Below are 72,089 nucleotides of genomic sequence, written 5' to 3'. Positions count from 1 at the left end.
GTACTGAGATACCTGCCTTTATCTTGTGCAGAAAGGTTTCACATCTGAGTGACAAGAACACTGCTCATCAGAACAAGGAGCCACAGGCAGGGAGACATTCTTCAGAGTTTATTGACAGTAGTAAACAATATGTACAAGTGATTAACACCCATGCCCATGCTGTGCAATTAACTTTTCTGAACTGTCCTAACCCTGCAGCTACATCTTGGTGCTTCCCAGACATCCACAGTGGGGGTGCAAGCAGCCTGCTAATTGCTACGTTCTATCTGTGTTGATCTTGGTGGGCATCCTCTGGAGGGTTGAGACTTGGAGGGTCCTGGCCTGCTTTGTGGTAGTGGCACCCTCCTCGGCCTATGGAGTTGGAGCTGCTGAGGTCACAGGGAGAAGGGATTCGGATGGGCCAGACACACTTGGAGTCATCTGGATGGATGGCCCCAGACTGTGCACCTTCTGATCCTTCTCCCTATGGGTGCCCAAGGGCTCCAGGCCGACTCCTTGAGGAGAAGGGGTATCTGCAGTGAGATCAGGCTCCCCCACACCCTCCTCGCTTACGCACTGTTAGAGGCCAACTATGGCGTCCGTGATAGAGTTGAGCCCACGCAGCAGTGCAGGAGTGATGTCCTGGACCAAAGTGTCCATGACGTCTGCAATCCTACCAGTGTTGACCTCAGTGTATTGGCATGCCGGCGCTTTCACCTTAGCCTGAAGACGGACGGACTCCTCCATCGTGCCTTACAATCTGAGGAGAGCAGCAGCCATCCCTTCCTTTTGTTCCTGAGTTTGCCTGTGCAGCTCCGGCAACTGTAACATGACGAAGTCCAGAGGCTCGTCATCTGACTCAGACTCAGCAAATTTCTGACTTCCAGCAGAAGTTCGAGTGCCGGACACTAGGGAGGTCTCTGCCGCTGCCTGCTGTGGATCAGACAGTGTTATGTGCTCACCAGATTGTGATCCCGAGACTACTCTAAAGCTAGGTCCCACCAAGGTGTGTCTCTCTGCTGGTGGAGGGTGTGGGGTGAGCGCTGTGACAGGACTGTAAGGAGGGTGCCTCCAGATTCCTCTTCAGAGGTTTCTTCAGGGCTGATTGGAGACCCTGGTTCATGGCCTCCATTGGCTGTTCCCTAGATGTGCCTGAGGAAGAAAGGGGAGATAATTAGTGTACGGCAGTGGCCTGTGAAATAGGACACATCACTCACAGCATGGTTGTCTGATGGATGTTGCACTGCTGGACCCTCACTTGGTAGAGCCCGTCCGACATCACCATCAGCACAGCCAGCTTGATGGCTGTTTTCGAAGTCCGTGAGAACCTTAATTTTGGGCATTCCTCCACCCATCTGCGACCTCTCCCTGTTGTTGTGTGCCAGCTTGCCCTGCATGAATAGAGATGGAGAAAGTGTGAGCAGGCCAGATGATAAGTATGCCTGGCCTGTGTGGCTGGTGGGTGGTTCCATTGATAGGATGAGGACAATGACAGTGTATGTGAGAGAGTGAATGGTGATGACCCATGAGCTTGCAGTGAATGAGATCCCTGTGGATGTGTGATGGGTTGAAGAGCGTATGAGTTGAGAGTGATGAGCAGAGTGACCTACCATGGAGGAGATCATTCATCCTCTTGTGGCTCTGGGTGGCTGTCCTCCTTTGAAGGGTGTTGGCACTGACCACCGCTGCTAACGCCTCCCAAGCCAGATTAGTGAGGTTGCTGCCCATCCTGAAGTCAGAGTGGAGGCAGAGGACATCCATGGTGGGACTCCATGGCACCCAGAAGGCCACCCAGTGACAGTTCGCCGGGAGGTTTTTTGCCTTTCGGGGCCCTGGCTTCTCTGCAGCAGTCATGGACCGGAAGGATTGAGATGTGCGCATGCGGCTGGACTTTAAACGTGGCGCCCAGCGTGATGAGGCGGCAAGGGGCTGGCAGACGGGCAAATGGGAGCCCGCTCGCCATGGCAGTGCATAAATAATGTGGCGGGTTTGGGAAGTGAAGGCCCACCACTGCGGCTGGCGGGTAAAACGTCGCTTTAATGAAATTTTAATGAAATTTAATGACTGCCAATGAAATTCTTCGAAGTGTCGTCACTGTTTTAAATGAACGTGGAACATGGCACAGCAAGCTCCCACAAAGGGCAATGTGATAATGACTAAATCGTTTGCTGCTTTTTTAGTGATTTTTGTTGGGAGATAAATAAATAACACCCCTACTCTTCTTCAAAATAGAGCAGTTGGACCTTTCACATCCACCTTAGAGGATTTCTCATCCAAAGATGGCACCTATGACAGTGCAGCTCTCCCTCACACAAACAGATGAACCTACGAATTAGGATCAGGAGTAGGCCATTTGGCTCCTCGAGCCTGCTCTGCCATTCAATAAGATCTTGGCTGATCTAATTGTGGACTCAATTCCACATTTTCACATACCCTCGATAACCTTTGACTCCCTTGTTAGTCAAGAATCTACCTACCTCTACCTTAAAAGTATCCAATGACCCTGCCTCCACCACTCTATAGGGAAGATTAACGACGCTTTTGAAGGGAAAAAAAATTCTTCCCATCTCCATCTTAAGTGGGAGACCCCTTATTTTTAAACTGTGCCCCCTTGTTCTAGCCTCTCCCACAAGGGGGAATATCCTTTCAGTATCCACCCTGTCAAGTCCCCTCAGGATCTTATATGTTTCAATAAGATCACCTCAATCTTCTAAACTCCAATGAATACAGGCCCAGCCTGTCCAAGCTTTTCTTGTAAGATAAACCACCACCCCCCCTTCCAGGTATCAGTCATGTCACCCTTCTCTGAACTGCTTCTAATGCATTTATATCCTTTCTTAAATAAGGAGACCAAAACTGTACACTGTACCTCAGATGTGGCCTCACCAACGCCCTGTAAAACTGTAACAAAACATCCCTTCCTTTATATTCCATTCTCCTTGCTATAAACAACAATGTTCCATTGGCCTTCCTAATCACTTGCTGCACCTGCATACCAACTTTTCCTGATTATTGTACCAGGACACCCAGATCTCTCTGCACCGCAGGGTTCTGCAATCTCCCTCTATTTAAATAATATGCTGCTTTTCTATCCTTCCTGCAGAAATGGACAAGTTCATGTTTTCCCACATTATACTCCATCTGTCATTTTTTTGCCCACTCACTTTACGTACCTATGTCCCTTTGCAGATTCCTTATGCCCTCTTCACAACGTACTTTCCTACCTATCTTTGTGCCGTCAGTAAATTTAGCAAACCATATGTTCGGACCCTTCATCCAAGTCATTAATATAAATTGTAAGCAGTTGAGGCCCCAACACCGATCCCTGTGGTACTCCACGTGTCACATCCTGTCAACCTGAAAATTACCCATTTATTAACTGCCCGCTCTCTATATCCTGTTAGCTAACCAATCCTCTATCCAGGCTCCTATGTTACCCCTTACATCATGAGCTCTTATTTTGTGTAGTAACCTTTAATGTGACACCTTGTCAAATGATTTCTGGAAATCTAAGCACAGCACATCCACAGGTCCCCCTTTATCCATGTTGCTTGTTACTTCCTCAAAGAAGTCCAATAAATTAGTCATACATGACTTGCTTTGACAAAACCACGTTGACTCTGCCTGATTGCACTGAGATTTTCTAAGTGCCCCTTAGTCCTGTATGGAATATCAACGCAGAGTTTTCTGGGGTAGAACTCGAGCTTCTAACTTTCAGACAAGAGTATTACCAGCTGAACCACAGCTGACACTGCCAGAAGGTAAAGAGTTCAATCCCTACTCCAGACAAGCTCGGTGAGCAGAGACTATAATCTCTAAATGCTGAGTTAACATTCAGAGCAGGACTCGAGTCTGGACAGAACGTCCACTGGCTGTGTGGTTGTATGTCCACTTCTGAGTTAGGAAGGTTATGTCTGGTCCCCATTCCTGACAGCACAAGGCAGTGTAGATCTGACAGTTGTTTCTGAATACTAGGTTGGCACCCAGCAGGGGCATTTGTGCCAAGTGGGGTGCACGTGGGTCATTTGGACACCCTTTTCAAATTTAGCTTTAATAACTATATATGCCAGAAATTACATGGCGTTTAACTTAGATGGAACAACGAGAGCCAACCAATACTTTGCTACTTTGCCAGATTTTCCCTCCTTTAAATGAAACATTAAATTGCCTACTCAAGTGGATGGCAAGTATCCCATGAAGGAGGAGTGCCCATGAACTATCCAGGCTAACATTCCTCCTTCAGCCCAACACCACCAAAACAAAGTAGGTTTATCGCTTTGTGGAATCTTTCTATGCACAAGATGGCAGTCGCTTTGGCCAAGATATAACAAAAGTGTTTGGGCTTTTCTTAGTAAATATGCGTAAATGCGAGGTTTCTATGGGTTAATACCCTAAAGCGAGATGTGATTCAGCGCATTTCCTGGATCACATTGAAGAGATTTAATGTACTTTGGCAGGCAGCTACATGAAGAACAAGCTCCCTTTTAGATGATCTGGGGTGTGTCACTGTGGTAACATCTGTGGACTGCTTTACATTGTTCCCACATCGATGTTTTCAGGGCACATAGAATCCCAGAATGGTTACAGCACAGAAGGAGGCCATTCTGTCCATCACCTCTGCTGGTCTTCTGCAAAAGCAGCTCATCTTGCCCCACTCTCCTGCCTTTTCCTATAACCTGCTCATTTTTTTTTATCTTCATATGCCCGAAGATCAACGGGCGCAACGGGCAAGGCGGGTAGGACACATTTGAATAAACCTCATCCACGGGTGGGAAAAGAGGGCCCAGTGGGGTCACGAGTCTGCTCTCTCAAGGATTGATTTTTCAAAGTTACTAATATTTGCCTGTGTGATCTGCAATACTTCAAAACACAGACCACCTGCTTGGTCTGGACTCACAACCTTCAGGTCAGCACTCTGCAGTGAGGAATCTTTTTTGGGCCTGCAGGTTTCAGGAAGCCTTCCCTTAGCCTGGGAATGGGAGCTGAACTCTCCACTGCAGGCTCCTCCCCTGAGGAGGAATGGAGGGCTAGAAGGGGGAGGAGGACAGGAGTCCACATTCTGCCTCCAGGGGAGCCACCTTTGGGAGGACAGGCCTAGGCACAAGGGGTGCAGGGTCAAGAGGTAGTCCAAGGCAGAAGGGGCCGCAGAAGACACCACTATCCTGCTGCCAGGGTATACAAGCGGTGAAGCAGCTACCTCAATGTGTCTGAGGTGCAGTGCCGAAGGAGACTCTGGCTCTCAAGAGAGACAGTCAACTATGTCTGTCAGCTGATAGGGCCTGAGATCTCCCCTAACTGTGTGGGTGGACACCCCATGCCAGTGGCTCTAAAGGTCACAGCTGCCCTCACTTTCTATGCCTCTGGCTCCTTCTAGGGGTCAGTGGGTGTTCTTTGGGGTGTCTCCCAATCAGCTGTCCACACTTGTGTCAAGCAGGTTACAAGTGCTCTGTTTAGGCGTGGATTGAACTTCATCCACTACCGTTGGTACCAGGCCAGCCAGACAGAGCGAGCCAGAGGCTTCGCAGCGATTGCTGGCTTCCCCTGTGTCCAGGGCGCTATAGACCGTACACATCAAGGCGCCAGCAGGTGAGCCCGGTGCCTTTGTCAACAGGAAGGGCTTCCACTCCATGAACGTGCAGATAGTGTGTGATCACAGGATGCTGATTCTACAAGTCTGTGCAAGGTACCCAGGCAGCTCCCACGACGCCTACATCCTCAGACATTCCCAGGTGCCGAGGCTCTTCAGTGCTCCAGCCCGGCTGGATGGTTGGATGCTGGGTGACAAGGGCTATCCCCTCAGACACCCCTCTGCCATCCAAGAACAGAAGCTGAGCAGTGGTATAATAGGAGCCGCACCTCCACAAGGGCTGTGCTGGAGAGATCCATCGGTCTTCTCAAAGTGTGCTTCTGATACCGGGACTGCTCAGTACCCCTCAACATTGTGTGTCACTGATAGTGATTGCATGCTGTGCTCTCCACAATCTTGTGCTGGAAATGGGAGACAAAGATGTAGATGCAGTGTCTGCAGCTGCACACAATGAGTCCAGCAGTGAGTCCGAGGATGAGCACGCACAGGGAAATGCTGAGGAGGTAGACACTGACCCGGGCATACTCCAGGGAGGCAGGGACACCCCAGAGGCTTTAATCCATTGAACCTTTCAGCTAGCACATCACAGATGGATCACCAGGACAAGCCTGTGCTGCAGGCTCCATACTCGATACCTAAGTGCAAAATCTGCCTGGATAGGAATATTAACTAAGGGCCTTGTTAATAAAGCTGAATGTCCCACAAATCACTCATTACATTACTGGTAACCATCCACCTGCAGAAGAAAAGAGACACCCTCAGCCATGGTCACATGTCTGAATTTAACATCATAACTTAAGAAAACGAAATGATAAAGCTGTTAAACATCACACCAACTCATAAGGACATCATTGTGGGCCAACACAAAAGCACCAGTGATAAACCTGTGGTGTACCTAAGGTGCCTTATGTTTACATTTCCGGGTGCTACGTCTTGGTGCTGGCCCCTCGCTGGGAGTGGTATCTGAGCCAGCCTGCTCACTCTGCTGTCCTGGTGGCCTTGATGACCTTGGCTGTCGTCCTCTAGCCTGTGGAGCCTGTGCTGGCCCTGCCTGGGAGGGAGTGCCAGTTCCACAGCTGGCATCTCCCCAGTCATCACAGCCTCATCGGATGCAACAGTCACTGGCAGAGGGGTGTAGGAGCTGCTGCCCTCATCCAGAGCGCCCCCAGAGGAGCCCGCAGAGATGACAGGCAGCTGCTGTACCTTTGTGAGGTCGATTCGGACCTCCCTGCTCACTGTGGATGGATGGGCACTGAGCTGGGAAACTTGGTGCCCGGACTACCTCCCACACTGGCACTGACCAGCTGAATTCAATGCCGATGTGAGGGCTTGCTGTTCCGAGCACATCCCCAGGAAGCCCTGATTGGTCTCCTGGAGGAGCATCTCCACTCTCTCCATAGAGGACGCATGGTGCTTGGCCATGAGGCTCATTGCTTCGACGATCATCCATGTAGACTCCTCCACCTCAGAGACCAAGCCAAGCATAGCCTCATGTATCTCGCCCAGATGCTCCTGCGCACCCGAATACATTTCCTGTGTTTGCTATGCTGCAGACAACACCAGGGGCACATCATCAGCCACCGACTGAGCATATGCCTGATCCCCTGCAGTCCTCCAACTCCTGGCACCATGGGCACTCTCTGTGTCTGCCAGCTCCTCCAGTGACTGTGAAGTGCCCTCACCGCTATGCCCCGAGACATTAGCCGATGTTCTAGTTCCTACCGAGATGCTTGTATCTGCGTTGGTGCCTGCCTGGCAGAGATGGTGTTACGCTGGTGAGACGTCAGGGCCTTCAGGTGTGAGAGGGGGCCTCTGCTGCTCCTCCTCCCGGCCCTGCTCCACTGATGCTGAAAGGAAGAACAAGGACATTGGATCAGTTAACGTGGAGACAATGTCAATGTGCATCCCTGTCCCCCGGATCATTATGCGCTTGCCCTTCCATTAGCAATGGTCAAGCCATGTTGCAAACTTCAATCACTGAACATTCAGCACTGCCATGGCTGTTGGGAGAACAATGCTGACCTCACTGCTGGGCATAAATACCTGCCCGTGGCACACCAGCTTCACTGACACCGGTAGACCTGGGCACATCACACCTCTCCAGATCTAGGGCCTCCTGCTTGAAACAGCTGAGAATCGCCAACTGTGCTGGCCCTCCACCAGTCCTCACCTGCTCGGCTGCTTTACGTACATTCTTCTCCTGAAAAGGAGAGAAGAGCATTGATTAGTGCAACTTGTACCTGGATTCTCTTCGTGGACGGCCCACCCCAACCAGAGTGGGACATTGCAGGGCTCCTGTGCCTCCTCATCCCGCTGCTGCCGATCACTCACACAAAGATACCAGGCCTGTCCCCACACCCCAACCACCGCTCCCTTGGCCAAATGTTACTTACATCACATTCGGCACCACACGGTCTAACCTTCCATAGCCAAGGAGGCACAATCATGTGGAGCGCAGAGGGCAGCAGATCGATCGGTGCCACGCCACCTTGAAGCTCCCCTCCCAGCATCTCATCACCCTGACTTTGACATGTCCTGGAGTTCCAGCACTGCGCCCAGGTGCAGCTCCTCCAGGTTGTCCCCAAAACAGTCATGTGGGCCTCAGTGTACCACATGCTGCGGGGGCAGAACCCATCTCTTCACCACCCTCTCAGGGTGACCTCGGGCATGGGCAATATCTGCTGGCCCACCCAGCGAAGGACACATGCCGACAATGATTCAATGCAGTCACTACACTCAGACTTGGGGCGTGGGAGGGGGGCACCAGAAGGGAAAGCCTACCTGCTGGGTTAAGTGACCAATGCCAACATGGTGCTCACCCTTCCCGAGCACAACAGGTTGTTAAAGCGCTTGTGACACTGGATCCAGGTGTGTTGTACCACATCGCAGGAGCTCACCACCTCTGCCACCTCCTCCCAGGCACGTTTGGTCATGTGAGGGGAGGGGCCTCCTCCTCCTGTCCTGGGGTACGAGGACCTCCTGCCGTACTCCATCTCCTCGAGGAGGGCAGCAAGGCAATCATTGGAAAAACGAAGGGCACAGTGCCCCCCTGCCCTCCCCTCCTGCCTGGCCTGCTCACCAGCAGCAGCTCTGGGAAGCCCTCCCACTGGCCGTGATTCACAGCCTTTGAAAGGCTGCAGCAGCTTTTTAAAACAGGCCGCCCGGGGTCACCGTTGGACCCGACAGTCACCGCAGTCCCACCGCCATCGCCCGCCCACTCCCACTGTCCTCGGGAGCCGCGATTCACACTGGGCGGGTCATAATTGGCCCGCCTGCGTAAAATGGCGGAGTGGACCTGATCATGGGCAGCGATCGAGTCCACACCCACCTGCGCCTGTTCCCACTCCGGCCGCCCAACAGGCAGAAAATTCTGCCTAATGTAACACCCCCGTCAATACCCGGAAGAAAAATATAGTTCGGACCCCAGCACACTTCATTCCCAGATTTTACTGGTGTCCCATTTTAAGGTATACAAAACCAGTTTGGACCTGTATTCTTATTTCCCACTCTTTACTGATTTTTTTTTTTCTCCTGGGGTATCCCAGCTGATCCACGCACCATTTGAATTGATGCGGCTGCTCAAATTTAGAGAAACGTTGCGAAGGGCGATACGGAGGCATAATATATCTCAAAAAGAATTGATCTTAAGTCACAGGAGGAGACATCAGAAAGGCTAACCTAAAGCTTTGGTCAAATAGATGGGCTTGAAGGAGTGTTTTAAGGAGGATCGGAACGTGGGGAGGCAATGGGTCAAGGGAGACAATTCAAGTGCTTGGCATCTAGACAATTAAAAGTGGAGCGGCCAATGGTGAGTTTTTGATGCACGTATGTTTCTGAAGGGTTTATTGGGAAGCAGATGAACATAGTGGCAAGGGTCAGAGATGATGACTTCAATCTTCCCAATATTGAGCTGGATGCCTGACAACCACTCACAGTGCCAGAAAGCTTTGAACCTGTGATTTGGATTGCTCAGAGTGGTGACATTACCACTAGGACACTGGGCAAGTTCAGGTTGTTGAATTTGAATCTGGGTACGCTGGAACCGTTCCAGTCCAGAATGCTTGGGACCAAGTCATTTCTGAATTTCAGAATCTTATAACGTGAGAGTGCCTAGCCATAACAGTATGAACCGCGAAACACCATAGATACAAATATTTACCTGAAACGACACACTGGTAAATATTATAAAGCTGTAATCATTTTTTTTAACTTATCCAAATACCGTATCTTCCATGTTTTCATGCTGCTTCTTCATGTTGTAAACTGTTCAGACACCCACAGCACACGCCTCACGCAAGGCTTTCACTGAAGCATCTTATCTAAGTTCTTTATGATTGCTATCTTTTCCGATATCGGAAGTATGACATGCTTACAATTTGCTGCACTTTTCTTAATGCCATGGTGAGGGTTTAAAAAAAACTACAAACTAAACCCTGGGAACGATTTGGTCTGCTCAAAAGCATTGGTGCAAAAGGAGAGGAGAGATGGAAAGAGACGATTAAGATAGTGAGAGAGAGAGAGCCAGAGAGCGAGACAGATGGAGAAATAGACTGAGAGACCAACAAACAAAGATATAGAGAAATAGAACGACAGAGAGAGAGAGAGAGAGAGAGAGACCAACAGAGAGATAGAGACCGTGTAGAGAGGGAAATCGAGTGGCTTTCTAACTTTTTGTTATGTTATCCAATGCTATATATTCACCACGTTAGGTGAGCCAATGCTTTCCTAGTTTGTACAGCACCCAAACAGTTGGTGGCTCTGTTCAAAAAAATTCTGGACAACTGGACTTTGGGTTTCCAGACAGGAGAAGCTATAGTGTATTCCATAGAGACCTGAAATTGTCGATGTAATCAGTAAACTATCTATCCATATAAAGTGTTACATGCTTTCTCTTTCTTTGTTCTGCCATAGAATCAGAGCTTTAATGAGGCTCGAGACCCCATTACAGTCTTTGTCCAAACTCAGACAAAGATGCTGAATAACAGAGGTGAGGTGAGAGTGACTGTCCTTGAAAAGGCAGCATTTGGCCAATAGTGGCACCAAGAAGCCCAGGTAAAATTGGAATCAATGGGAGCAGGGGGAAACCTCTCCACTAGTTGGCATCATACCTAGCACAAAAGGTGGTGTAGTTATTGGAGGTCAGTCATCTCAGTCCCAGAGCATCACTGCAGGAGTTCCTCAGGGTTGGCCCAACCATCTTCAGCTGCTTCATCAATGACCTTCCTTCTATCATAAGGTCAGAAGTAGGGATGTTCGCTGATGAGTACACAATGTTCAGCACCATTCGTGACTCCTCAGATACTAAAGCAGTCCGGGTACATATGCAACAAGAATTGGACAACATTCAGGCTTGGTCTGTTACACGGCAAATAACATTCACGCCACACATATGCCAGGCATTGACCATCTCCAACAAAAGAGAGCCTAGCCATCTGGCCTTGACGTTCATCGACATTGCCATCACTGAATCCCCCAAAATCAACATCCCGGTATTCACCATTTACCAGAAATTTAACTTGACTAGTCATATAAATACTTGGGCTTCATGATCAGTTCAGAGGCTGGGAATTCCGTCATGAGTAATCTGATTCCCCAAACTGCCTCCACTAACTACAAGGCACACACTCCACTTGCCTCAATAAATGCTGCTCTTACAATGCTCAAGAAGCTCAATTTCATCCGGGACAGCTCAGTCCGCTTGATTGGCACCCATCCACCACCTGAAACATTTATACAGTCCACCGTTGGCATACCTTGGCTGCAATGGATACCATCTACAAGATGCACTGAAACAACTTGTCATGGTTCCTTCAACAGCACTTCCTAAATCCCTGAGGAACAAAAGCAGCAGAAGCATGGGAACGCTACCACCTTCAAGCTCCGTTATAAGTCACACAAAACCATTCTAATTTGAACATATGTCACTGTTCCTTCACTGAGGCTGGGTCAAAATCTTTTAACTCCCCTAACAGCACTGTGGGAGCACCTACAGCACACAGAATGCAATAGTTTAAGAAGGTGACTCACCAACTCGTTCTCTCATGCTGTGTTGGAATCAAATTACCATATTTCTTCCCAAGGTACAGAGAGTTGCCTGGCATGAAGGCAGTTTGGAGAATTTGACTGTGGCGCTTCTGGTTTCCTATGCAGTAAACTAACGGCCTGAAAAACAAGGACCTCACAAACTGGGTGCATTAGCCTTTGCTTGATTCTTTGACTTGTGCTCCTACGGAAGGACACTGTGTTTCTGAAATTTCAGAACGTTGCTTCCAATATGCCCATGTTTTGGAATTGCACAAGGTTTTCCCAAGCTACCTTTTATGCCGTTGCACAGAATTCCTGTCAGCTTAGCTTGTGTTTGAGGAACTGCACATGACCATATAGAACAAAGGGCTATTGCAGGACAACAGATTCCTCAAAAAAAGGAAGCTATGGATTGCACATAAAGCCTATCTACAAGCAATCTTCTTCCTCCTTTCTTTTTTCAGCTCCTCCCATTTTACTTGGGGTCACCACAATGCTGGTTAACACCCTTCTCCATCTCTCACTTTCAGTCACCCATTCTTCTTCCAACCTCTTAATTGGGCCCATGGAGTAGCTCAATTTACTCTGCAAGCATCACTGACTATGGCACTCCCTGTCTCACTTGCTCAGTTACAACATTCATGACAATCAAAAGGGGCTCAATGCTGATTCCTGCTCTCGCCTGGCCCTTGTTGTACAAGTCCTGTAATAATCCTGTGCACTTCTCAGGGAATCCACAAATTCTAGCACACCACATTTTACAAAGAAAGCTAATTTACTTAAATGTGAAGCAAACTCAAGACATTCAGTGGAAATGCACTTTCCGTGACAGTGTGCCAGCCACGGCTCAGCTGGTAGAGCTCTTGTCTCTGAATTAGATGCTTGTGTGTTTGAATCCCACTCCTGAGATGTGAGCAGAAAAATCTAGCCTGACGTTCCAGTGCAGTACTGAAGGAGTGCTGCATTGTTAAAGATGCTGGTTTTCAGATGCGATGTTATGCCAATGTCCTCTCAGGTGAATGTTGAAGACCCATCAGCACTATTTCAAAGAAAAATACAGGGTGGTCTCTCCGGTATCCTGATCATTATTTATTTCTCAACCAATATTAAAAACAGATTATCTAATTTATCACATTGATGCTTGTGGGAGCTTGCTGTGCACAAATTGGGCGTCACATTGGAACAGTGAATGTAAAATATTTATTTGGCTGGAAGGCACTTTAGGACGCCCTGAGGCCATGAAAGGTGCTATATTTCTTTCTTTCTAACTTTTTATAAAGCAGGATTGAGTGTGCTGAAACAGGAACTAGGAAGGTATGCTGCTTGTTCAGCCTGGTTCCACTCCCTAAGTCCCTGGCACAGTACCTGTGAGATAAGAAACAGAAAATGCAGATACAAGGTCAACCTGTGACCCTTCACCTCACAGCAAATATATTAGCTTCTCCTGAGTCTTCATTTATCCTTGTCTCCTTACATTTCCTTTTCCTTGTCTTTCTAGCTTAGGGTTTCCAACCTTGATTGGACATATTCCTGAAGGTGGTATTACATGAACTCTAACCTCCAGCGATACTGCCCTCACAGTCTCACCATGAGTTGGCCATCATGACCACCTTTATGGTCCCCATTTTCCAGGACCAATTGGAAAGAGAATAGTCTCTTCATTACAATAGCTGCAACAACAACATGCATTCATATAGCCTCTTTCACATAGTAAAACATTCCAAGGCACTTCCCAAGTGTATTTTCAAAAAAAGATTCATACAAAGCCACATAAAGGGATCATAGGCTTGAAGGGCCATATGGCCTCATCCTGTGCCAACTTCTGCTGTTTTTACGTTCTTATTTCCTTTTGACCAAAAGCTTGGTCAACGAGGTTGTTTTTAAGGAATATCTTAAGGAAGAAAGAGGTAGAGAGATGGAGAGTTTTAGGGAAAGAATTGGAGGGATTACCACTCAGCATCTGAAAGCCTGACCACCAAAAGTAGAGTAATTCAAATTCGGGATTATTGACCGTCTGTCAAACAGCCTTCTCTCTCCTCCCATGACTAATTATTGCAATAAGAATTATAAATATAGGCAATTGTAATATTTATGAAATATTACAAACAAGCAACGAAACTGCTCAAAGATATATTTTTTTGTTAAATCCCCTTATGACTTTCCTCCTTGGTTTTGCTTCCAGCAGAGCCCTGGTCAATCCAGGAGAAGCCAGGTCAATCCAGGAGGGTTGGCCATCCTGTTTTGACTACTATCCACATGCCTATGCACGACAATGTTTTTTTTTCAAATTTCAAGGAACGATGGATTTTCCGAGATGAAGCTCCCATGTGGAGCCTCACTCACTGGGAGACCAGATTGGAGAATGGTCCTCAGATTTCCAACCTTTCTGATTTCCCATGTCACCACTTTTTGATCAGTGGGAAAACTAGAAATGGAAGCTTGCAGTTCCATGCGCACATTGGCTGCCATATTTCCTACATTACAAACGGCTACACTTCAAAAATGTATTTATTCCTTTGGCTGTAAAGTACTTTGAAACATCCAGTGGTCATGCAAACCACTGTATAAACACAAGCCATTCTTTTATGGGGAAAGTATGAGGGAGTGGGACTAATTGCATAGCTCAGGCACAATGGGCTGAATGGCCTCACTCTGCGCTTTAAGGTTCTCTAACACTATGACAATGCTACCAGCGGAACTCACTGCCCAATACACCGAGCTCTCTGATCCACCTACTTTCATTTGCAAAATTTACCTTCACCTACTCTGTTTGATCACCTGGTGGGTTTGCTTGGATAACTAATATCAGTGTAATTGTCAGCAAGGGTGTAAAGAAGTAAAACACAGCTCAGATTCACAGAGGTAATTTTTATGCCTAATTTATGAATAATTAAGGAAAATGTACACCTCAGCCTGCCCTTTATTTTCCTCATTTTTGAAAATCAGCAATGGATAGTCCAGAGGCTCAAAATTGAAAGCACAAAACTCTATTGTTGTTGACATATTGGAAAAAATGACTGCTTGACATGCAGCAATATGGCTGAACATCTTGTAAACATTTCCTTCAGGTCATCAATAACCTTTGGGCTTTTGGTCACCTTTGAACCAGGATCCTTTAAACAACCAGAGAAGTGTTCCAACAGTCAGACCAAGCTCGTTGTCATCTATTACGATGGAGCACCAGCTGATTTACGTAAAAGGCTTCTTATTTACCCACTTGCGCTTGAGGGCAAAAATCAGAAAGGAGGAGATTGTGCGCGTTCTGGATCATGCCTGTCTTAAGAAACGTCACCTTGAAAGGGCCAGGAGTCTGTGATCAGGGAAGGCAGTCAGTCAGCCAACTCGTGGCAGCAAGCCCCTTATATGAAGAACGAGGAGGGCACAAAGATGTAATTTATAACTTGACAGCATCAGCTTAGAGCTCTACACTCGGTTACAACAGGTGTTTAAGTTAGGATCAGGACAGGGCCTGTTACTTCAGGAGACCTGTCATAATCGTTTTTCATTGCCTTGAGGTTTTCAATCATGCAGGCAAAAAGTGCTTGATCTCAGCTGAGCAGAGTGAATACACTAACTGAATCAAAACCCCAGAAATGTATTGACATAACTGTAGCTCAGTTTGGACAGAAGTGTATAAAAGATCGTGCAAAGACTGTGAACTCCAGCCCAATATGCTGGACGGATGCCTATGGGATCATACCAAAGTTTGGGATGGAGTTACTGTTGCCCGGCAACGGTGAAGTCTCCTGGAATTTGTACCAAGTGTTGTGTCAGGACACTGTTTACATAGCCCTTAGTCTGATTCCAAGTTGGCACTGATCGCATGGTAGGAGCGTGTGAGGCTGGTTATCTGGTAAGTATAACTTTTAACCAGTTTTTTGCCAGAAGCACCTTTCTGGAAAAAAAGTTACTCTGAATCTATAGAATTGGCATTAGGTTTGCCAGATAATATTGGTGATGCAGACTGAGATAATCAATTATATTGCCGAATGGGGAATAAACCAGCGTTTTGCTATGGTTTGCTATGCAGCTTGATCCTGAAGGTGTTGCATCTGGAGCATTCATTGATGTGGTATCAAGACATTTACATTGATATGTTTTGTTAAGCTTTTGACAGAAGCAATAATATTTCATGAGAGCCACAGAATCGCAGAATTTTTACAGTGCAGGAAGTCATTTGGCCCATTGTGTCTACACCGGCTCTCAAAATGAGCAATTTATTTAGAGCTATTCTCCAGCCTTCTCCCCATAACTCTGCTCATTCTTCCTTTTCAAATAACAGTCTAATTCTCTTTTGAATGCCTTGAATGAACCTGTTTCCACCACACTCTCAGGCAGTGAATTCCAGACCTTAACCACTCGCTGCGTGAGTAAGCTTTTTTTTCTCATATTGCTTTTGATTCTTTTGCCAATTACTTTAGATCTGTGCCCTCTCATTCTGGGTCCTTTCATGATTGGGAACAGTTCCTCCCTATCTACTCTGTTCAGACCCATCATGACCTCGAATACCTCTGTCAAATCTCCTCTCAGCCTTCTTTTCTCCAAGGGAAACAGCCCTGACTTCTCTAATCTATCTTCATAACCAAACTTCCTCATCCTTGGAAATATTCTTGTGAATCTTTCCCGCATACTCGCCAATGCCTTTATATCTTAAAGTGTAATGCCCAGAACTGGGTGCAATACTCCAACTGAGGCTGAACTAGTGTCTTTTACAAATTCAACATAACCTTTTTGCTCTTCTACTCTATTCCTCTATTAGTAAAGCCTAGGATATGGTATGCGTTTTTAACCACTCCCTCAATGTGTCTTGCCAACTTCAATGAATTATGCACATATACACTCAGGTCCTTCTACTCCTGCACCCCCTTTAGAGTTGTGCCCTTTATCTTACGTTATCTTTCACTGTTCTTCCTATCAAAATGAACCACTTCATATTCCTCTGCACTGAACTTCAGCTGCCCCCTGTCTGCCCATTCCACCAACTTGTCTATGTCCTTTTGAAGTTCTATACTATCCTCCTCACAGCTTCCAAGTTTTGAATCATCCAGAAGTTTTGAAATTGTGCTCCGTATACCAAAGTCGAGATCATTAATATATATATAAGGAAAAGTAAGGGTTCCAACACTGAGCCCTGGGGAAATCCAACTACAAATGTTCCTCCAGCCCGCAAAACACCCATTAACCACTACTTTCTGTTTCCTGTCACACAGCCAATTTCATATCCATGTTGCTACTTTACCTTTTATTCCATGAGCTATAATTTTGCTCACAAGTTTGTTTTGTGACACTGTATCAAATACCTTTTGAAGGTCCATATGTATCACAACAACATTGTTGCCCTCATCAAACCTCGCTGTCACCTTTTCAATAAACTCCAGCAACTTAGTTAAACATGAAATCCATATTGGGACAGAATTGCTAAACCCTGTTGAGACAGAACTTCTCATTGGAGGCCCCAGAACTTCCCCTGGAGCCTCTGTCTCACAACTGGAGGCATCTCTTGGGAATTCCCCTTTCATTTCACTATGTGTAGAATGTTCCCTCCACAGGCTGCTCCAACACACATTATATCACCTCTCCTGCGCCTGCTATCTAGACACGCCTTGGTGGGCAATCTTGCGTTTTGCAGAGGCAGGCGTTCCCACCCACCACCCCCACCCCCCCCGCCCCCCTACTCATGTTAGGAGTTACCTGAGGGGCTATCCCTATGCACCATTGAGGAATCTAGGGCTGAGATTGTTGCACACAGCAGCTACATATGAACTAGGAGCATAAGTAGGCCATTCAGCCCCTTGAGCCTGCTCCGCCGTTCAATAAGATCATGGCTGATCTATTTCTGTTTCAAATTCCACATTCCCATCTACCCCCAATAACCTTTTGATTCCTTTGACTAACAAAAATCTATCTACCTCTGCTTTAAAAATATTCAGTGGCCCAGCCTCCACTGCCATCTGAGAAAGAGAGTTCCAAAGTCGCACAACCCTCTGAGAGAAAAAAATTCTCCTCATCTCTGTCCTAAAAGAGCAACCTCTAATTTTAAAACAGTGCCCCCCCTAGTTCTGGACTTACCCACAAGAGGAAACATCCTTTCCATGTCCACCTTGTCAAGACCATTCAGGATCTTATGCACTTCAATCAAGTCACCCCTCACTCTTCTAAGCTCCAGTGGAAACAAGCCCAGCCTCTGTCCAACCTTTTCTCGTAAGACAAACCACTCATCCCAGGTATCATCTGGTAAACCTCCTCTGAACCGCCTCCAACGCATTTACACCCTTCCTTGAGTAAGGAGACCAAAACCGCACACAGTATTCGAGATTGGTCTTACCAATGCCCTGTGTAACTGAAGAATAGCATCCTTACTTTTATGTTCAATTCCTCTCATAATAAAGGCTAACATTCCATTAGCCTTCTTAATTACTTGCTGTGCCTACATACTAACTTTTGGTGATTCATGCACTAGAACACCTAGATCCCTCTGTACCTCGGAAGTCATTCCCCGTTTAAGTAATACTCTGCTTTTTTAAGCTTCACAGATTCCTAGGTCAACTGTATCTTTTTCGGTCTGGATGCAATTCATATCCAGACAGAGTGTGGGAGATTGCAACCCCCCTGCTGTACTATTTAAAGAGGCTTCTCCTCAACTTCTGGCTCCACCACAGTCCCACGCTTGTGACCATTGGCCATATGGTGTTGGAAAAGGGTGGTGATTGACAGGCAAGTTGGAAGACCTCATCCTGAGACTTGTCCTGGGGACACTGCAATTAGTTTTTACTTTGTTTGATGGCACCAGGGGACACAGTGTCTCATGATAGTTAATTGACTTAAAAAGTAGCTGAAAAGAGATGATGGGGGCAATTTCAATGGGATGAAAATTGGATAATTTTGACAATGGGCTGATGGTCCAATTACAGACCCACCATCCTTTACATGAAGAAGTGTTTCCTAGCTTCTCTCCGGAATAGTCTGGTTCTGATTTTATGGTTATGTTCCCTCATCCCAGATTATCAACATCATTATCATCCTCCACCCTCTTCTTTTTCTTCTCTTCCTTTTCATTCTCCTTCTGTTTCTTCTTCTCTTTTCTTCCTTGTCCCATTTTACTTGGGGCTACAATGTTCATTCTGGACTCTGCCAAAAGTAGAAAAAGTTTCTCCCTATCTAACCTACCAGTTATTTTAAAATCTTAAAAGCCTCAATCAAATTAACCTCTAACCCTTTATGTCCCTTCCAACGCAATACTAATTTATGCAATCTCTCAAAATCTAACCCTTGGTGCTGTGGAAAGATTCTGGTCAATCTGCACTGCTCTCATTCCAAGACTAATATACCCTTCCTAAGGTGCAATTCACAGAACTGTATGCCTTGCTCTAGGTGCTTTCTTACCCAGGCTTTATACAGTTGTATTGATCAGCCATGATATGACAGAATGGTGCAGGCTTGAGGAGCTTTACGACTTACTACTGTTCCTACGCTCCAATCAGAGTCCAATTCCGGATGCGATGCATCCAAACTTCAGAATGAGGCAAAACTTTCGAACATTGTGGAGAGGGGGATGGAAATGAAGCCAAATGGGAATAAATTGGGATTTTCTTTAGCACAGCAGTGAGGGAAAGTTGTTGCATGATCGATGTCCTTTGACTTTGAGCTTGACATCTAAATCTGAACGAATTATATTGTATGTCAGTTCTTAGGCAGGTTAACAGATGGAGTGTTTCCTGGAAGCTTTCAAAATGGGGAGGAATGTAATCTAAAAGACCACGCTTGCTGTCAACCACTTGACACTGTTAGCAATTACGGAGAAGACTTTGTCCTCAAGTCTCACTTCAAACCCAGTGTCCGATCTGCAGGAGACTACATCGTGGCAGCACAGCATGAGCAGAGAAAAAAATAGGCAGTGATTTTCTTTTGAACTGAAATGGAAACCAAACAATTTATCTTTCATGTGTGTTTGCATCTGAAACAGTTTATTCAAGTTATTTTAAAAATGTGTTTCAAATGTTGCGAACTAATTACTTCCATACCCTAACAATCTCAAGAAGGGAGGTGCACTGTGCATTATTTTTCACCTAGCAATAAAAAATAACACTGCTTAATTAAAATAAGCTTCTGAAGTTTACAAATTTTGTACGTTTTCACACTTGGGATTTGGGTTGCAATTTACTCCAGATAGATTGACTGAAAGCACAAACAGCAGCAACAACTTGCATTTATATAGTGCCTTTACAATAGTAATATATCCCAAGGTACTTCACAGGAGTCTTATCAAACAAAATTTGATACTGAGCTACATGGGGAGGGATTAAGACTTATGACCAAAAGCTTGAGCTGCTTTTCAATGAGTGTCTTGAAGGAAAGGGATAGAGAAATGGAGAGATTTAGAGAGAAAATTCCAGAGCTTGGGAACTTGGCAGCTGAAATCTAGCCAAAGATGGGGTAGCAAAAATTAGGACATGCAGGAGAGTAAAATTAGAGCAGTGTTGTCCTCCAGGAATTTGATGCTTGCTAAGCTTGTGGTGATCAGGTCACTATCTTTGCCACATGATACAAAATATATTCAATATTGATAAACCAATTGTGCAATCTCTTGGAAATAGATTTGTGGTTTTAAAACATCAGCAGTCAAGACCAATACACTCACTGCCAAAGCCAAGAGAACAGCTTGAAAATGGGTTTGTAATCCACTGCTGCAAAGCAAGCCTGCTGTATGCACTTTCCAAGGGTGGTGACAATCTGTTAATTAAGGTATTCTGTTTCTGACCATGTGTTCCAATTTATTTAAGAAAACAAATTTCTTCATGACTAAACTGTGTCTATTTTATCAGAATTTATATACTAGGAGTCTTGGGGAGGGAAAAGAGTCAATAAATCAATTTGTATTGGCTTCTGCACTCTGACTCTTATCATACGTAAGCTCTGTCACCTTTCATTTCTGAGCACAGTGTTCATTTTGGAAGGACAAACCAAGGTAGGACATACACAGTAAATGGTAGGGCACTGAGGAGTGCGGAGGAACAAAGGAATCTGGGAATTCAGACACATAATTCCCTGAAAGTAGCGTCACAGGTAGACAAGGTTATAAAGAAAGCTTTTGGCATACTGGCCTTCATAAATCAAAGTATTGAGTATAGGAGTTGGGATGTTATGGTGAGGTTGTATAAGACATTGGTGAGGCCAACTTTGGAGTATTGTGTGCAGTTCTAGTCGCCTAACTACAGGAAGGATATCAGTAAGATTGAGAGAGTGTAGAGAAGATTTACTAGGATGTTGCCGGGTCTTCAGGAGTTGAGTTACAGGGAAAGGTTAAACAGGTTAGGACTTTATTCCTTGGAACGTAGAAGAATGAGGGGAGATTTTATAGAAGTTTATAAAATTATGAGGGGTATAGACAGAGTAAATGCGAGTAGGCTCTTTCCACTTAGATTAGGAGAGATAAACACGAGAGGACATGGCTTTAGGGTGAAAGGGGAAAGGTTTAAGGGGAACATTAGGGGGAACTTCTTCACTCAGAGAGTGGTGAGAGTGTAGAACGAGCTGCCATCTGACGTGGTAAATGCGGGCTCACTTAAGTTTTAAGAATAAATTGGATAGATACATGGATGGGAGAGGTCTGGAGGGTTATGGACTAGGTGCAGGTCAATGGGACTAGCGGAATAATATTTCGGCACAGACTAGAAGGGCTGAATGGCCTGTTTCCTGTGCTGTAGTGTTCTATGGTTCTATGGTTCTAATAGGCCATTGACTGGTCGGCGGGCTCGCATCCAAGTTTGATACCCGCCCGTCAAACTAGCAATCTAAATGACGTGGGGTGATGTTGGGACGCATGCCCAACGTCACCCCGCATCATTTTACATGTCGGCGAGTGGGCCTCACCACCGCTCACCGAGTGGAAGATGCTGGCCCGTAAATCCGACTGTTTTTGTTTCAGATTTCCAGTATTTTGCTTTTATCAAAGTTCCACTGGCACTGGGCAACCTTCAGTCTCTCACTCAACTAGAGCATCCTTTATTCATCAGTCCAGACTGAGTGTTGGCACCATAGTGAATCTCAACCATAAAGATACAACAGCTGAGCCAGACCAAATGATTTATCCTGCCATTTCTCAATCTCATGTCATGAATATCTAGTTCATGGTTCATCTTAATATTTTAGAGCAAATGTTTCGTCTGAGAAGATTGTTGCTGTGAAGGTAAGGTAACTAGAATGCTGGCCTTCAGAGATTGCCAGAACACCTAAAAGAAAATGACAGTTCACAAGGTTTGTTTAAGAGAATCAGAGTAGAAATGATAGAGCCATAAAATGGCAGGACATGATGTCTACATTGGTTGCAAAGAAGTGCAGTCCAGAGAGATGTTTGGTTTTCGGATTAGAGCTAAATTAGTTTAAAGCTTTCAGTGAATCCTGAAAGACTACATTGTCATGGAGATGAGTGGAGCTTAAGAAGGTTCTCTGGTTTCAATTTTTCAGTGTATTTGCTGGGAGAGGGGTTGGTTGCCGTTTGGGCCTCGTGTGGTTTGCAGCTCACAGAGAAGCCCTGGGAGCTTTAAGCAGGCTCTAGGTAGTAAGGGCTTTAGGTAGTAAGGGCTCAGAGAAGTCCTGGGAGCCATTTATAGTTCAGTGCAGCCAGGGGATTGGATTTCAGAGAAGCCCGGGGGCAATGCCAGATTAGTGAAGCTTGTGGTCTGCGAGAGAGTTGAAAGTGTGCCAGTAATTAAAGGTGGGAGTACAGCTTTGTGAGTCCCTTGAAATGCAGTCTCAGGAGAAGAGATTGAGTATTGGGAGGTGAGCAGTTGTTGAGGCAGTCTGATCCAGAAGGGATTCAGAGGCTAGATCTTTGTAAGTCAATACCTGAAATCCCCTGTGGGAGAGATAGAGTTTTAACAAGATTGCCACTGGCATCTGGGTGGGTTGCTGAGAAATCCTTGTGATCTGTCTTGGTCGCATCTGCCATTTAATGTGCAGTATGGTGTGTTCAACCATAATTTACCTGTTAATTCACATTTATCTCATGTTAATTCCGAATGTTAGCATATAAGATTGATTGTGTGGATTGTTTTACTTTTCCGATTTTGTAAAGTTTATTTTGTCCATTTCGAAGCCATGGAATCTTGTGGTTTTATTCTCCTAGTGGGCAACTGGGATTTCAAACTTTGTCTGCTTTAAACAAAAGGTTACTGGTCCCTGTCCAGATTGTAACAGTCAATACACACAGGCAATTTGCAACAGGAACAACTACAGGGACACAATCAGGAGTGAGAACATGATTTTATTGTCTTCTTTCCCTAGCACCAGGGGCATAAAGCATGAGTCCAGCATCCTTACCAGTGTCCTAGCTGCCTCAACACAGACCAGTGAACAGTCCTGTCTATGTCCCATGTCTCAGTTCCGCAGTGGGCAATGCACCAACTGAAATGAGCCAAATTATTTTTCTAACCGATGAAGCTGCGCGTTAGGGTCCGACAGTCAAACAACTTTTATTTTCGAGAATTCTTTTATACCAATAAATATATTTTAAAAAACTTATTCCCAAGACATATTACTCAGAAGAAAGGAATGGAGGGGGAGCAATTGGTCTTGGACGGGAGTACAAAACGGCAAACAGCGAATCAGCTGCCCAATTTACAGCATGCCCAAAATAGAGAGGAAAAATAATCAGCCGGGATGTGAAACAGACCGCCCATTCGCTAGTGCCGGGTGCCAATACTCCTCAACCAATTCCACACCCACAATCTTGAAAAACATTTTTTTTAAAAGAACAACAGGGAGGTAGAATATCAATAGATTCACAACTTGACCCAGAAGGTGGAGAATTTCCATCGGTGGAGATTTCCACAGCCTTGCGACAGAAATATTAGTGCTGTCCTTGAAAGGCCAAAGGTCACAAGGGGAAGTTAACTTGAACAGGTTTTGAAATTAACCTCCAGTGGCTGACTGTCCAAGAAGAAAAGAAGACACAGGGAGCTGGAACTCAAATTAAAAGTAAAAACCAAATGGAGCTCCTCCCTGGATTGATAAAGTGCCCACAAGTTGGGGCATTCCCTTGTCCCTGTTGGCATGTCCCAGTGAGGCCATAATATTAAACAACCTTTCTGTCAGGCATCTGGTCAAGCAAGTTGGCAACTCATTTCCCACTAACAGACCTGTTAGATCATGCAGTTTGCTTGAACATAAATGGTTCTGGCTTTATCAAAAACAGAAAATGCTGGAAAAAAAAACTCAGCAGGTCCAACAGTGTCTGTGGAGAGAATGACAGAGTTAACATTTCGAGTCCATATGACTCTTCTTCAGAGCAGCAAATTACTGTGGATGCTGGAAATCTTTCAGATTTCTAGCATCCACAGTATTTTGCTTTTCTCTATGGTTTTGGCTTTAGCTTGATGTAAATTGTGCAGTGCAATTCCATCGAATGATATATTAAACAAAATGATACATTAGTCTCGGGTGAATGTAAAAGATTATATCGAAGAGGGAAACAGGAAGTGCTCCCCAGTGTCCTGGCCAATATTTATCCACAGTCAACATCACTGAAACAGAATATCTGGTTAGTGTCTCAACAGAGGCTACACTGCAAATGAACTTCATTGACTAAAGCATTTTGCGGATAATCTGAGATTGTGAAAGGTACTATATATACATAAGTCTTTTTCATTCTTTAAATTGGGTGCAAAGACACATTTTCTGCTTGTGACTTCCTCATTGTGCACAATTTTCAACCTTATTTTTTGCTCCAGTATGTACGAGCTTGATTGATATCAACATTAAAATCCATTTGCTTGTCCTTGACCATCTGCTTGGTTGGTCCAGATCTTTTGAATATTACTCATCCCTCTTTGTAATTTGGCCACAAAACTTGATGCCATCTGCAAATGTCATATTATGGGCTTATTACGAGGAGAGTCAAGGCCTAGAGTAGTTTCCAGCTGAAGCAGGGTTACGGTGAGATGCAGACGTGTGTGATCCTATTCCTGCCTGTTTACTTCAAGGGCCTGTAGCCTGGTGCAAGCTGAAACCCAAAACAAGTTTTAATTCAAATTGCTTGTGTTGATTGCAGCCTGGCCAACACGCAACTCCTGTGGTTCACTGCAAGTTTCTTTAATGCCTGGGACTCACATGGGAACGCTGTTATTGGACGCCATGCAATAACTGTAGCACTGCTTGTTTTGGCTCTGCTACTATTGTGGGTGCTTGATTTCAGTTACCATTAGCCTTGTCACCCACCATTGAAAGAAGCCATGTCAGGAAATAAATATACTCGATCAACATGATGTCCAATTGTATTTATTACAAATTAAGTAAGTTGGAGCCTGTCTTCATGACAGATCACAGCTCTAGGTTCATATGTGACCTTTGCTCATGCTGAATATGTTATTTGAACATAGCAGTATGCAACTTGGCAGTGTAGTGGTTATACAATTGGCCTATTACCCTAAAGATGAATAATCCATTAGAAAATGAGCTCAAATCCCACCATAGCAGTTTAAAAATTCAATTTAAAAAATATGATCTTCTCAGCTTCTGATGTAAGACCATTGACCTGAAACATTAACTCTGTTTCTCCCTCCACAGATTCTGTTCTGACCTGTGGAGTATTTCCAGCGTTTTTGTTTTGATTTCAGGTTTCCAGTATTTGTACAGTGTTTTGCTTTTACGATTGTGAAGCTGTTAGACCGTCATTAAAACCCAAATGCCACTCTTACCTGGCCTGGCTTACATGTGACTCTGTTCTCACGCCAACATGATTGGCGCTTAATTTAATTACATCAAACAGACAGGTCACCTTACCTTCTTGGGACAACCTTGCCCCTCACATCCCAAGAATGGTTAAGGATAGAACTCCGCACTAGGTGTTATTTTACAGGGTTAATTTTATGTTACATAATATTATCAAACTAATCTGTTCACTCTTTCATGCAACATGCACATCACAGGCAAAGCCAACAGTTGTTGCTTATCTCCCTTGATCTTAACATTTCAGAGGCCAGTTAAGAATCAACCACATTGCTGTGGGCCTGAAGTCACATGTAGGCCAGATCAGGTAAGGATGGCAGATTTCCTTCCTTTAAGGGCATTAGTGGATCAGATGGGTTTTTACAACATCAGTGATAGTTACCATGGAGACTAGGTTTATATTCCTGTTATAAACTGAATTTAAATTCCACAATCTGTGATGGTGGGATTTGAACCCTTGCCCTGAGAGTATTAAACCTGGGCCTCACTCCAGATTACTAGTCCACTGACATTACCAATATACCACCATCTCCCTCCAGGGGAATCCTCAATCCACAGTGTCAAAGGAGGTCCATGGGTTAATGTCTTTATTAAAATAGGAATTCCTAACAAATAGCTTAGGCCTATTTCCAGTAACACACTAAATGTGATGCAGATTGGGATAATAATCTGAAGAAACAATTAAATTGCATGGTAACAAAGTGTTTTTATTTCTGGACCCTGTGGAATTGATTAAGGAATCACAAAATCAACGCAATGGAGATTTTGTAGTGTAATTGCTCCAATGCTCTTTTTCCCATCAGGGGGCTATCTAGTGTATAACAATATACAAGTGCCATACAGATCTTCGAGGACATGATAAGGCACTATTCCTGTCATCCCGCGTCTGGACAACACTTGCTGAACAATCCTGAGTGCGCTAATAGCTACACTAACAACCAACTTAAGATAATCAGTAAAGCCCATTGCGTGTCTCATTTACGCTTGCCAGAAACAACATACATTCATGGGCAGGGACCCCTTTTCAGCAAACAAAATACATATGTTGAAGCCTTTTATGCTATTTTGAATTACCTTGGAGCTTGGGGATCCTTGTGCTTTCTCCATGACAATGCCTTGGCCAATCAGATTTGACTTGCCAACCAATCAGCACCCTTTTCTCCTGTAACATATATTATTGTGATCTTTTGAAATTTGGCATTCTTGTGTTTGTCCTAATGAGTGAAAGATGAAAACCTTTGGCAACAGCCTCTCTTTTCAGCAATCTTCAAGTTATTTTTCTTGCTTTCTTTTCCGCATTCGTATCGTGCACATCTGTCATAGCTTCCCCACCATTTGCAGAACACTCATTTGGCACCTGGCATAAGCTTGGTTTGTTTTTTCCCATGTGCAATAGTGAAACCCATGGAGAATTTGAGTTGCACTGTCTCTTCAGTAAGCTACTGACAGCCATCCCTCTGGGTGGGAACCCATAACATGTCTGAGATGAAGAGCTGTCCCTTCTTTTTCACTCAGAGTTGCAAGGATCTGGCACACTTTACCTACATAGGTGCTGGAAGCTATTCTCAGTAGAAATAATTTTAAAAGGACAGGTAGGTGAGAATGACAAAATTACAGAGATACAGTCAAAAAAAAAGTGGGAGCATGAGGCTAAACACAGCAGTGTCCTGTAACTTCCTATGATTTCCATATTCCTTGAATGATTTTAAACTTTGTCTGAATCGTTTGTGATCGCCTTGAAACAAATAAAGTTCCTTTTTAGATCGATGCTGTCTTCTTGTTGAACAAATTATCTCAGATTTCTTTCACGATTTAATTCCATTTATAAAGATCATTTTCACCTGGGCAATTCGAATTGAATAAGGCCACAGCTCAGAGTAAGGTTGCAATCAGGTGAGGAGGGGTCAAATGTCGCCCGTCTTTTCTCTCTCCTCGTTTGGCCACAAAAGGGTTTTTCTTTTAAAGGATGCTTTCTAATTCAGCAAGTGTTTACCTGTGAATGTGCTGTGGCTATAAAAGACACATACAGACAGCTTTCCTGGTACGTTTTTAAAAAGAACTTATCACCCAGTCTAAATAAAAATAACAAAAACACTCAGACTCTCTCAAACACATGAATTCAAGAGTTCACACACACACACACACACACACACACACACACACACATACAAGTAATTTACAAAGTGGGAGGTTAGATACATGTAAACATACATACGAACATACAAATTAGGAGTAGGAGTAGGCCACTCAGCCCTTCGAGCCTGCACTTTCTTTAAAGTTGATACTATATTTAACTTTTTTATTTAAGCATGGATGTTGAGTCCTCCCTTTGGAATTTTCTTTCCTGTCAGAATGTATCTATTCTGAATATTCTGAAATATCTCTTTAAATGCCTACCACTGCCTATAAATTGACCTATTCCTTAACCTAATTTCCCTGTTTGTTTTAGCTAGGGCTGCTTTCATGCCCTTGCAATGCCCTTACTTTAGTTTAAAACACTAGCCTTGCACTCACTCTTCTCTCTCTCAAACTGAATGTAAAATTCAATCATATTGTGATCACTGCTACCTAGTGCCACCTTCACTATGATGTCATTAAGTAATCCCATCTCATTGCACAATACCCGGTCTAGTATAGCTCGCTTTCTGCTTGGTGCCAGAACATGCTGTTCTGAGAAGCTATCCCAAAAACACTCTATGAATTCCTCATCTAGACTACCTTTGCCCATCTGATTTTCCCAGCCTATATGCAGGTTGAAATCCCCCACGCTCATTGCCATACTTTTCTGAAGAGGGTATTCCCTCCCATCCAGCAACTACCACATAGGCCAGTTGAAGAGGAGAAACTACAATCCCCGACCACACAGCAACCAGAGAAAGTCAGGTTTCCTTTACCAGATTTATTCAAGTGTATGGAAGGGAGCCGCAATCATTCCTAAGAATGAAGACCCAGCTCCCTGACTGAGTACATTTCATTACTTTTGTACTTTTTCTTATCATAGTACATTTGAGTACATTTGAATATATCCAATCAGTAACCTGCACATAGGTACCATGTTAAAACTATCCTATTGAGTACATAAACATGTGATTTTGCTAACCAATTATTCTAAAGGGTGTATACATAATTATATTATCCAATCAAAATTAAAACATTTACACAAAGACCTTGGTTCTCACAACTCAAGGATGCTTGTGTTTCATCAAAGACCCCTCTTGTCTTTGTATATCCTCCCATATCTCAGCTAAACCATCTGCCCTGTCCTTATCTGAGAGAAAAGTATACCTAAACTAACTTTATGTTATGTTTTATCTCCAGTCCAGCTCTCAAGGCTTCTCTGCATTGTTGTACCACTTGAATGGTTCTGCCTGTGACTGGACATTAGCTCATCTCTTGAAACTGTGTAAATCACACAAACTCAAAGCTCCTTTGTGTGCAATATACATCTGCTTACCCTCAGCTGTCAAAAGGTTTAACATCCATGGCTGCTTGGAGATTTAAAGTGTTCTCTTTTAGCATTTTTAATTTCCCCCTAACTCTTTCTGACAAGCTCCCATTATTTCCTCCCTTATACCCCACCCTACCTTAATGGTTACTGTCAGGGGGCCTATATACCACTTTCACAAGTGACTTCTTGCCTTTATCATTTCTCATCTCCACCCAAACCATTTCTACATCCTGGTTTCCTGAATTTAGGTCATCCCTCTCTAAGATCTAGATTAAACAATTTTTTAAAGGCACAATACACTATGCAGATCCTGTAGATTTATGACTTGGATGGTTTCAGGTGGGGCTTGATGGACCCTCTGGATTCTGCGTGGAGACAATTTAGGATGTTGATGGAAGATTTATATTTTTTCCTTCTGGAGTCAGCAGTTGCTGGATTGATTCTTAAATCACAGACTGCAGCGATTGGATCATCAAACAACAAGCAGGGCTCGAGCTTGTGGACTCGATGAAGAGAGAGAGAGAGATAATACACATTCAGGGTTCTGCTTCTTGCCTTCTCTGGCCTGGAGAAAAGCAGTTTTTTTTTTAAAATGCAAAAGAGGTTTAGTTGGCTCATCACATGAACCCCTCTCACCAACTGACCATTTACCCAAATATGGTCATAGCAAGTTGATTCCAGATCCATGGTTTAAACATGATTATGTTATGGCTGGTTGAGGTCCTTTCTCAGCCAGAGGCCATTGTCCAAGGTGATTTTGTCCAATGGCTTGTTCCCCATCCAATTGAATAGACTAGTCTGCGTGTTTAGTGAACGAGTCAGGAGATGTTGCCACTCACATACATCTAAGATTATCTTTGATGAGTTCTTCTAGACAGCTTGACTCTGTTTCCAATAGCTTTGGAACTTGTAAGGTAAAGTTATGCAAATGTTCAGCCATCTTAGAAGCTGCTGCTTTAAGCCACTGAAATTCAGTCTTCTACAACTCAAAGGGTGGGTTCAGCCCAATAAATAAATAGTCATTTTCAATATAAAGCATGGTTTCATATCACTACTTTAATTTTTTTTTTAATTATTTCAGTTTTCCAGACAGCAAACATTATATTAGCATCCTCCCACCCCGCACTGCTGTTTTGTATAAACAAGACACATTGCATAACTCACAATGCTTCAAAGCAATTGGCTGGTGGTTTTCAACCTTTCCTCTTATTGCAGAGTATTCCAAAACTCTCAGCCAGACAGTTCCTGAGATTTGGCAGGAAGGGAATAATTAATCTCTGTGCAAAGTAAACACAGACTGGGGCGAAGCTTCTATGGGTGTCAGTACCCTTGATCCTGAAGACAGTTGGGTTTGAGTCCTACTCCAGAGACTTGAGCACAATCAGTATTCACCAAAGAGAAGGACTTAGCAGTCGATTTGTCTAGGGAAGAGTGTGTAGATAGCCTGGATCATGTGGAGATCAAAAAAGAGGAGGTGTTAGGCGTCTTGAAGAATATTAAGGTGGATAAGTCCCCAGGGCCAAATGGGATCTACCCCAGAGTACTGAGGGAGGCAAGGGAGGAGATTGATGGGGCCCTGACAGAAATCTTTGTATCCTCACTGGCTACTGGTGATGTCCCAGAGGATTGGAGAATGGCCAATGTGGTTCCATTGTTTAAGAAGGGTAGCAGGGATAATCCAGGAAATTACAGGCCGGTGAGCCTTACGTCAGTGGTAGGGAAATTATTGGAGAAGATTAGTCGTGACAGGATTTACTACCATTTGGAAGCAAATGGGCGTATTAGTGAGAGGCAGCATGGTTTTGTGAAGGGGAGGTCGTGTCTCACTAACTTGAATGAGTTTTTCGAGGAAGTGACAAAGATGATCGACGATGGAAGGGCAGTGGATGTTATATACATGGATTTCAGTAAGGCCTTTGACAAGGTCCCTCATGGCAGACTGGTACAGAAGATAAAGTTGCACAGGATCAGAGGTGAGCTGGAAAGATGGATACAGAATTGGCTTGGTCATAGAAGACAGTGGGTAGCAGTGGAAGGGTGCTTTTCTGAATGGAAAGCTGTGACTAGTGGTGTTCCACAGGGATCAGTGCTGAGACCTTTGCTGTTTGTGGTATACATAAATGATTTTGAGGAAAATGTAACAGGGCTAATTAGTAAGTTTGCAGACGACACTAAGGTTGGAGGAGTTGCAGATAGCGAAGAAGATTGTCAAAGGATACAATGGGATATGGATCAGTTGGAGACTTGAGCGGAGAAATGGCAGATGGAGTTTAATCCGGACAAATGCGAGGTAATGCATTTTGGAAGGTCTAATACAGGCAGGAATTATTTAGTAAATGGCAGAACCCTTAAGTGCATCGACGGGCAGAGGGATCTGGATGTACAGGTCCGCAGGTCACGGAAAGTGGCAACGCAGGTGGATAAGGTAGTCAGGAAGGCATATGGCATGCTTGCCTTCGTTGGCAGGAGTATTGAGTATAAAAGCTGAGAAGTCATGCTGCAGCTGTATAGAACCTTGGTTAGGCCACACTTGGAATATTGCATGCAATTCTGGTCACCGCATTACCAGAAGGATATGGAGGCATTGGAGAGGGTGCAGAGGAGGTTTACCAGGATGCTTCCTGGTCTGGAGGTTATTAGCTATGAGGAGAGTTTGGAGAAATTCGGATTATTCTCACTGGAGCAACGGAGATTGAAGGGTGACTTGATAGAAGTTTACAAAATTATGAGTGGCATGGACAGAGTAGATAGTCAGAAGCTTTTTCCCAGGGTGGAAGATTCAATTACTAGGGGACATAGATTTAAGGTGAGAGGAGAAAACTATAGAGGAGATGTGCGGGGCAGAGGGTAGTGAGTGTCTGGAATTCACTGCCAGAGGAGGTGGGGGAAGCAGGTATGATAGTGGTGTTGAAGAGGCAGCTTGACAAATACATGAATAGGATGGGAATAGAAGGATACGGGCCCCGGAAATGCAAAATGTTTTAGTTTGACAGGCAATATGATCGGCGCAGGCTTGGAGGGCTGAAGGGCCTGTTCCTGTGCTGTACTTTTCTTTGTCACAGCAACAACTTCTATTTAAATGCCACCTTTAACAAAGCAAAACAATATTTCAGTGCAATTCCGAGGGAGTACTGCACTGCTGCGGGTGTTGTCTTTCAAATGAGATATTAAACCAAGGCCTGTTTTGTCAGGTGGGTGTAAAGGACCTCATGGCACAACTTTGAAGAATAGCAGAGAAGTTCTCCTGGTGTCCTGGCCAATATTTACCCCTCAACCAACATCACTTCATAAGCTCATTTGGTCATTATCCCATTGCTGTTTGTGTGGAACCTTAATGTATTCAAATCCACTGCTGCGTTTCCTGCATTACAACAGTGGCTGCTTTGAAAGTGACTCAAAGGCTGTACAGTGCTTTGGGACTTAGGACAAATCCCCTGGACCTGATGGCTGACATCCCAGGGTTGTAGAGAGGTAGCTGCTGGGGTAGTGGATGGGCTGATTCTAATCTTCTGAAATTCTCTAGATTCTGGAACGATCCCAGTAGGCTGTGAAGTAGCAAATGTAACATTGCTGTTCAAGAAAGGAAGGTGCAATAAAATAGGGAACTACAGGCCCGGTAGCCTGATATCATTATGAAGAAAATGTTAGGATCCATCATTAAGAAGCGGTAACAGGGCACTTGGAAAATCATAATATAATTAGGCAGGGTCAATGTGAACTTTATGAAAGGGAAATCATGTTTGATAAATTTATGAGAGTTTTTGACCATATAAATAGCAGGTAGATAAAGGGGAACCAGTGGATTTAGTGGATTTAGATTTTCTAAAGGTATTCAGTATACTTAAGGAAATACATACTTGCCTTGTAGGGAGTGCAATAAAGTTCATTAAACTGGTTCCTGGATTCCTGGGATGTGGGGATTGTCCTATGAGGAGAGATTGAGTAGACTAGGTCTATATTAGCTCGAGAATAGAAGAATGAGACTTGATTGCATTGAAACATACAACATTCTGAATGGGCTTGATGAAATAGATCTGAGAAAATGTTTCCCCTGACTGGGGAACCTAGAACATGGGGTCACAATCTCAGAATAAAAGGTCAGTCATTTAGGACCATTGGAGAGAAATTTCTTCACTCAAAGGAATGCAAATCTTTGGGATTCTCTATTCCAGAAAGCCGTGGATGCTCAGTGATGAGCAAATTCAAGGCAGATGTTGATAGATTTTTGTGTACTAAGGGAATTAAGAGATAGAGGGATCATGCGGGTGGGTGGAGTTGAGGTGGAAGATCAGCCATGACCTTGATGAATGGCAGGGCAGGCTTGAAGGGCCAAATGGCCTATTCCTGCTCTTATTTCTTATGTCCTTATGTATTTAAGGTATCACATGAAAGGTTGTTGCACAGGATAAAGGCTGGGAATTGGGGTTAATAACTAGAATGCATAGAGGATTGGTTAAAGGACAGAAAGCAGAGAGTATGAATAAATGGGTCATTTTCTGGTTGGCAGACACTGAGCGCTGGGGTCTCAGCTATTTACAGTCTATATTAATGATTTAGATAAAGGGACTAAGTGTAACATATCTGGGTTTACTGATGATATTAAGCTAGGTGGGACAGTCAGCCCATTGAGTAAACTAGGCCTAGACTCTCTGGAGTTTAAAAGAATGAGAAGTGATCTAATTGAAACATAAAACATTCTGAGAGACCATGGCTGGGTAGATGCTGAGGTGCTGTTTCACTGGTTGAAGAATCTAGAACTAGGAGTTATAGTCTCAAGATAAGGAGCCAACCATTTATTACTTAGATGAGGAGAAATTTCTTCATTTGAGGGTTTTGAATCTTTGGAATTCTTTATTCTAGACAGTTATGGATGCTTAGCCATTGAGTACATTTGAGATTGAAATCGAGAGATCTTTAAGTGAACCAAGGGATATGAACAAAGTAAGGTTGAGGTCCAAGGTCATATGTGATTTTATTCAATAGGTGGAGCAGACTCGTGAAGTCATATGGACTGCTCCTTCTACAACTTGATATGTTCTTTTGGGACACCCTGGGGTTATGCAAGGCACTATATCAATGCCGGATTTGTCTTTCTCTATATGGCTGCCTATTCAGTGGTGCACAATGAAGCAAAGAGCAAAAAAAAGGCTGATGGGATGAATGTTTTCTCTGCCTACGTGTTGAATCAATTTCCAAATAAACAATTACCAACATGTACAGGATTTCCCTTATTAAAGGGCTAATTAGCATCAATTTGGCAAGTATGTTTAGAAGCCAAAGAATATTTTGTATGGGAACTGGAGGAGTGTCACACTGGTACTGTAGAAATAGCTGTTATGATGTTGGGGTTAGGGAATATTGATTGAGCAGTATAGGGAATTTGGGAGCTAATTGTACTGTACCCGACATTGGAGCGCTTGATTCTGACACTGGGTGCCTGAAATGGGAACATATTTCTTTCCTTGGCACACAGATCTTTTACCTTGCTGAATATAAATGTATTCTTTTAAATTGCTAAATGCGAAATGTAAAGCACGTGCTGTTTAAACTATTCAAGATTTCAAAAAGGTGGTATTTTGGTATGGTCTTATTGAGGTTAGGGGTTTAAAATTAAGCTGCTCTCTATTGGTAGATGATCTGTATAAAGTGTTTTCACCCTTTGTTCTAACAGAATATGAAGCTATTTACTTTAAACTCTTTTACACCATACTAAAATAGTTGTCAAGCTTTGTATGATTGAGTTAATTGGCCATATCTTTATGTTTTGCAGTGTAATTTTAAAAGCTATAATGAGAGGTTACTTATATTACTTATATAGAGAAACATCAAAGATTCCAAATTCAAGTAAATCAAATGTATTAATAATCTATCAAGTGCTGAAAGTACTTAATTAATATTTTGTATATTGAACTCTTACAGGCTGGTGAGGTTTGATTATTCTAAAGCATTTAAATGGTTCACTCAACCTCAGTCCTCTGAAAGCAGGTAAGTCTTTCCACGCTTTGATTATTGAGGCTACATTTTCCAATTGTTTACTGTTTCCCCTATGAACAATTAACGAATTTTAAGTAAGCACTTCTCCGCACTTTAACTGGGTTAATGCTTCTGTTAGAAATGCATGCCAATGTGTTTCGCTTTGACAGCATAATGGACTGCCCAAACCCATTATCCTCTATGTTTCATGCCTTAGCTTATTGGTGTAAAATTGTATACGTGACATTGTAGATGTGTGGTGTGGATATGTGTGTGCAGAGACTAACATTGATATTATATGATCAACAATTGTTCTTCTCAAAAACAAAGTTTGTTGCTCCATTTTATATAGGGGAGCATTTCCCTCAGTAAGGCATAAGGAGCAATTTTATGCCTCAGTAAGAGTGTATTATAAAGAAAAAAAAATTTTACTTTTATAAAACAATAACACAAAGAGCAACATTATACCTCAATAAACAAGAGTGTGTAAAAACGCGAAAGAGAGATTAACGTTTCAGGTCAACAGTGAAATGTTAACTTTGTTTCTCTCCTCACAAGTGCAACTGAAATGCTGAACATTTCCAGAATGTGTTTTTTGCCCCCAGTTTTCCAGCAATCAGGGTATTTTGCTTTTATTTTTCTGATATAGAGCGGGATTTTCCCCCTGTTGCACTAAGTTTGGGAGCAGGCATGGAAAATGTCATTCGACCCACCGGTCCAAGTGGCTGATTTTTGTGCTGCATTGCCTACTCCCTGGTTTATCAATTATGCGCACATGTGTCGCTGGCAGGTGACCCCTGCTTCACCCACCCCACCATCAGCTCCCCCCTCTCTCACTCCGGGCACCATATTTAAAGTGCAAGCATGCACAGCCTTCTGAAAGGTCCTGAAACTGAAGAAGACAGCAGCTCCCAAATACAGTGACGCCTCACTGAAGGCATCCACAAGCCAGGCCCTCAGCTCCAGTCCCGACGACACCTCAAATGTGGAACCAGAGGAGAGAACCATGGAAGACCCATCACAGCGCTCACCCACACCCTCCAGCATCACGGAGACACACACCTCGGTGGGACCTAGTTCTAGAGCAGCCTCAGTGTCACGATCTGGTGAGCACAGCGCACAATCTAGTACATAGCAGAGGGAGGCAGGGATATCCAAGGTTGCCGGCACTTGGAAGACAGCTGGAGGCCATGAATCTGCTGAGTCTGAGTCAGATGATGAGCCTCCAGACTTGGTCCTCAATCAGTTGCTGGAGCTGCAGCAACAATCACGGGAACATCGGGAAGGGATGTCAACTGCATTCCTCAGATTGCAACGGACGATGGAGAACTCCATCCACCTTCAGTCTGAGGTTATAGTGCTGGCATGTCAATGCACCGAAGTCAACACTGACAGGTTGGCAGCTGCCATGGAGACCTTGGCCCAGGGCATCAGTTCTGCACTGCCGCAGGAGCAGCATTCCATTGCTGTGGCCCTTGGTGATATCCATCAGTGGCGACATGAGAGGGGCATGGGGCATCTTGAGCTCGCTCCAGCTGCCCCTTCTCCTCAAGGAGTCAGCCAGGGACTCACGTGCACCCATGGAGAGGAGGACCAGCAGCTGGGCTGCCCGGGGGTATCCACCCAGGTGACGCCGGGACTCTCTGGCCAATCCAAACCCCATCTTCCTGTGACCCCATCAGCTGCAACTCCACAGGCCGAGGAGGGTGCACCCACATCAGGATAACCAAAGTAGGTGGGGCCCTCCAGGCATCGGTCCTCCAGAGGATGTCCGACAAGGTCATCACAGATAACAGGGCGTAGCAGTCAGCAGGCTGCCTCCACCTCTACTGTGGCTGTCCAGGGAGAAGCAAGGTGTAGCAGTAGGCTTAGGAAAGTGAAAAGGATTTCAGAGAACAGCGGTGGCACGGGTGTTCATAACCTGCATATAATATGCAAAAATGTAAATGGGATCGCATCTCCTCTTGTGTATCCCTCCTTTTTATGATGAGCTGTGTTGCTGTCAGTTAGGTGTGATACCATGGTCCCTCCCCTCACTAATCACACATGTCGCTATCCAAAGCCTCTGGTCTATGTAGTGTGCTTCCATATCACCACTGTGTGTCCCTTTTGCACATCATTCTCAACATCTGTGAGGTCTCAATCTTAATATTACGCATACTTGTGGAACGAACCTCGTTCACATGCTTTGCAGGGTCATGTCATGCTTGTTCTTGGCTGTGTAAGATTAAAGTAGAGGTGTTCTCCCATCTCGTCTGCATTCTTGAAAGGTGAAGGTGCGGTGTCAAAGGAAACGTATTCATGCATGGAGAAGGGTCATATATCATACAAATCCATGTGTACTCTGTCTCTTGGCAGGGCTTTAATGCCAACCACATTTTCAACTTCCAGAGTGTACATCTGCTAAACTCATCAATAAGTGGGGGTATCTTGCTACCTCAAGGTGACAAAGCTTGGCTCCTCTCAGCCACATTATAGTCCTTGCATCCAAATGTCCACCCTTGAGTGTCTCATCTTGCAATTGTGTGTCTTGCAGGGACAACACTCTCATCACAAACTAGGGATGCAGTGCTGTTCATCCCTGCACCTGAGCACTCGCCAAGGTCACTGATGCTAATTGCAAATTGTGTTTTCTGGTGGGAATAGAAGCTTTGAGCATGGCCTGGAAGTGCCCATAGTTGCTTTGGACAATGTGGAGGGGAGCAATGGGATAGAAACGAGGATGTACTGAAGCTGAAGTCTGCTCTTTATTTGCATTGACGCATGTTCTTGAGGGCTTCATGGTGTTTGTGCATTGTGGACTTGGCAAGGACCTGGGCTGTCCATGAGGGCACAATGTCAGCATTAAAGAGGAGCCATGTTAATGTCTGGGCAAGTCTTTGACATCGTCATGCTCAGGTGGTCAGCATCCATATAAATCTGAGGAGAAATGCAGCCCAGGATCCCTGAGAGTGGCGATGTCAGTGTGAGTCGTAAGAACACACCACAGATGACTGAGTCATCTCTAAATGGATTCACAGCAGTGGAACTTCTTTGGCTGCCTTGTCCCAAGTGATGTGTAACTATTCATTCTCATATTAAAGTGCATGGCTGAAGTGAGAGGAATAGCAAAGCTGGAGCTCATGTTGGCCCATGATGGTGAGCACTTTCCATGAGGGTACTCACTGCACCTTGTCATCCTCCAGGTGGGATCTGAATGACAAAGCAGGCCTCGCACGTGTGCCTGTCTTGTCTGACCGGTGCTATGACCTCTTCCCCTGCAGCCTCAGCTTCCTGGAACTCATCATCCTCACCCCTTTCAAGGTCCTCCTCATTGGAGGAGGCATGCAGCTGCTCCACCTCGTCATCTGGCAAGGCCTCTCCCCCCTTGCAGTGCAAGTTGTGCAGCGTGCAACAACCCAGGTGATGCGTGAGACCCCCTGGGAAGTGTACTGGAATGCTCTGCTGAATTTGTCCAGACATCAGAATTGCATCCTTAGGATGCCTATGGTGTGCTCCACCAATGTTTGTCTAGCGCCATCAGCCTCGTTGTACCTTCTCTCTGCAGGAGTCTGAGGCTGCCTCACAGACATCATTAGCCATGTCCTTTGCTCGTACTGTTTGTCACTTAGGATCCGGCCCTTGATCCTATGTGATCCCTCGAAGATGTCTGGGGCCTGCAATCTACTCAAGATACATGAGCCATGGGCGCTTCCTAGATATCCGGTGCAAACCTGCATGATCAGTTTACTATGGTTGCAGACAAGTGAGTGGCTTGTTTCTGGCTTATGTGTTGCAGTGCCTGTTGCCAGGGAGCTTTTATAGCCACATGAGCACAGCCGATGTCACCCTGCACCAATGGGAATTCAGAAATCTCAGCAAGCCCAGGGCTCTGGCGTGCTGGCTTGCTTGATCTCTGTCGAAGTTGATGTAATTGTGGGCCTGGGCAAAAAGGGCCTCTGTGATCTCATGTGTGCATTTACGAGTGGACATTTGAGAGATCCCAGATCCCACTGACGCCTGGAGCCCTGGGAGGAGCCATTGGCGTAGGTGTTGAGTGTGGCTGTTACTTTCAAAGGCGGTGGCAATGGATGCCCTCCCAGTCCTGTGGTGCCAATTCCGGAGAATGTGGCAAATGTGAGTCTCCAGACCACTGGGCATGTGGAGCCATTGGCGACACCAGTTCTCGCTCATCTGCAGATTAAGACATGCAAGTTCTGAACACCCTGGGTTTTGCCAGCCGCATGCCTCTGAGTCTCAACCCCTCTGTCCAGAGGAGACTCGGCTGGCCCTTGGTCTTGAGAGATTTGCTTCTCCCTTTGGTGATCCATGTGCCTCTGTCGCAATCTTCTCCTTCTTTTCTGCTGCCTGTACACGATTATGCAGCCTTCATCTTCCTAATGGTCTCTTCTCTGCAGTATCAATGAGAAAGAGACAAGAGTTAGCCTTAGTCTCTAAAGATTCTCTTTCTGTCGATGACTTGTGAGGTGAATGTGAGTTCAAGGGCTTTGTTCCTGTCTCAGAGAGTACTCAACCCTGAAATGATGGCCAGTGCGGTGTTCACATCAAGGTGCCCACCAACCACTACCACCCCCTCCCAGCCCCCCACCCCGCAAACCCCCACCCCACACCCTGCGCCCTCCCCCAACATGATTGCCTGCTATGACAATGCTTTCGCCACGCACTTGGATGTATTGTTTTCAGCCCAGGCACTGGGAGCCTCATTAACCACACTCCAATACTACATTCTTGGGAATAAACATGAGGGTCCATATTCATTCAGGAAATGAAAGTATTTGAAGGGCGTCTGAGGCTTCCCTTCAGTGAACCATCCAGCAACAACTTTCTAACAGGCTTCTGGAGCTTGGCCATTTGCCCAATTGCCCTGGAGTTTGTTATCACACTGGGGAATTTACACAAGGGGTTAAAACAGGGAGATCAATTAATGCCACTTTGTGGGATTAGTCTCGCATGAATGGGCATCTTCGCTACACTTTCCTGATTCCCTGCACTGTCACTGAAAGGCTCCTATCATGTCTCAGCTGTGCCTTATTTGGGAATGCAAAGTTCAGTTGCGTGCCAATATAATCACTGCCTCCCCACCCCCTGCCCTCATGCATGCAGCTGCCCTTAGATCTGCCCTCAGAGCCCTAACCAGCAAAGGTTCTCCTCATTTTAATTTAGTACCGTGCCATTGCTGCAGTCTGGAGTTACTGGCACAGGACTCTCACTGCCAGACCAGCTTGGGGCCTCTTGCTTTGAGTACGGAAACCCTTCCCATCATCCCAGAGGACAGGAATATTCAGGATTCCCTACCTCACAGACCTCCCCATCCAACCCCTGTATTCCTCATTCACATCGTGCTTCTGCTGCATGTCCCTTTGTTAGCCCCTGAACATTTTGAAGTGGATGTGCCTATGGCCTATGTGGACCTTGCCCATCCCCATCTTGAGGCTAATTACACTGTTCAACTCTACCACCCCCCTCCCACCACCACCGCAGCCTCTCCCTAGTGATGTGTCTGAGTGCAACCTTCCCCACTCGTAACCCCCATTGCAGCCCTAGCCCTGCAGCCCCTTCTCCTGTGTGAGGCCACTTGCCCCCCCTTACCCGTTATAGCCCTAGCCCTGCGGCCCCTTCCCCTCTGTGAGGCCGCTTGCGCCCCATCCCCAGTATAGCCCTAGCCCTGCAGCCCATGAGAAGCCACTCCTGTCTTACCGCTGGTCTGGTAGTTGGAGACTTGTGAGGTGGTGCTGCCTAGGAACGTTGGCGCTGATTCCCACAAGTGTTACACGATGTAAGGTGGGTGAACTAACCTTGAGCTGAGGAGTAAAGTGCAGGTCGCCTGGTAACCCGTTCTTGTTCTAATTGGACGCCGGGGTGCCTGGATGACACAGCGTTTGGGGGGGGTTGGGGGCGGGGGGGTTGGTGGGGGGGGATGATGCTGGTGAGGAGGGTGAGGAGGCCTCATAATGAGATACAAAAAGCATTGGAACGATGTCCTTGACGTGTCACGGTGGGATACGCGGACTGCCATTGACGGCTGGAGCGCACAATCGTGACCCGACTTTACAACGCCGCAAAGCCAATTTTTGGCCTAGCTCATGACGTTTTATGCTCCCGCCCACCAGGACGCCCATGGCAAATGGGCACTGAAAATCCTGGCCATGGTGGTCAGTTGGGGGGGCGGGGGTGGGGTGGGGGGAGGGTGCTTGGAGGGGGTTGGGTGAAGGGCGGTCGAGCAGTCGTCTGCGATAGGCTCCGCTCCGCGATTCCACGCGGGAGGGCCGTTTAAGGCCCACCCTGCGTAGATCGCTAACGGCAACGCTGAGTGCTCCCTGTGCGGGCAGGGGGGGTGGTGTGGGGGGGAGTGCGGGCCTGGTGCACAGGCATGGAGCTGTCTCAGGGAGATTGAGGCACATTTTTAAAAAAAATTAATAAAGACAGTTAAAAACTTAATGTCCACACCACCCCCCCCCCAACCCCCCCCCCACCCCCCCACCATGTGACATGTCTTTAATTCCAAAACGAAGTTCTTATTTATTGGTTACTTGCTTTAGGAAACCACGCCCCGCTCGCGGATGAGCTTTCTTAAAAAATGCAAAGGCCGCTTGGCCTTTTCGCCTGGTTGGACTTGGCAGCGTCAATTTGAATTTGATTATCTTGTTCATGGCCTTCATGGGCCGTTTAACTATCGGCCGGTGCGCAGCCGACTCCAGCGCGCGCCCGCCAAACGGAATACCGCACGAGTGCGCGGTGACATCGGGGACGTACGCCCGACGCTAACGGGCACCATTTTATGCTCGGGCGCGTCAGGCATGTCACCGGTATGCCGAGCGTCAAATTCTGCCCTTGATGTCTCTGGTGTCATTCATACCATGTGATGCAGACTCGTGAAAAGCTGTCCTTCAGTAAAATTCAAAGATAGAATATAGGCAGGGCCCTTTTGGAGGAATGGAAACCTCAGCTGTTGTTTGTTTTTCTCCTTCAGTGGCCACAATTTCCGTCAAAAAATAGAAGTACAAAGCATAAGCACAATTTGCAGCCTGTAATTACTTCTATAATTGATATAATTCGCTGAGATGCTTTGATTAAAATAGAACGCGAGGAGAATTGTGTATTGGAGTGGGTTGCCACACTCTTATTGCTTTGGAACCAAGTCAATTCTTGATGCCTGCTGGCCACAGGGGTCCCATAGGCAGTGCCCGCCTTCTGTGTCAGCTTCACTCAGTAGTCGTGCTTTTTTGCCTTTAAGTCCAAAGGTTGTGGATTCAAGCCCCGCTCAAGGTCTTGGGAATGTGATCATAATATGAGTAAGCGTTACACAAAAATCTGGTGAGGTGCAGGTATCCTGCTAGACTGGTGACCCAATGGAGCATGGAGTTAAATCCCGCCATAACAATTTGAGAACTCAGTTTAAAACAAAGTCAGGCAGTAAGATATTGCTATCAATATAATACGAACATGAAGCTATGGGATTATCATAAAAATCCAACTGATTCACCGATACCCTTTAGGAAAGGATGCCTGCCATTCTTACTTAGTCTGGTCAATGTATGATGCCAATCCCACACTAATGTGGTTGACTCACAAGCAGTATAGGCAGCCAATCAGTTGTATCCAATGCTGAGTAACTAAGGAACAGTTCTGAAGAAGTGTCATATTGGAATCGAAACTTTAACTCTATTTCTCTCTCCACAGATGCTGCCGGAACTGCTGAGTTTTTCCAGCACTTTCTGTTTTTATTTCAGATTCCTAGCATCTGCAGTATTTTGCTTTTATCTGGGCAACTAAAGATGGGCAATAAATGGCAGTCTTGCCAGTGACACCCTCCTCCTAATAAATGTTTAAGAATATACACTTCAGGGCAATACTGAGGAGGTGCCACATTGTTGAAGCTCATCTTTTGAATGAGATGCTAATCCAATGTTTTGTCAACCTATAGCAGTGGTTCAGGTATAAGAGATGTTGTGGTGGTGTTTTTTCAAAAAAGCATCCTTGTTTCAAATTGCATCATGAAAAATTGTGTGGCTGGTCTTCATCTGAATTGCTTCTTGACTGCCACATCTGTCTACATAAGAGGCGACTACAGTTCATAAATAATTGGAAAGGAAGAGCTCTAGGACATCTTGAGGATGTGATATGGCTCTATATAAATATATAAATCCTTTTTGGGTGTGAGTCCTGTGTATTATGTGAACCCATCATGAGAATGACTGCTTACATACTTAAGTACAATATTGGCAAGTGGAAAACAAGTTCAGATTATCCATCAAACATGCCCCACACACTCCATGATGATTGCACCATCATGAATAGATACTTAAAACCATCCCATCCCTGCCAACCCCCGCAGCTGTGGAATCGCCTGAGAGAGGCAAAAGGAGAAAACATTCAGAGTCAATAATGGGCAACATATTCTGGAAAATTCCTCTGTGCTCTCTTCCCCCTACCTCCATTTAGATGATCAGAACCAGTCCTGGAGATCACATTAATCAAGTGTTGTTATAAGGATAATCAAGAACTGGTTTGTTCCCTCTTGAAAGCATACATAGAGTCAACACTCACCACACCTTCTGGTAATGCACGTGAAAAGTGTCACTCTGACATAGGATGGATGTGGAGCTCTTGTGGTGAAGTGGTAGCCTCCCTACCTCTGGTCCAGAAACTCTGGGTTCAAATCCAACTTCAGTACCTGATGGCCAAGTGTTCACAATGTGGCCAAACAGGTTAATTATCAGCCTATAAAACCTTCCAATATGCCTAATGGTGGGTGGGAGAGTTTCCTTGTCAGCCATACTGCAGATGGCAAACCACTGCAGTCTTTTGCCAAGCGTGATTATGAACCAATCCAATGGAAGTCCATGTCCATGGTTATCTCTTTGGGCATGATACCTGGGGAAGGATGATGGCCTTCTGCATTTTGGGTTGAGTCACAAGAAGAGGAGACTTATTGATCATCTGGTTGTGCTTTAGCTGATATGAGAGAGCACTGGATGAAAAATATAGATGGAAAAAGAGAAAATTTATTTGATTTTGACAATTAATGGCCCTTCTCCTGATGAGTGTAAACTGAACCAAAATACATTTTCTTTGAAAAAAGACTGGGAAATGAAAGTTTACTGGGCCAGCAAATAAACAAAGGCTGAATTTGTGTGGAAAGTTTGTAAACAGCGAGAGAGAAAAAAACACCGACTTTGGTCAAAGTTGCAGATGTTGCTTCTGAAGAGGAAGTACAGCAGTGTTGGGGAATGAAGCACTTTTGCTGCCCATGTCAACATCAGGCAGATCTCTCTGCTTCCCCACCAATTTGGCTTAAACCGCCCTTCGAGCAGCATCCAGGATGCAACTAAATGATTCCCATGTCAACCTCTCTTGTGATTTCTCTGGCTAAGTGTGGTGCTAATTTTGGGCTATATCATGATGAATACTGATCTCTTACACAAAAATGGGTCACAAAAGACCTGCAACCTCATTTTGTGTAGCAATTACAAAGTCAGTAGAGACATGTAGACTCACATTTATATAAAACCTTTCATGACATCAAGATCTCAAAGCGCTTCAGAGCCATTGAAGTAGCTTTGAAATGTTGTCACTGTTGTAATCTAGGAAATGTGGCAGCCAATTTGCACACAGCAAACTCTCACAAACAGCAATGTGATAATGACCAGAAAATCTGTATTTTGTGATGTTAACTTAAGTGAGTGATAAATATTGACCAGGGTGCCAGGCTAATTTCCCTATTCTTCTTCAAAATAGTGCCTTAGAATCATTCATGCACATCTGAGAGAGCAGAAAGTTTAGCATCTCATCCAAAAGATGGCCCCCTCCCTTGGCACTGAATAGGGAACATCAGCCTTTATTTTGTGTGCAGGTTTCAGGCATGGTACTTGTACCCCTAGCCTTTTGACTCGAAGGTGAGAGTAGTAGCAGTGAGTCTTGACTGAAAGCTGATATTATGCCAATCAGGGCGTGAATTTGTCACACTGAACTATAAGGTGGTATGATCAAGGTAAATGCGATGCCTCTTTCGAGGATATTCCATCAAACGTCTTCATGTTGAAAGGCAACCACATTTTTCACTGACATTCCTTACACCATTACAAAGCATTGACAGGCTATCAATACACGGTGCATCTAGGGACTTGGATCATTTGTAGGAAAGCAGATAGCCTGTAGTGAGACTCAGTGCAGTAATTGGACTTGATCCCAAGCCATGCCTGAAGCTTCAGTAACTCCCAGTTTCATCAGAAGCTCCTGTATATAATTATTGCCTTGAGTCTTTACACCAGACTGCAGTTTTTATATTGCATACAAGGTAATATTTCTATTAGCTACTAAAACTGTCACATTTTAGTTGTTGTTTAGCTGTGAAAATTGCGAGTGATGTAAGTGGGACAATAATATTTATATGTGCAGTGCTAGACCTGAATGTTCACATGTAGTAATAGAAAAAGGGAAATTACAGACAGCAGTAAATATTGGAAATGTTTTAATAATGCAATGTTTTGCAAACCAAAGATGTGGCTTGTAAATTTTATGGTGGATATTGCCAAATCAATTCCACTAAATCTCCAAACACAAGGGATGGTTTTCCCATTGGCCACAACCAGCACATATCAGGAAGTAGCAGGCAGTGTGGTTCCAATAAATACTGGTGATGGGTGAGGTCACTGGCACATGCTCAGATAACTTAAGCTGTGATGCACACACACACACACACACTCCAAAAGTGCAGAAATGGGGGTTAGTATTCCTCCTTTCCCTAAATAAGATAAACATGAAGAAGATATCTACACAGCTCTGAAGAGGTCATACAGACTCGAAACGTTAACTCTGTTTCTCTCTCCACAGATGCTGTCAGATTTGCTGCGTTTTTCCAGCATTTTCTGTTTTTATTTCACATTTCCGGCATCCGCAGTATTTTGCTTTTTTCTATGATATTTAGACTCATGGGGGAGCCAAAACTAGGTGCCCTAAATATAAAATATCACTAATATATTCACTAGTATTTGCATCATAGAATTCAGATGAAACTCTTTTATCCAGAGATGGTTAGAATGTGGAGCTCACTACCACAAGGAGTACTTGAGGTGAATAGCATAGTAACATTTAAGAGGAAGCTAAACAAACATTTTTAAAAGTCATTCATGGGATATGGGCATCGCTGGCTATGCCAGCATTTATTACCCATCCCTAATTGTCCTTCAGAAAGTGGTGGTGAGCTCGGTATAGTCACAGTGCTGTTAGGGAGGGAGTTCCAGAATTTTGACCCAGCAACAGTGAAGGAATGGCAATCTATTTCCAAATCATGATGGTGAGTGGTTTGGAGGGGAACTTCTAGGTGGTGCTGTTCCCATGTGTCTGCTGCCCTTGTCCTTCTTGATGGTAGTGGTCATGGGTTTGGAAGGTGCTGCCTAAGGAGGCTTGGTGAATTCCTGCAGTGCATCGTGTAGATGGTACACACCGCTGCTACTGTTCATCAGTGGTGGAGGGAGTGACTGTTTGTGGATGGGATGCCAGTCAAGCGGGCTGCTTTGTCCTGGATGGTGTCAAGCTTCTTGAGTGCTGCTGGAGCTATGCTCCTCCAGGCAAGTGGGGAGTATTCCATTATACTTCTGACATGTGCTTTGTAAATGGTGGACAGGCTTTGGGGAGTAAGGAAGTGAGTTACTCGCCACAGGATTCCCAGCCTCTGACCTGCTCTTGTAGCCACAGTATTTATGTGGCTAGTCCAGTTCAGTTTCTGTTTAATGGTAACCCCCAGGATATTGGTAGTGGAAGATTCAGTGATGGTAATGCCATTGAATGTTAAACATATTTGGGGGAAAGGAGTAGGATTCAGTGAAGAGATGTGAAAGAAGTCTTGTGTTGGACGTAAACACAAGCATGGACCAGTTGGGCTGAATGGCCTGTTTCTATGCTGTACATTCTGTTTAATCTATGTAATTCTAATCTATATTCTAACACTTATAAGGCATCTTTCATGCCCCAAAGATTACTTACAGCATTTTACAGCCAATGAATTGTCATCACTGTTGGAATGGATGTTGCCAGACCTGCTGAGTATTTCCCGAAATTTTTGTTTTTATTTCAGAGTTCCTGCAACCCCAGATTTTGCTGTTGTATTGTGAGGCCACTCATGTGCATGTGGCAAGGCCCCAGCAATGGCAATGGGATAAGTGGCCAGATAATCTGTTTCAGTGGTGAGGCTTGAAGGCGAAACATTGATTAGGACACTGGGAAGCTCCCCTAGTTTACTTCAAAATGCAGTCTTAGGATTTTTTTATCTCTACCTGAGTTGGTAAATGAAACCTTGGTTTAATGTCTCATCTGAACGACAGCACTTCCCACAGTTCAGCTCCCCCTCAGTGCTGCAATGGAGTGTCAGCTTAGGTTTTGTGCTTAGGCCTCTCGATTGGAACTTGAATCCACAACCTTCTGACTCAGGACTGGAAGATGTGGATGTGGTGTGCAGCCCCCTAACCTTGTGGTTGTGGTAGTGAGTTATCAACCCAGGGTTTATGAGCATGTAACTCCACCATGACAAGGTTCAATAATTCTAGGTATATGTCAGCAGGCATCAGAAAAAAGATGCCAACAGAAGTTGCTTGATTGTCATCCCTATTCAGTCTGGCCTACATGTAACTCCAGTCTGGACTACGTGGATGAATCTTAATGCTGCCTGACCTGTTCTAGAGCTGAATTGTACGGTTAATGGTTATTACAACACCAGCCATCATCTTATCCGAGCTCCTAAGCATGGTTAATAAGTATGGTCCGCTTCCACGCAACACATGCCATAAAACTAAAATACAATTTTCTGATGGTGAAAAAAAGTGGGAGCATATTGTAAGTGGAGAGGTATATTATATTCTAAAATGTTGGAATTTTAAGGTAAACCCTTTGACTCTAAACCTGTCTTCATCACACATCTGCCCACAAAGTTGGGTGCAAAACATCCCACGCTACTATACAGAAGAGCAGGGAGATTTCTCCGCAGTGTGCAGGTCAATATTCAGTGTGCAGGTCAATATTTATCCCACAACCAATGTCATTAGTGTCACCTAGGTTATTGCGTTTTTTTTTGTGGGAGTTGGCTATGCGCAAGTTGGCTGCTGCATTTCCTACATTGCAACAGTAACTGCACCTCACAAGCTATTTCATTGGCTGTAAAGCACTTCAGCACTGAGGCCATGAAAGGCACCATATCAATGTAACAAAAACAGAAAATGCTGGAAAAACTCAGCAGGTCTAACAGCGTCTGCGGAGAGAGAAACAGAGTTAACGTTTCAAGGCCCTACCTGAAGAAAAGTCATATGGACTCGAAACGTTAACTCTGTTTCTCTCTCCACAGATGCTGTTAGACCTGCTGAGTTTTTCTAGCATTTTCTGTTTTTGTTTCAGATTTGCAGCATCTGTGGTATTTTGCTTTTGCCATATGAATGCAAACCTTTTATTTCCTTCCTCTCTTCTTTCCCTCCCTCCTCCAATCCCTCCACCACTCCCCCCCCCCCCCACTACCTGCCTGCTCACCTGCCTCCCAGCCTCCTATCCCATCTCAGTGGGCTCCTGAAATGATTTTCCTCCTCTAGCAAGCCTAGATAAGGTTGCACCTTATCCTCTAGATAAGCTTGTGCCAACCTTAGTAATAAAGTTTAGTAATTATGATTCCTGTGCAGGTATCTGCATGCATGGAGTGTGGTAATTAATATTGGTGAGTTACAGGCAGAGATTGCCATGTGGGAATATGATGTTGTGGCTATAACAGAGATCTGGCTCAAAGAAGGGCAGGCTTGGGTATTGAATCTCCCTGGATACAAGGTAGTTCGGGGAAGGAAGGAAAGGGGCAGCGGTGGGGGTTTGATTAAGGAGAGCATTGCAGTGCTGGAGACAGCAGATACCCCAAAAGATCCAAGGATGGAATCTGTTTGCCTCGAGCTAAGGAACAACAAGGTGCAGTTAGGTATAGTGTATAGGCCACCAACTAGTGGGACATATGTAGAGGAACAAGTTTGCAAGGAAACTACAGAGAAACGCAAGAATTATGGAGCAGTTATAATGGGGGCCTTTAATTGTCTGAATTTAGACTGGGATAGTAGTAGTGTGAAGGGCAGAGAGGGGCAAGGGTTCCTAGAGTGTGGAGGCAATTGACAAAGTGCTGCACAACAGACTTGTGAGCAAAGTTAGAGCTCATTGAGTAAAAGGGACCATAGCAACATGGATACAAAATTGGCTGAGTGACAGGAAAGAGCGAAACGTGGCTAATGGATGTTTTTTAGACTGGAGGTAGGCTTGCAGTGCAGTTCCCCAGGGATCACTGAAAGGACCCCCACTCTTCCTGATATATGTTAATGACATATATTGGTGTACAGGTCATGATTTCAAAATTTGCTGATGACACAAAACTTGGAGGTGTTGTGAATTGTGAGGAGGGTTGTGCAGAACTTCAAAAGGACATAAGCAGGTTGATGGAATGGGCGAATTAAATTTAACACAGAGAAATGTGAAATGATTCATTTTGGAAAGAAGGACATTTTGGAAAGAGGCAATGTAAAATAAAGGGTACGATTCAAAGAGGTGCAGGAGCAGAGGGGTTGGGATGCACATGTGCATAAATCATTGACGCTAGCAGGGCAGGTTGAGAGAATGGTTACTAAAGCAAGCAGCTTTATTAATAGGCTTCATTAATAGGGGCATAGTGTACAAAAGCAAGGAAGTTTTATTAAACATGTCTAGAACACTGGTTTAGCCTCAACTGGAGTAATGAGTTCAATTCTGGGTGCCACACTTTAGGAAGGATGTGAAGGCTTTAGACAGTGCAGAAAAGATTCACTTGAATGGTTCCAGGGCTGCGGAACTTTAGTTACGTAGATAGATTGGAGAAGTTGGGACTGCTTTTCTTGGAGAAGAGAAGGCTGAGAGGAGATTTGGTAGAGGTATTCAAAATCATGAGGGATCTGGACAGTCTAGAAAGGGAGACACTGTTCCCATTGGTGAAAGGAACATGAATAAGAGGGCATAAACTGAAGGTGATTGGCAAAAGAAGCAATGGCAAACACGAGGGAAAGCTTTTTCCACACAAGTGGTGGAATGCATTGCCAGAAAGTATGATAGAGGCATGTTCAATTGAGGCATTCAAGAGGGAATTGAATTATTGCTTGAAAAGGATGTGCAGGGTTATGGGGGTAAAAAAAAAAGGAGAGTGGCACTAGCTGAATTGCTCCTTTGGTGAGCCAGCACATGTACATCAGGACGAATGGCCATTTTCTGTGCTGTGACCATTCCCTGATCCTGTGACTATGTGATTCAAACCACTACAGGAAAAAAGCACTGTGGGTGTCCCTCGACCGTGTGGATTGCAGAGGCTCAAGAGGCAGCTCACCACCATTTTCTTTAGGGAGGGAAATCTGCCATCCTCACTTGGACTGGACCACGTGTGACTCATTCCACAGCAATGTGGTTGACTCTTAACTATCCTCTGAAATAGCCTAGCAAGCCACTCAGTTCAAGGGCAATTAGGGAAGGGCAACAAATGCTGGCCTTGCGTGTGATGCACATGTCCCATCAAGGAATATTTTATTTTTCAAAAACTTTCTCGCAGACAGTACATGCTGCAGGGCCTTGCCAGTGACACACATATCCCAAGAATTATTGACAAATATGGTATTAAGCTTCATTAACTGAATCAGGCAAAAAAACCATTAGGCAAAACCAGGGCATTTGGTTTGTGGTACTTATTACTGCACCAGGCAGTGAATACCTTATGTTTAAAATGCTCCATGCAGCGGTGGGGGTTTTGATTAAGGAGAGCATTGCCATTACCTCCTCCAGCCCTACAACCCTTGAAACATCTACCACCTGTAAACTTGTGCTGATCCAAATTCTGCTGCTCGTCTACTAACTCACATCAACCCTGTTCACCAATTATGCCGGTGACATACTTTGGATTCCCAATTAAATACCATTGTCTTGTTTTCTAATCCCTCCATGACCTCGCCCCCTCCCAATCTTTGTAATCTCCTCTAACCCTACAATTCTTCAAGATACCTGCGCTCATTCAATTCTGGCCTCTTGAACAACCCTGATTTTAATCGCTCCACCATTGCTGGCTGTGCCTTCAGTGGCCTGGGCGCTAAGGTCTGGAATTCTCTCCATAGACATCTTTACCTTAACTTTCTCAGTGCCCCAGATTTTGTTTCATAATGTTCTTGTGAAGATTGGAGGTCACATTACTATGTTAAAGGCGCTATATAAATACAGCTTGTTATTGTCACTCATAGATCCGTGGTTGGGGTTGGAGGGTGGTGGGGAGCAGTTGTGTGTCTTTGGAACTCGCTTCCCTGGACAGCAGTGGAGGCAGGGTCATTGAACATTTTTATGGCAGAGGTAGCTGGATTCGTGACTAACGAAGGAGTCAAGGGTTATCGGGGGTTGGTAGAATGGGGAGTTGAGGCCATAATCAGATCGGCCATGACCTTTTTGAATGCTGGAGCGGGCTCAAGGAACCAAATGGTCCTACTCCTGCTCATAATTCGTATGGTCATATGCATTGGTGGTTTATATAGGTGACGTGTTAATTGTTCTATATTTTATTACAGGACTCTGTTTACTTTTGATGCTCATTGTGCTTGATCGGTTAAGTCTGGGTGTGGACTCAGAGAAAAATAAACAAGGCTGTAGAAAAAGCTGGAATCCAGAGCTAGAAGCAAGGAGTAGGCATTTTAAAGCACTGTGAATAAAACCTGTTACACGCATAGATACTAGTGTCAGCTCTGCATAGACCTCAGGTATAAAATGCACAGCTGATAGTATATGACAGACAGTGCGCTCAGCCATTTTATCTCCACTAGCTCTGAATACACATGGTGTAATTATCAAATGCTTGCTGCTTTGCAAATAAAATTTTGTGGAGAAAGTTCAGTGTGTGCAACAGGAAACCCCTAGCACCACAGCGGTATGTTAGAAATGAAAATGTTTATAATCGGTCCATCAGTCCATTAGCATTTTCAGTCATGACTCATTTCCCTGAAGAGGGAAGTAAAATCAAAGGTCCTTTGTTCGGTTTCCTTTTTTTTGCCTCTATTTACTCACTAAAGGTGTAAAACAACAATTCAGGGAAGCAGGTTATGTTCCCTGTTATACCTAATCCATCAAACAGCGTTCCTCAATCAGGATGGACATAAATAATTCCTCTTGAAGCCTGCATCTTGACCTAAACACCTCCAGACCGACAGACAGACGTATACATACACACACACACACAGACATACACACAACACACATACATACACACACACACACACACACACACACAGACATACACACACACACACACACACACACACACACACACACACAGACATACACAAAACACACATACATATACACACACACACACACACAGACATACACATACACATACACACACACACACACACACACACAGACATACACACACACACACACACACACACAGACATACACACACACATATATACACACAACACATGCACACATACACAGACACAAAAGACACGCAGACACACACACACTGGTACACAAACCACACACACACACACACACACACACACACAGACATACGCACACAGACATAGACACACACTGACAGACACACAACACAAACAAACTTGCACATACACACACAGACACACATTGACACACATGCACATGCACACACACATACACTTGCACATACGCACACAGACACACACACGCACTGATACACACAGACACACTTTTTTTTGTTCATTCATTCATTGGATGTGGGCTTCGCTGGCTGGGCCAGCATTTATTGCCCATCCCTAGTTGCCCCTGAGGAGGTGGTAGTGAGCTTCCTTCTTAAACCACTGCCATTCCTGTGATGTAGGTACACCCACAGTGCTGCTCAGGAGGGAGTTCAAGGATTTTGACCTAGTGACCAGAATGGTGATATATTTCCAAGTCAGGATGGTGAGTGACTTGGAGGGGAACTTCCAGGCGGTGGTTTTCCCATCTATCTGCTACCCTTGTCCTTCTAGATGGTGGTGGTCGTGGGTTTGAAAGGTGTTGTCGAAGGAGCCATGGTGAATTTATGCAGATGGTACACATTGCTGCTACTGCACGTCAGTTGTGAAGGGAATGAATGTTTGTGGATGTGGTGCCAATCAAGTGGGCTGCTTTGTCCTGGATGGTGTCAAGCTTCTTTAGTGTTGGGGGAGCTGCACTAATCTAGGCAAGTGGGAAGAATTCCATCACAATCCTGACTTTTGCCTTGTAGATGGTGGACAGGCTTTGGGGAGTCAGGAGGTGGGTTACTCATCGCGGGATTCCTAGCCTCTGACCTGCTCTTGTAGCCACTGTATTTAGTCAATGGTAATCCCAGGATGTTGACAGTGGAGGATTCAGTGATGGTAATGTTATTGAACATCAAGGGGCAATGGTTAGATTCTTTCTTCTTGGAGATGATCATTGCCTGGCACTTGTGTGGCATGAATGTTACTTGCCACTTGTCGGCCCAAGCCTGGATATTGTCCTGGTCTTGCTGCATTTGGACATGGACTGCTTCAGTATCTGAGGAGTCCTGAATGATGCTGCACATCAGCGAACATTCCCACTTCTAACCTTATGATGGAAGGAAGGTCATTGCTGAAGCAGCTGGAGATGGTTGGGCTGAGGACACTGCCCTAAGAAACTCCTGGAGCTGAGATGACCAACCTCCAACAACTGCAACCTTTGTGCTCAGTATGACTCCAACCAGCAGAGAGTTTTCCCCGATTCCCATTGACTGCGGTTTTGCTAGGGTACCTTGATGCCACACTCGGTCAAATGTGCCCTTGATGTCAAGGACAGTCCCCCTCACCTCACCTCTGGAGTTCAGCTCTTTTGTCCATATTAAACCAAGGCTGTAATGTGGTCAGGAGCTGAGTGGTCCTGGCCGAACCCAACTGGGCATCAGTGAGCAGGTTATTGCTAAGCAAGTGCTGCTTGATAGCACTGTTGATGACCCCTTCCATCACTTTACTGATCACGGAGAGTAGACTAATGGGGCGGTAATTGGCCAGGTTGGATTTGTCCTGCTTTTTGTGTACAGGACATACCTGGGCAATTTTCCACATAGCCGGGTAGATGCCAGTGTTATAGCTGTACTGGAACAGTCTGGCTAGGGGGGCAAGTTCTGCAGTCTTCAGTAAAATTGCCAGAATATTGTCAGGGCCTCTATTTACCTTCAGCCATTTCTTGATATCATGTGGAGTGAATTGAGTTGGTTGAAGAATGGCATCTGTGATGCTGGGGACCTTTGGAGGAGACCGAGATGGATCATCCAATCGGCACTTCTGGCTGAAGATTGTAGCAAATGCTTCAGCCTTATCTTTTGCACTGATGTGCTGGGCTCCCCCAACATTGAGGATGGGGATATTTGTGAAGCCTCCTCCTCCATTGAGTTGTTTAATTGTCCACCACCATTCATGACTAGATGTGGCAGGATTGCAGAGCTTAGATCTGATCTGATCCACTGTATGTGGCAATCAGCAGGAGGTTTCCTTGCCCATTTTTGACCTGATGCCATGAGACTTCATGGGGTCTGTGTTGATGTTGAGGACTCCCTGGGCAACTCCCTCCCAGCTCTATACCACTGTGCCCCCACCTCTGCTGGGCCTGTCCTGCTGATGGGACAGGACATACCCAGGGACGGTGATGATGGAGTCTGGGACATTATCTATAAGATGTGATTCCATGAGGATGACTATGTCAGGCTGTTGCTTGACTAGTCTGTGAGACAGCTCTCCCAATATTGGCACTAGCCCCCAGATGTTTGTAAGGAGGACTTTTCAGGGTCGACAGCAGCAAAGTTTGCTGTTGTCATGTCTGGTGCCTAGTCGATGTCGGGTGGTCTGTCCGGGTTCATTCCTTTTTGAGGCTTTGTAGTGGTTTTGAGTGGCTTTCTAGGCCATTTCAGAGGTCATTTAAGAGACAACCACATTGCTGTGGGTCTGGAGTCACATGTAGGCCAGACCAGGTAAGGATGACAGATTTTCTTCCCTAAAGGGCATTAGTGAACCAGATGGGTTTTTACAACAATCAACAATGATTGCATGGTCATCGTTAGACTTTTAATTGCAGGTTTTTAAACTGAATTCAAATTCCACCATTGGCTGGATTTAAACCCAGGGTCCCTGGGTCACTAGTCCAGTGACAATACCACTACGCCATCACCACTCCACACAGACACACAACATGCACATGCACACATTTGCTCATGCACACAGGTGCACACAGGCTCATACACAGACGCACACGCACACACAATAAGGACATGGCTGATCTGATTTTAACCTCCTAACTACCCCGATAACCTTTTACCCCTCCTTAATCAAGAATCAATCTAGCTCTGCCTTAAAAATATTCAAAGTCTCTGCTTCCACTGCCTTTTGAAGAAGAGTTCCGAAGACTCAGGACCCTGTGAGCGAAAAATTTCTCCTCATCTCTGTCTTAAATAAGTGACCCCTTATTTTTAAACCATGATTCTAGATTCTCCTATGCTCTCCACATCCACCCTGTCAAGACCACTCAGGATCTTAAAGGTGTTGATCAAGTCACCTCTTACTCTTCTAAACTCCACTGGAACAAGCCTAACCTGTCCAACCTTTCCTCGTACAACAACCCGCCCATTCCTAGCATTCGTCTAGTAAATCGTCTCTGAAATGTTTCTAATGCATTTACATCTTTCCTTAAATAAGGAGACCAATACTGTACACAGCATTCCAGACGTGGTCTCACCAGTGCCCTGTACAACTGAAGCATAACCTCCCTACTTTTCCCCTCATAATGAATGATAACATTCTATTTGCTTTCCTAATTACTTGCAAACAGCAGGTATCCTGCACACTAACCTTTTGTGATCCATGCACTCGAACACCCAGATCCCTCTGAATCTCAGAGCTCTGCAATCTCTCACCGTTTAGATAATAAGCTTCTTTGTATTCTTCCTGTTAAAAAGGACAATGTCACATTTGTCCACATTATACACCATTTGCCAGGTCTTAACCTATCTATTTCACTTTGTAGTCTTCTTACGTCCTCTTCACAATTTACTTTCCTATCTATCTTTGTGTCATCCGCATAGTTAGCAATCATACCATCTATCCCTTCATCTAAGTCATTTATATAAATGGTGAAAAATTGATGCCCCAGCACTGATCCCTGTGGCACACCACTCGTCACATCTTATCATCATATATAAACTGAAAAAGAGCTATTTATGTCTACCCTCTGTTTTCTGTTAACTAGTCTATCTTGTATCCATGCCAATATGTTACCCTCTACACCATGAGCTTTTATTTTCTGCAATAACCTTTGATCTGTTGGGTTGCTACGTTACTTCAGAAAATGGCTAACCTCAGGCAGCTTTGTAGTAGGGTCAACAGGTTTATTCACAGATCCAGTCATTTGTAGCAGCAAACAATAACAAATGGAAGTCCTCACATGGTAGTGGCTTTATGAACCAGTTTATGAAAGGATTAGAGACAAAATTGTCAGAGTTCCCTTCAATGGCACTCCCTGTAAATTATTTTAAATTACGAGTTGACAAATCCCTCTCAATGTGCAGTGCCTGCTTGAATCCCACTCGGTGTAATCATTCTTGGCACCGCATATCCATCATTTGGTAGCAATTCCCAATCTTGAGCACTCTAGTGCAGCACTGATACCTTGCCTTGTACAATGCCATGGGATCTTTTAGATCCACCTGATTGGGTAGGCAATTTAACAGCTCATCTGAAAGACAGTACCTGTAGCAGTGCAGCACTCCCTCAGCACGGGCACTGGAGTGCCAGCCTTGGATTTGCATGCTCCAGGGCGTGAAAGTGGGACCTGAATCCAAAATCTGCTGATCAGAGCAAGAGTGCTACCAACTGAGGCATGGCTCAAGTCACAGAGTTCATTTTGCAAGTGACAGCATTCTTAAAATAATCTGTTTTTAAGCAAATGGGAGCCAGCACAAAAGCAATAGACAAAATTATCCCATTTTTCCAACATCCCTCACTCTACTGCGGAGGCTCACTAAACATCAAGTGCAATAATAAAAACTGTGCTCACTCTGACAAGCGGTGGACACTAGGGCAAGTATATTTTCATCTTTTAAAACATGTTATAACAGACTAAACTACCCAAGAGGGCTCTAGTAATTTGTAATAGCAGGAAACAGCAAATTGAAGTTAGTCTAAAAATCGTAGCCTTCAACCAGTTTGTAAAAGGATTTAAGAGAATAAATTAGTCAACGTTCTCTTTGACTGCATTCCTTGTAGATTCTTCCCAACAAGGGGTAGAAAAATGCCTCTCAGATTGGGAGTACTGTACCTACCAGTCACAATCATTCTTGACATTCTTGGGGGTAACATATGGATAGAAGAACGGCTAGCTAACAGGAAGCAGAGAGTTGGCATAAATGGATCTTTTTCAGGTTGGCAGGAAGTGATGAATGGTGTGCCACAGGGATCAGAGCTGGGGCCTCAACTTTTTACAATTTATATAAATGATTTGGATGAAGGGACTGAAGGAACGGTGGCTAAATTTGCTGAAGACACAAAGATAGGTAGGAAAGTAAATTATGAAGTGGACATTAGGAGGCTACAAAGTGACATAAACAGGTTAAGTCAGTGGGCAAAGATCTGGCAAATGGCGTATAATGTGGGCAAATGTGAAACCGTTCATTTTAGCAGGAAGAGCGAAAAAGGAGCTTATTATCTAAATGGTGAGAGATTGCAGGGCTCTGAGGTTCAGAGGGACCTGGGTGTCCTACTGCATGAGTAACAAAAGGTTAGCAATCAGGTGCAGAGGTAATTAGGAAAGCTAATAGAGTGTTATCATTTATCGTGAGGGGTATTGATTACAAAAGTAAGGAGGTTATGCTTTAGTTGTACAGGGCATTGGTGAGACCACATCTAGAGTATTGAGTACAGTACTGGCCTCCTTATTTAAAGAAAGATGTGAATGTGTTAGGAGCAATTCAGAGAAGGTTTACTTGACTAATAGCAGGAATGGGCAGGTTATCTTATAAGGAAAGGCTGGACAGGTTAGGCTTGTATCCTCTGGAATTTAGAAGAGTAAGAGGTGACTTAATTGAAACCTTTACGATCCTGAGTTGTTGACAGGGTGGATGTGGAGAAGATGTTTCCTCTTGTGGGAGAATCTAGAGCTAGGGATTACTGTTTAAAAATAAGGGGTCACTCATTTAAGACAGAGATGAGGAGATTTTTTTCTCTCAGTTGGTTTTGAGTCTTTGGAACTCTCTTCCTCAAAAGGAAGCAGAGTCTTTGAATATTTTTAAAGCAGAGCTAGATAGATTCTTGATTAACAAGGGGGTGAAAAGTTATCAGGGGTAGGCAGGAATGTGGGGTTGAGATTACATTCAGGTCAGCCATGATCTTATTGAACGGTGGAGCAGGCTTGAAGGGCTGAGTGGCCTACCCCTGCTCATGATTCATACGTTTGTATGTGCATATGTTCGTATGACATTGCATATCCTTTTACTGAGGTACCCCTGCCTCCACATCTGCCACAATCATAGTGTGCTCCAACACATGTATAAGGTGATATAAAGCCAGTCAGTCATGGCTGCAATGTTCAGTGTTCGTCTACAAAATGCACTGCAGTAACTCGTCAAGAACCCTTTGGCAGCAACTTCCAAATCCATGACTGACATCAGCCAGATGGACAAGGGCAACAGGCACAATGGGACACCACCACCTGCCAGTTCCCCTCCAAGTCACACATCATCCTGAATTGGAAATATGTCGCCATTCCTTCATCGTTGCTGCGTCAAAATCCTGGAATTCCGGACCTAACAGCATCATGAGGGGACCTTCACCACATGGACTGCAGAGTGTCAAGAAGACAGGATCCTGGATTTTATCAAACAGAACTTTATATATAGGGGCAAAAGTAGGGAAGTTATTATAAACCTGTATAAATCACTGGTTCGGCCTCAATTGTAGTGTTGTTTTCAGTTCTGGGCACCGCACTTTAGGAAGGATGTGAAGGTATTACATATGAGCATATGAATTAGGAGCAGGATGAGGCCATTCAGCCCCTTGAGCCTGCTCTGCCATTTGATAAGATCATGGCTGAACTGATTGTGCCTCAACTCTACTTTCCTGTCTGCCCTCAGATTCTTGGGAGTCAAAAAGTACAATCTAGTTCAGCCTTAAAAGTATTCAGTGACCCTGCCTCTACTGCTCTCTGCAAAAGAGAACTCCACAGACTAACAACCCTCTGAGAGAAAAAAATTCTCCTTACCTCCAGCTTAAATGGGAGATCTCTCAGCAATCACCCTGTCAAGCCCCCTCAGGATCTTATGTTTCAATAAGATCACCTCTCATTCTACTAAACTCCAATGGATACAGGCCCAACCTGCCCAATCTTTCCTCATAAGATAACCGATTCCTCCCAGGAATCAGTAGAGTGAACATTCTCTGGACTGCTTCTAATTCAATTATATCCTTTCTTAATTAATGAGACCAAAGCTCTTCACAAAGAGTGCAGAAAAGATTCATGAGAATATTTCCAGGGATAATGACAGTTAAGTAGAAGAGTGGGAGAAAGTGGGGCTGTTCTCCTTGGGGAAGAGAAGGTTGAGAGGAGATTTGATAGAGGTGTTCAAAATCTTGAAGGGTCTGGGCAGAATGGATAGGGAGAAACTGTTCCCGTTGATGGAAGGATCGAGAACCTGAGGACACCGATTTAAGTTAATTGGCAAAAGAAGCAAAGGCGACATGTGGAGAAATAGTTATATGCAGTGAGTGGTTAGGATCTGGAATGCACTACCTGACAGTGGAGGAGGCAGGTTCAACCAAGGCATTCAAAAGAGAGTTGGATGATTAGTTGAAGAAAAAAAAATGCAGATCTATGAGAAAGAGGTGGGGAAGTGGGACTAAGCGAGTAGAGTAGAGAAAATCTGGAACTTTTAAAACTCTGAACCAGAGCTCTGAAGAAGAGTCATACGGACTAGAAACATTAATTCTATTTCTCTCACCACAGCTGCTGCTAGGCCAGCTGAGTTTTTCCAGCATTTTCCGTTTTTAAATCTAGAACTCTGTTTTGCTAGGCAAAGGTATTGATGACTATGGAACCAAAACAGGAGTTAAGATACAGACCAACCTTGGTCTAATTGAATGGCAGAACATTTTGAGTGGTTCATTGGTTTCTTCCTGTTCCTAGGGTATTCCTCTCAGTGACAACACTGTCATGAATATGCCAAGGCGGGATCTCTGCTGAACCATATCTCCACTGCCAACCCTGGTGAACCCTAACCCTGACTTGTGTTATGATAATCTGGTGGGTTCCAGGAGACACCCACCTTGGTGGAGGGAGAGAAATCTATGCTGTTATCCCCTGGCTCTGGGGGCATTGTGCCTCTGGAGCAATAGAAGAGGGGGGAGAGAGTGGGAATGATCAATAGCTCCCTTTGCTGGATGAAGTTAAACTTGAAATGCTTCACTGCTTGCATTTTTACATGAGGAATGCATTTTATCCGACATTGCCCATGACATTGATAATGGGAATTGCACTGTGTGAAGTTTTGTTGGCATTAACACATCTTTTGGAATATGCCTGCCCATATTCGGACAGGTGTATTCCACATCTGCCATCACTTCCAGTAGAAAATCCTGGAAACCTGCAATCCTGTGATCAGTGACGCCGTGATATTACTGCAGTGCTACAGAAAAGTATCAGCATTTCTATTTATTTCGGCTGCGTCAGAATTTTTGGTACAGCTGTAAATATTGCATTGCTGCAGCACCTTCATGACAGCTAGGTTTAATTACCTCTGTGCAGTGTCCGAGCACATTTGTTCATGCGTTTAAAGAAATTTCTGTGTGTGTTGCTCTACTGCATTTCACACAATAACAGCATTCAAATAAAATGGGCTAATGCCTGGCATAAAATAGCACAGACAGCAATTTAGCACATGTGCAAATCAATGTTCTGCAAATAGCACACAGAGGAAATTAAACCCAGTAACCTTTGTGGAAACAAAGATTGAAGGTTCAATATTCCAGATGCTGATGAACATATCCCCCCTAAAAGCCAACAGGACATCTTTAATGTGTCACATAACTCAATTCATCCTACTCTAATTCATTTCTCTTCAGGAGATCAAGACTCGGAAAACCCATCTGTCCCTCAGTGTTTCCTCAAAACTCCAAGGCTTGGTGTCACTGAATCGTTATTTCTTGATTTACCTCAATCATTGAATTGTACAGCACTGAAGAAGGCAACCCAAACACTAATGCACACCCCTCCACTCTTACCCCATACCCCTGGAATTCTTTCCTTTCAAGTAGTTATCCAATTCTTTTAAAAGTTACTGTTGAATCTGCTTCCACCATCCTGTCAGCCAGTGCACTCTTGATCATGATAACTTGTGGCAAAAAAAAATGTCTCTCCTCGACCCACCTCTGGTCCTTTTGCCAATGACCTTAAATCTGCCTTCTCTTGTTACAGACCCTTTGGACAGTGGAAATGGTTTTTCTGAATGTTCTTAGTCAGAACTCTTCATTGCTTTAAAGATCTCTATTCAATCTCCCCTAGCTTTCTCTGCCCCAGTTTCTCCAGCCTCTCCACATAACTGAAGTTTCTCACCCTCATATGATTTTAGTAAACCTCCTCTCCACCTTCTCTAAGACTATGACATCCTTCCTAAAGTGTGGTTCTTAGCATTGGACACAATACTCCAGTTGAGACCTAAACGGTCACTTAAAATGGTTTAGCATAATTTCCCTGCTTTTGTACTCAATACCTGTGTTTATAAGGTCAGAGATCCCATATGGTTTTTAAAAGCCTTGTTCTGCTGCTTTTAAAAACTTGTGTATATAAACCCAAGGTCTTTCTTTTCCTGTACTCTCCAGGACCCAAGAGCATAAGCAAGGTTAACATTATAAGCTCATTATGAAGTTAAGTTAATTTTTACATTTATTCACGGGATGTGGGCGTCGCTGGCTGGGTCAGCATTTATTGCCCATCCCTAGTTGCCCTTGAGAAGGTGGTAGTAAGCCACCTTCTTTAAACCGCTGAAATCCATGTGGCGTAGGTATACCCACAGCGCTGTTAAGAAGGGAGTTGTGGGATCTTGGCCTAGTGACAGTGAAGGAACAGTGATATTGTTCCAATCAGGATGTTCTGTGGCTTGGAGGGGAACTTGTAGGTGGTGGTGTTCCCTATGCATCTGCTGCCCTTGTCCTTCTAGGTGGTAGGGGTCATGGGTTTGGAAGATGCTGTTGAAGGAGCCTTGGTGAGTTGCTGCTGTGCATCTTGTAGGTGGTACACACTGCTGCTACTGTGCATCACTGATGGGGGGAATGAATGTCAGAGGTTTTGGATGGGGTGCCGATCAAGCAGGTTTGCTTTGTCCTTGATGGTGTCAAGCTTCTTCTACGTTGTTGGAGCTGTACTTATCTAGGCAAGAGGAGAGTATTCCATCACACTCCGGACTAGTGCCTTGTAGATGGTGGACAGGCTTTGTAAAGTCAGGAGGTGAGTCAGTCGCTACAGGATTCCTAGCCTCTGACCTGCTCTTTTAGCCATGGTATTTATATGGCTGGTTGTCATGTTCCTTCTAGCAGGTCGCTTTGCTCAGTGAACACGTTTGCACGCTGATCTACTGGTAGGTGATTTGGTAAACAGTATACTGCAGAGACCAATGTAAGATAAAGCATACACTGTTTATTAACACAAGTCACAGAGCACTAACACATGTGTGCTTCTCCAACCAGACCCTGTTCTAAACTACTGATTAACATTGTAGTCCGTGCTACACAGCAATTGGGTAATACAGTCATGTGGCCAATCTGCTCACATTCTCTTAAAGGCGTATTGCACCTCAGATTACCACATCCCTCCCCCTTTACTCGAAAGTACAATTTATAATCTTTACAACATACCAACTATTTACATAAATAAACTATTTACAAGTTCAGTCTCTCAGGAGGCTTCTTCAAATGTGTCGAACGTCATAGTTTTACAATTTCGGATGGTTTATGCGAGGCCTCCCTCTCAGGAGTTATCGGTCCAGTAGGTTCCCTAGTAGGAACCGGTAACTTTGTTTCTTCGACTGTCTCAGACTCAACGGATCCTGCAGGCACTTCCAAACCAAGTGGAGTTCCTTCCACATGTGGTGTAGACTCCAACAGGAATGCTTGGCGCATCCTTTCTTGTTGACCTGTTTCCCTATCCTGAGGTGATCTACGTGTCTCCTAATCATCCGACCTTCAATCGGTATGTGATAATACACTCAGAGCACTAACTGTCACAGTGCTAACTTCACTTGATAGCCATTTGAGCCCATCTCCAAAGTTCTTTGCAAAAACTATGTCTCCAAAGGTGAAGTTTCTTCAACGACAATGGTAATCGTGTCTGTTTTTCTGGTCCTCCTGATTTCTCTCTACCCTCCCCCTAAATTTGGCCTTATGAGACTCAAAAGTGTCTTGAGACGTAGCTTCATCAATAACTCTGTGGGGGAAAGACCTGTGGTCATGTGTGGCATAGTCCTATAGCTGTGTAGGAAACGTGATAATCTTGTCATTATAGAGCCTCCATCCAGTTTTTTCATTCTGGACTTGAAGGTCTGGACTGCCCTCAGCCATACTATTGGATGCAGGGTGGTATGGCGAGGATTTAACGTGTATTATGCTATTGAGACTTGCAAATCTTTGGAATTCCCCGTTGGTGAATATTATTCCATTATCAGACATTAGTATCTCTGGTAACCCATGTATCGCAAAACTCTGACGCAATATGTCTATGGTGGTGGCAGATGTGGGTGATCTCACCTTGTGTACATCCATCCACTTCGAGTGGGCATTTATAATCAAGAGGAACATTCTGCCCATAAAAGGTCCCATGTAGCCAATGTGGAGATGGACCCATGGCCCAGGGATGCAATGGAGCAGAAGGGGGCACTGTATGCAGCTCTTGACTAAGTTTTTGGTTTCTGTATCCATCACTGGTCCCATAAGTAGCTGCGCGCCAACATTTTCATTCTAGAGATGCCGGGCTAAGCACTATGCAATTCGATCAATAGTGGTTTTCTCCCTCTCAGAGGTACAATGACTCTTTCTCCCCAAAGCAAGATGCCATCCTGGCAGGTGAGCTCATAACTCCTATTAAAATAGGGTTCATTTCATCAGACTCTGGCTCATTAGACCATCCCTGTAAGACTTGTTCCCTGATGTGAGACAAAACAGGATCGCGGTCTGTCCACTCTCTTACTTGTTTGACATGTACATGTACCAGAAATTTTAAGAACAAGATAAGTTCTTGAGGAATTGGGACATTCACATTGCTGTCAATCGGCTCAATGCATCAGCATTTGCAGTCTGGCTTCCCAGCCGGTGGATAAAAGTATATTTGTAAGCAGCTGGAATCAGTGCCCACCTTGGGATGTGTGTGTGGAGGCAATTGGGGGTATTGCCCTATCTTCCCTACACAAGCCTAGTAGTGGCTTGTGATCAGGTAAAATGGTGAATTGGTGACCATGGATGCATTGTCGGAACTTTTTAACACCAAATATAATGAATAAACCTTCTTTCTCTATCTTTGAGTATCTTCGTTCTGCAACACTGAGTGTTCTTGAAATGTAACCAATGGGCCATTCGAGCCATCCAGTGGGAGAGCACTGCCCCTACTTCATTAGGAGATGCATTGCAGGTCAAAACTAATTCTTGCTTTGGGACAAAATGTACCAACAGGGCCGATGAATGTAGCAACTGCTTTACTGTCATAAAAGCCTCTTACTGTAGAGTTTGCCATGTCAACCAGTGGTTTTTCTTGAGTAAGCCATATAATGGAGCCAGTACTGTTAATAAATTTGGGAGAAAGCGGCCATAATAGTTAATCATTGCCAAGAAGCACTTGAGTTCTATGGTGCTTTTCGGTGCTGGCGCCTCATGAGTAACCTTTCTCTTCTACTGTGCGAAGGCCCTGCAAGTCGACACTTTGACCCAGGTAAACCACTTCTTTTGCTTTGAAGATCATTCTTTTCTCTTTTCAAATGTACTCCAGCTTGTGAGAAACGCTTCAATACCTCTTCCAGGTTAGCCAGGTGTTCTTCATTAGTTAGTCCTGTCACTGGGGCATCACTGAGATAAACCACCACATGGGGCAAACATTGAAGTAAATTTTCCATACTCCGTTGGCAAATGACATAAGACAATGAGACTACGAAGGATAACCTTGTATACTGGTATAACCGCCCCCCGCTATGTGTGTTGATAGTCACAAAATCCCAAGAGGCCTTTTCTAAAACTCGACTTGCTGGTAAGCGTGGCTCATGTCACAGAATAACAGAGTACAGAAGAGGCCCTTCAGCCCATCGGGTCTGCACCGACACGTGAGAAACACCTGACCTACCTCCCTAATCCCATTTACCAGCACTTGGCCCATAGCCTTGAATGTTATGACGTGCCAAGTGCTCATCCAGGTACTTTTTAAAGGATGTGAGGCAAGCCGCCTCCACCACCCTCCCAGGCAGCACATTCCATATCATCACCACCCTCTGGGTAAAAAAATTTTTCCTCATATCCCCCCTGAATCTCCTGCCCCTCACCGTGAACTTATGTCCCCTCGTGACTGACCCTTCAACTAAGGGGAACAGCTGCTCCCTATCCACCCTGCCCATGCCCCTCATAATCTTGTACACCTCGATCAGGTCGCCCCTCAGTCTTCTCTGCTCCAACGAAAACAACCCAAGTCTATCCAACCTCTCTTCATAACCTTAATGTTTCATCCCAGGCAACATCCTGGTGAATCTCCTCTGCACCCCCTCCAGTGCAATCACATCCTTCCTATAAAGTGGCGACCAGAACTGCACACAGTACTCCAGCTGTGGCCTCACCAAGGTTCATTACAACTTCAACATGACCTCCATACTTTTGTAATCTATGCCTCGATTGATAAAGGTAAGTGTCCCATATGCCTTTTTCATCACCCCATTAACATGCCCCTCCGCCTTCTGAGATCTATGGACACACACACCAAGATCCCTTTGTTCCTCAGAACTTCCTAGTGTCATGCCGTTCATTGAATACTTCCTTGTCAAATTACTCCTTCCAAAGTGTATCACCTCACACTTTTCAGGGTTAAATTCCATCTGCCACTTATCTGCCCATTTGACCATCCCGTCTATATCTTCCTGTAGCCCAAGACATTCAACCTCACTGTTAACCACCCGGCCAATCTTTGTGTCATCTGCAAACTTACTAATCCTACCCCCCACATAGTCATCTATGTCGTTTATATAAATGACAAATAATGGGGGACCCAGCGCAGATCCCTGTGTTATGCCACTGGAAATTGGTTTCCAGTCACTAAAGCATCCTTCTGTCATCACCCTCTATCTCCTACAACAAAGCCAATTTTGAATCCACCTTATCAAATTACCCTGTACCCCATGTACTTTTGCCTTCTTTATAAGTCTCCCATGTGGGACCTTGTTTAAATGCTTTGCTGAAATCCACATAAACTACATCAACTGCACTACCCTCATCTACACACCTGGTCACCTCCTCAAAAAATTCAATCAAATTTGTTAGGCATGACCTCCCTCTGACAAAGCCATGCTGACTAACCCTGATCAAACCTTGCCTCTCCAAGTGGAGATAGATTCTCTCCTTCAGAACATTCTCCAATAGTTTCCCTACCATTGACGTGAGACTCACTGGTCTGTAGTTCCCTGGCTTATCTCTACAAGCCTTCTTAAATAGCAGAACCACATTAGCAGTCTTGGCCACAGTTTGGCTATATCAAACCGTTTGATCAAACCAGATGACTGGTCACATTATTTTGAATGCCTCGCGTTCTTCTTTTTAGCCAACAACATATCAGGGGAGGAGAAGAGGCGAGCAATCCTCTTATCAACATGTGGCAGTAAAACATCTGGCCTAATTCATAGTGTAACGGGACCAAATACCCCAGATTCCAAGAGCTTTGATGAGTTGGTAAATTTTGTGAAAAGCCACTTTCAGCTGAAACCCTTGGTAACAACACAGCATTTTAAATTTAGTTCAAGGTGTTGTGTCCCTGGACAGACGTTCGCTTGCAATGTAGCAGCCTTAAAACCACTGACAGAGCACTGTGAGTTTAGGACATCAATTAACAACATGCTAAGAGACTTAGTATGTGGTATTAATGAGGACACCATTAAAAAATGTTGATGTCAGAAACAAATTTAGACTTCAGCAAGGTGCTGGAGTTTGCGCTTGCAATAGAGAGCACAGTCAGGGATTCAGAAGCAATCCAGGGAGCACAAAATAGCGCCATCCTTCACCTTTGGGAGGAAGCACCACTTAGAAATGGCGCAAAAGCACAGGGCTCCACGGAAAGGCAAGAAACAGCCACCATTAACAGACCAGCAATGAACAATTGTTTAACAGAGAAAACTCACAATAATAATGGCAGAGATGGAACCAAACAGCCTGGAAGCGAACGACAATTTAAAAGAATCGAGCGTTTCCACTGCCATCGTAATGGACACATTATGCAACATTGTAAAGACAGATTAAGACAAAACTTAAAGCAAAAAGGCAGAAATCGTGAAATCTGCATAATAGAGGAACCAGAAGAAACAGAGTCAGATATTTACTCACTAAACAACTTAAAAACGAGTAAAACAAAGCAATCTACATGACAGTAGAAGCCAACAGATGAAGGAGGATTCAGGGGCATCCACGAGAGTTGCAGGGGAACATATGTTCAAATATCTAAATGGAGGAGACCACTCATTAATCTATTCAGGATATGATGAGAAGGAAAAGAGAGGCTTTTAGCAGGTACAAGGGGAGGAAATAAGAGGAGGCATTAGTGGAGTATAGACAGTGCAGGATGGAGCTTAAGAAAGCAATTAGGAGGGCAAAGAGGAAATATGAGAAAGCTCTGGCTGGTAAAAGTAGGGAAAATCCCAAGATATTATATTAGTATATCAATGGGAAGAGGATAACCAGGGAAAGAGTAGGGCCCATTAGGGACCAAGGGGGCAATCTATGGGTGGAGCCAGAGGACATCGGTAGAGTGTTGAACGAATACTTCACATCCGTCTTCACTCAAGAGAATGAGGATGAAGGTATCAAACTCAGGGAGAGAGACTGCGAGGTTCTTGAGCAAATTGACATAGGGAGTGACAAGGTATTGGAGGTGTTGGCAGGCTTAAAAGTGGACAAATCTCCAGGTCCAGATGATTTGAGTCCCAGACTGCTGAGGGAGGCAAGTGAGGAGATAGCAGGGGCTCTGACTCAAATTTATAATTCCTCTCTGGCCACCTTCGGCAACTATGATGAAGGTTGTACTTACAATCACCTTGCAAGGTATGGCTGATTTACTTCTGTTGAATTTCCATGTCTTTCTTTGATGTCGCCGAGTGGTCATGTTTTACCTTGTCGCCAGTTGTTATGTTCCTTCTATAGGGTCGCTTTGTTCAGAGAACATGGTTGCATGCCTATCTACTGATGAGTGAGTTGATAAACAATACTGCAGGTGGAGAGACCAATGTAAGATGGAGCACATGATGTTTATTAATACAAGTAACAGAGCACTAACACATGTGCCTCTCCAACCAGAGCCTATTTTAAATTACTGATTAACATTATAACCCGCGCTACTCAGAAATTGGATAATACAGTCATGCGGTCAACCTGCTCATATTCTCTTAAAGATATATTGCACCTCAGATTACTACATTGGTCTATTTCAGTTTCTGGTCAATGGTAACCCTAGGATATTGATAGTGGCAGGTTCAGCAATTGTAATGCCATTGAATTTCAAGGGGAGATTGTTAGATTCTCTCTTCTTGAGTTCGGGCTTTGCCTGGCACTTGTGTGGCATGAATGTTACTAACTACTTATCAACCCAAGCTTGAGTGTTGTCCAAGACTTGCTGATTATGGACATGAACTGCTTCAGTATCTGAGGAGTCACGGATGGTGCTGAACATTGTGCAATCATCAGCGAACATCCCCACTTCTGACCTTATGATGTAGGGAAGGCCATTGATGAAGCAGCTGAAGATGGTTGGGCCGAGGACACTACCCTGAGGAACTCCTCTTACTGCAAGAGTGAGATGATTGACCTCCAACAACCACAACCATCTTCCTTTGTGCTAGGTATGACTTCAGCCAGCAGAGAGTTTTCCCCTTGATTCCCATTGACTCCAGTTTTGCTAGGGCTCCTTGATGCCACACTCGGTCAAATGCGACCTTGATGTCAAGGGCAGTCACTCTCATCTTGATGGAGATGCCACCCTTCAGATGGGGAATCAAACTGATTCCCCACCCCCTTCCCCCTGTTCAGATTTCTTAGTGCTATATCAAACATGTGGTCTGAACTTCCTGGACAATATTCTTCCTTTGGTATAATACATGTGGAGAATGCTGGAAAAACTCAGCAGGCCAGGTAGCATCTGTGGTGAGAGAAAGAGAGTTAATGCTTCACATCCGTATGACTCTTCTTCAGAGCTTTTTTTTAAAGAGTTCCATGGGGCAGGAACAGGTGACACGATGGGTCTACCAGGACAGTCATGTTTGTGGATTTTGGGAAGGAGGCAGGAGCGGGCCCCATGGGGTTGGGAAAACACGAGGGGGGAAGATCTCCAGAGGAGATGACAATGAGGTCGGTGACAGTCCTGGAAACAATGGGCAGAATTTTCACTCGGGCGCGCAGGCGCGTGTCCGATCCGCTCGGGCATGAAATGACCTGCGTTGCCGTCGGGGGAGTATCCCGATGTCAAAGCGCAATTGCCCGATAGTTCAGTCGGTGGGCGCACGCATGGGAATCGGCAGCCAGCCCACTGACAATTAAAAGGCCTGTTAGGGCCACTAAGGAATCAATTAAGTTAAATTGTTCGCTGCCCGTCCAACTTTACAGTTGGCCGAGCAGGCAAAAAGGCCAAGTGGCCTTTGCATTTTTTCGGAAACTTCATCCACGGGCGGGATGAGGTTTCCGAGAGCAAATAAAAATAAGATAAAAGTTTTAAAATTTAATTAGTGACATGTCCCTGCTCATGTGACAGAGTCGCCTTTTTCGATTCTTTATTTTTTAAAAAAAACTCTGCATCTCCCTGAGGCAACTCAGTACCTCAGGGAGATTCTGAAGCGTGCGCTTGTGCCCATGTGCAAAGTTGGCGCTCGTCCTGCTCGATCTCTTCCCCCTGTCTGCACAGGCAGCACTGAGCACTGCCGCTCTGCCCACCAGCGTGAAAAGCGCCTTCCGGTCTCGATCGTGGGTGGCTGTCGGCTTCCCGATCGCCCCCATTGAGCCTGCCCGACAGGGGTTAGATTCTGCCCAATGGCCTGATGTTCGGTGGTGGGGTCATGGTTGAGGGAGTGGTCGGAAGAAGTGTCTGAGAGTTGGAGCTTAGCCGCTGCCTGTGCGCCAGCTCTGAAGAAGAGTCATAAGGACTCGAAATGTGAACACTGTTTCTCCCTCCACAGAGGCTCCAGACCAGCTGAGTTTATCCAACATTTTCTGTTTTTATTTCAGATTTCCAGCATCCGCAGTATTTTGCTTTTATCCTTCCCTTGGTGTTCATTTCAACTCCAACAACCTGTCATTCGCCTAATTTCTAATTGTTGGATCTTACTGTGTGCATGTTGGCTGTCTGGTTTGCCAATAGTGAGCTTTCTCACTGCATCATGAGGTTTCCCTTGGGTCTGGGACCATAAGCCTTCATCCCATCCAACTTGTCAAGCTTGGCCAGCTTTCCCTGGGGGGCTGCAGGAGATGCAGGATGGTCTAAATCACCTGGGGAGGTGATGATTGAACTCGGACAGTAACAGACCAGGCAGGAAACCTCATCTACCCTACCCTCGAAAATATCAGTAGTCATGTAAGGCACGATGCTCACAGCCTCGGAGGTGAGGTGGCTTTCATGGCGTAGAGAGGGCCGAGGGTTGGGAGGGGTCCTGCTTCAGAACTTTCTAGATGTCGACGGAGTAAGCTCTCCCCTTCCTGCATTTTCTCTGCTTCTTGCCACTGCCCCGCTCGCTCCCTCACTGCTCATGACTTTACTTACAGTTTTCTAGGTGCCCTTCTTGATCATAGACTTCTTCTCCCCCGGGTGTCTTCACCTTCACTTTCAGACACAGGAAGACTACGTTTCAAAATTAACTCCTTGGCTATAACATGTTTTAGAATGTTTTGAGGGTACAATTAGGTAACATTAACTGCAAGTTTTAAACCCAGAGTCAGCCTTATTTTTTTTCCCTTTGCGAATGCTATTTTCACAGGAGGAAACAGAAAGTGAATCACATGCCACATGATCTAACACTTTCCTTTCTTCAGTGAGTGAAAAACATTCCAGTACAACAAAGCACAAAGTGGAACAACCGAGGTAATTTGATGATTCTTCTCTGCTGTGTTCTGAAAGCTCTTTGCGAGATCAAAGAGTAAATGAATTGATTCCTCGTTTTCAATGTTCCTGTGGCTACAAACAGTACTCGGGCTACACTGGATAATGGTTTCTTACAGTTTGCCTTTTAATCTTTTAACTTCTGTTATGTCGTCCTTGTTTTTTTCACTCATTTGGCAATCGGTCAAGTCACATTTAACATGCAGATCATTCCTCTACCTTATGGTAATCAAAACCACAAATGCCCTATCAATCACATGGGTATATAAGTTGCACCTCTGTGTTGGGAGACCATGAAAGGACGGCCAGTTACTCTACTTTCTGATATCTTACTCCCTTCGATGCTCTGTTTGGCATGTGTAGCAACATCATCATTCACTCATTCATAATTCTTCTTGCTGATATCACTGCAGAAATCATCAAATTGAGCTGCTTAAGATAATTAGGGGCATTGTTAGTGTGGTTATTTTTAAACTCATTCATGGGATGTGGATGTCGCTGCCTCAGCCTGCATTTATTGCCCATCTTTAATTGCCCTTGAGAAAGTAGTAGTGAGCTGCCTATTTGACTTGCTGCAGTCCAAGTCACGTAGGTACACCCACAGTGCTGTTAGGGAAGGAGCTCCAGGATTTTGACCCAGCGATAGTGAAGGATCGGCGATATATTTCCAAATCAGGATGGTGTAGTGTGTGGCTTGGAGGGGAACTTCCAGGTGGTGGTGTTCCCATGCGTCTGCTGCACTTGTCCTTCTAGATGGTTGTGGTCATGGGTTTGGAAGGTGCTGTCTAAGGAGCCTTGGTGAGTTCCTGCAATGCATCTGGAAGATAGTACACACTGCTGCCACTGTGCGTCGGTGGGGGAGGGGTGTGAATGTTTGTGGATGGGCTGCTTTGTCCTGGATGATGTCAAGCCTCTTGAGTGTTGTTGGAGCTGCACTCATCCAGGCTAGTTAGGAGTATTCCATCACACTCCTGTCTTGTG

This window comes from Carcharodon carcharias, chromosome 2 (assembly GCF_017639515.1).
Source record: "Carcharodon carcharias isolate sCarCar2 chromosome 2, sCarCar2.pri, whole genome shotgun sequence".
Taxonomy (NCBI): Eukaryota; Metazoa; Chordata; class Chondrichthyes; order Lamniformes; family Lamnidae; genus Carcharodon; species Carcharodon carcharias.
The sequence above is the reverse complement of the archived record's forward strand: the minus strand, read 5'-3'. Positions refer to the sequence as shown.